The sequence below is a fragment of the Oncorhynchus kisutch genome, linkage group LG10, assembly GCF_002021735.2.
Source record: "Oncorhynchus kisutch isolate 150728-3 linkage group LG10, Okis_V2, whole genome shotgun sequence".
Taxonomy (NCBI): Eukaryota; Metazoa; Chordata; class Actinopteri; order Salmoniformes; family Salmonidae; genus Oncorhynchus; species Oncorhynchus kisutch.
In genome coordinates, this window is record NC_034183.2 from 16,803,243 (window position 1) to 16,875,331 (window position 72,089).

The following is a 72,089-nucleotide window of genomic DNA, read 5'->3' on the forward strand; positions in this document are numbered from 1 at the left end:
TTTTGGTCCTGAATTGTATGAAGGCTGTTTGTGCTGCTATCCTGTAACACGTTTCTGGAGAAGTGCTTGTCAGATTGGGTGTATTTTACTCTGTCGCAATGCTATTTTGATTGATTCAGTGTTGACATTAGTCAGGAAGCAGAGTACAACAGCGTTATTTCCTTATTCTATCTGTTTGTTGCTACTACTCTGAAGGTATGATTATTCAATTTGCCTTTTGTTGTCAACCTCAGACAGAGAAGAGTACATCACAAAGACAGATATGGGACAGTGAAGCTACACTCTAGTCTCAGGAAGACACTTTGACATATTGTTGGTCACATTAAATCCCAGTCAGGTTAGTGTAGAGTCAGGATGCATTCCTCTGAGTTTGATGTTGTGTGTTGTTTTGGGGCCCAGAATCCCCAAAAGCATTCAGAGGGACATGCTTCTCCACCTGCATTGCTTGCTGTTTGGGGTTTTAGGCTGGGTTTCTGTACAGCACTTTGAGATATCAGCTGATGTACGAAGGGCTATATAAATAAATTTGATTTGATTTGATTTGATGATGTTATGGGGTTATAGCCATTTTGCTCTATTCATTATCTTGCTCAGCAGAGGGGATGTGGAGGATTGTCCTGATATGTAGAAGGGGAAAGACCCTGAAGTCTACATTCCGCTGTATTCCAGCTCACGTCATCTTTTGGATATCATATTTTCCCTCCAAAATGGTTGTTAAGTAGTGTGCTTCTCAACTTAAAATGTATGTGTTGAAACAGGTGAGTGGAAAAACATTGTTCTGCCAACATCTTTGAAAGATCCCAAACTTGAGAAGTTGAAAGTGATAAGATTGACCCTTGTTTTACATTTCACTCCCCACCACCAGCCAAGTTATTCTACTCAAATGATCATCCATCATCAAAGCCCAATGATAACACATTATTATACTACTATACCAATGATAACACATTATTATACTACTATACCAATGATAACACATTACTATACTACTATGCCATACCAATGATAACACATTATTATACTACTATACCAATGATAACACATTATTATACTACTATACCAATTATAACACATTATTATACTACTATACCAATGATAAAACATTATTATACTACTATGCCATACCAATGATAACACATTATTATACTACTTTTCTGTAGGACCATGATACCTTTGGGTGATATGGGTAGAAGACAGTTGCTACACAGAAAATACATTACAAACAATAAAAATGAAAGTATCAGAGAGGATGGTGGACAGATCAGAAAGTCATTGCTAGGGCAAGGTAGTAGTTGTGGATGCAGACCTTCTCCCTAGACCCTCAAAGAGGATTTGAAACAGAAAATATACTTCTGGAATAAATTAAAGTAAAATCAAATTATTGCTGTGTTTATCAATGAAATAAGTATAATACGGTATAGACCTGAATGGCTGTGTTACACAGGCAGCCCAATTCTGATAATCTTTCCACTAATCAATCGGTCTTTTGACCTATCACATCAGATCTTTTCACATCAGATCTTTTCCTGAGCTGATCTGATTGGTCAAAATCTGCCTCTGTAAGTGCAGAAGGTATGGAAAAGAAAAACACCCCTACAAATTCTATGGCCATCTACACTTGACACTTACATGCGACTGTCACGCCCTGGTCTTAGTATTTTGTGTTTATATATTTATTTGGTCAGGCCAGGGTGTGACATGGGGTTATTTTGCTGCATTTTGGTCCGACTCTCTTTCGACGGAGGAAAGCCGTAACAGCGACTTCTACTATCAGAATACAGATCGCATTGAAAAGACAGGTGCACTGTCTTAATAAAACTAAATTTTCTGATTTTCTGACAATTTAGGATGTTGCACACCGTTGGCTGAACAAGATGCGCAACATCCTAAGTTGTCAGAAAATCTGAAAATGGTGGTGGAAAATATAGTTTTATTAAGACATTACACATCAAACCTAGAAAGTAGCGCAGATCTAGCGCCCTCTATCGGCTGCCTGGGCTACATAAATGGTAGTCAGCTAGATAATATTTACAAAAAATAAAATACATTTTTTTGGTTATAGAATCCCTTTAGCTTTGCTTGCTGGCTAGCTACAGAGGTTAGCTGGCATTTGAATATAGCACCGGAAAAGGGAATCCGGACACAATGTAGACATGGTGGACACATTTAAATGTAGGGGTTGATTCATGATGTGTTCGGAATTCCTTGATCAGAACTCCATGATCAGAATACAAAAACTGTATTAACTGTCAAGTCTGACAGGGCCTATCTGGTCCTTGTAATCTCACACCTGCTCTCTGTAAACACCTCAATAACACACAAAACACTCATCATTTAATAGAAATATAAGTCGACATTATCAGACATCATAAGAGTCTGCTCTAAATTGATAAGTAAAGGTATACAAAGATGAACTACAGTAGATACTAATGTACTGCTATCTGCACCCAGAACACTGTTTGATTTGGTACATTTCTGTAAAAGTAGGACACAAGAGACTAATATCACTTTATTTGTCAACTGTACACAAGGTCCAACCGAAATTTTACTTCCGCTTCCAACACCTCCTGAAAACACATACAGGATGAAGCCACATTGGGCACCCGTGGAGCAGTTGTGGCGGGTTAAGTGCCTTGCACAATAGGATTTGATACCAGAAACCCTCTTAGTTGCCAGCTTACTTTCTGCCAGATTTTTCATGTCAGACCCAGGATTCAAACTGGCAACCCTCCAGTATAGCAGGCTACCTGCCAGCAGAATTACAGAATTATAGCACCCAGTTATTAATATCACTCAATATAACTGACTATTATGGTGAACTCTGGTCTCTGCAGGTGTTGGTTGACTGGATCAACAGCACTTTGAAAGAGGAACACATTGTGGTGCAGAGTCTCGAAGAGGATCTTTGATGGTCTGGTCCTCCTTCCTCTCCTAGGTGAAACACGCAAGCACACACATGCGCACGTACGCACACACTAACTACCCAGAGTCACCTCTTCGTTGTTGACGTTGAGACTGGTGTTTTGCAGGAACGATATAATGAAGCTGCCAGTTGAGGACTTGTGAGGTGTCTATTTCTCAAACTAGACACTAATGTACATGTCCTCTTGCTCAGTTGTGCACCGGGGCCTCCCACTCCTCTTTCTATTCTGGTTAGAGACAGTTTGCACTGTTCTGTGAAGGGAGTAGTATACAGCGTTGTACGAGATCTTCAGTTTCTTTACAATTTCTCACATAGAATAGCCTTCATTTCTCAGAGCAAGAATAGAATAATGAGTTTCAGATTTTTTTGGGGGGTTTCTGGCCATTTTGAGCCTGTAATTGAACCCACAAATACTGATGCTCCAGATACTCAACTAGTCTAAAGAAGGCCAGTTGTATTGCTTCTTTAATCAGAAAAACAATTTTCAGCTGTGCTAACATAATTGCAAAAGGTTTCAATTAGCCCTTTAAAATGTTAAACTTAGATTAGCTAACACAACGTGCCATGGGTATCTGTACGCTTATGTAGATATTGCATTAAAAAATCTGCCGTTTCCAGCTACAATAGTAATTTACAACATTAACAATGTCTACACTGTATTTCTGATCAATTTGATGTTATTTTAATGGACAAAAAAAGTGATTTTCTTTCAAAAACAAGTATATTTCTAAGTGGCCCCAAACTTTTAGGTCAACAGAAATGGAATAAAATCAGAAAAAGAAATTGAGATTCTTACAGATGAAAGGTTGGTAAATTATTTCTGATTATGATGGGTGCATGTTCGTCAGAAAATGTATTCTGTTTCAGAAGATTGAATGTTCACATACTCTTTATTTTAACAGTGATTCAACTACAGACTCGCTGAGCAGTTCAGACAGTGAGTAAGATATTCACGGTCATCGTTGAGGTACTGTACTGGGTTTTATCCAGAACATTGCACAGATAAATGCTCTCCTCCCTGTCTCTTCATCATGTTGAGGATTCCGTTGAGCAGCTGCTGAAGCTGGACTCCCACAAGGTTAACACAGTTAAGCAGGTAATAGAGAGAAAATATGGGTCCTCCATCCCTGCTGATCTGTTGTGTAAGCTGGACTACTGCGTTATTAGACAGCGTTAGGATTGATTATTGGACAAGCGTATATTGTCTAGATTTGGCATGGGCTCTCAGATCCTCAAAAAGTTATACAGCTGCACCATCGAGAGCATCTTGATTGACTGCATCACTGCTTGGTACGGCAACTGCAAGGCACCCCACCGAAAGGGGCTACAGAGGTCGGCGAATACGGCCCAGTATATCACTGAGGCCGAGCTCCCGGCTATCCAGGACCTCTATACCAGGTGGTGTCAGAGAAAGGCCCAAACAATTGTCGATGACTCCAGCCACCCTAGTCATAGACTGTTCTCTCTGCTACCGCATGGCAAGCGGTACCAGTGCACCAAGTCTGGAACCAATAGGAGCCTGAACAGCTTCTACCCCCAAGCCATAAGACTGCTAAACAAGACAGCTAAATAGCTTATCAAAAGGCTACCTGTTACTGTCTATTATCTATCCTGTTGCCTAGTCACTTTAACCCTACCTACAGTATATGAACATAGCTACCTCAATTATCTCTTACCTCAGCACATCGATTCGGTACTGGTACTCCCTGTATATAGCCACGTTATTTTTACTCATCGTTGTTATTCGTTATTCACTGTGAATTTATTTATTTTGTCACTATTTCTAGTTTATTTAAATGTTTTTATCTTTAACTCTGCATTGTTGAAAACGATAAGCAAGCATTTTACTATTAGTCTATACATGTTGTTTATGAAGCATGTGAAAAATACACTTTATTTAATTTGATTTCTATACTGGTTCTGATTCAGGGCGAGGCTGATTTGTGTGCAAGGGTGCTATGTAGATGAGATGTGTGACAGCATGAATAATACATATAAATGCCCCTGATCACTCTTACCATGTCTGACTGCCTGAGCATTGCACCGACCCTATACAACTCCAATATGTTCTCATTAGAGTCTGTCAAAATAGTGACTTTGAATGTTGTTGTTATGGTTAAATGCCAACATATTTCTAATGAGATATGTCTGTAATATTATATCTTTCTATTTTAGGCCATCAGGCATTTTGTCAACAAGATAATGTCAACCCTGGGACTACAGGTGACAGACATGGAGAAACAGGTATGTTTACTGTAGAAAGGCTTTGGCCACTCTGTTTGGATGGGTATTGATCACTACCAATGGTGTGAATTAAAAAGGAATCAATACTTTTCCTTTCTGTTGTGTAACACCTCACCCACTTGGGTAAGATCAACAAGTGGTGTTCTTTCTTTATCCATTTATCCATTCTCCTCCTGCTGATTGGACAGTTGGAGCAGTTCTTTGTTCCACTCCATGACGTCAACCTCACCCCAGTCTATAACAATGAGATGGTAAGGATCTCATACATGTTCTCGGATTCAGAGACAGAATGACATTTTTAGGGGATGAATCTGGAGGCAGCCCAGGTGTCTCCAGGTGTCGTCTGAATATGTCATGGTGTGCTGTGTCACTCATGTCATTATGTGGCTCAGATGGTAGAGAATGACGCTTGCAAAGCCGGGATCGTGGTTTCAATTCTCACTGGGTGCCACCCATGTGGAAAATGTATGAACGCGTGACTCACTTTGGAAAAAAGCGTCGGCTAAATGGTGTATGATTATCCCTCTCTGTGGTTTAGCTGTACAATCTGGACCTCCTGAATGACATTGAGATACCCATGCCCAATGTTGACCCCGAAGGTACAGTAAGTACAGTGGCAGGGTAGCCTAATGGTTAGAGCGTTGGACTAGTCATCGAAAGGTTGCAAGTTTGAATCCCCGAGCTGACAATGTACACATCTGTCGTTCTGCCCCTGAACAAGGCAGTCAACCCACTGTTCCTAGGCCGTCATTGAAAGTAAGAATTTGTTCTTAACTGACCTGCCTAGTTAAATAAAGGTAAAATAAAATAAGCTTGTTCATATTCTGTGGCACCCATAGTTGACCTACCTATATCCTCACACCAACTTGGAGTCAAATTGGTCTTGTGACAGTGTACTTACAGTAGGAGCCTAAGGAGAATAACAACAATACCACAGGAAATAGGAATTTGACCAAGATTGCTCAGGGCTGTAATCTCCACAGCACAGAAAAGGCGCTGTGAGACAGTAATATCAAACTAATTCAGAAGATTTCCTGTATCAAAGGCATTTATCAAGGAAGATAGTGATATGCCACAGACTGTTCACATGGCAAGTTGAAGCCAAAATAAGTACTGCTAGTTTGAATTAAGCCCCATCGCTACACACTAAAAACAAATGGTTCTAATGTAGTGCCAAATAAGGCTTATTTGGCTTGTAACCATGGTTCTATATAAAACCTTTTTTTTAAGGATCTATAAAGAACAATGCTCATAAGGTTCTAAATTAAACCTGTATGGTGCTATAAATAACCCTTTTCTAAGGTTCTATAAAGAACCGGTTCTACATAGAACATAGAACAAAAAAGGTGTTCGCTGTGGTTACAACCCTTTTTTAAATGGGCAATGCTTCTCAGGATATTTGGTTCTCAATCTGAAGCTTTTTTGTATATCCTTTTCAAGAACCTTACAGGTTTATCATTTTGGTTAGCTATATTATATTGTTAAAATTCCTTAGGTGTTATTATTGTGTTAATTGACAAGTTGAATCAGGTATTAAAGCTCTGGTAAAGCTGCGGGTCGCTGAGGAGAGATTTGAGAAATTGTAATCGTTGTTGGTGGAATTAGACCAAGATGCAGCGTGGGGCAGGCTAATCATATTCTTTAATGATAACCCACAAAACAAGAAAGAGAGAACCAACAAAATGTACAGCCTTGTAGGGCTCAACAGCAACAATACAAGGACAAGATCCACAACATAGGTGGGAGAAAAAAAAGTCTAGCTAAGTATGATTCCCAATCAGAGACAACAATAAACAACTGCCTCTGATTGGGAACCACACTCGCCAAACACAAAGAAATACAACACATAGAATGCCCACCCAAATCACACCTTGACCAAACCAAATAGAGACATAAAAAGGCTCTCTAAGGTCAGGGCGTGACAGAAATCACTGATTTAGACAACTGTTCTCAAGGCCATACGTGTTTTTCACAAGACACTGGCCATAGTCATATATAACATGTAACGGCATTAAACAACAGATAAGATCATCTGGATTGACACTCTCACTCACGCTTGCACAAAAAGAACTGTGCGGAAACCACTCCTCAAAATATTTGAATGAACCGCCGCCCCTCCATCTCCTTCGGCGCCTATATTTACTGTACATTTGAATTGTCACTAAAAGAGCAAAGAACCCTTTTGTGAACTGCAAAGAACCATTGCAGGGCTCAAATGGTTCTTTGAGTCATTATGGTTCCACATAGAATCATAACCCTTCCCAAAGAACCCTTAAGGACCCCTCTTTTCTTAGTGTGTATGCATGGTGATATGAGTAGTGTTCTGAGGGAGAGCTGGGATTCCGTTGGAATATGAATGAATATGATGATTATTGCTCTGGATGATTGGCTAAAGGGTTTGTCCAAAATGGCACCCTATTCCCTATATACTGCACTGCTTTAGTCCAGAGCCATGTGGGCCCTGATTAAAAGTAGTACACTACATAGGGAATAGGGTGCCATTTGGGACTAAGACCCACTCTGAGGTCATAATCATTCATTTCGAGGCTCTCTCATGCTTGAAACCTCAAAGGGAGAATGTCACTCTATCTGTTAGCTGTTGATTGACCTTTCTCCACCATACACTGCAATGCAGAGAGAGAGAGAGAGAGTTACTGTTGTCCTGTTGACAATATTGATTATTAATTATGTTCATATTTTAAATGTCCAAAGTAAGCTTTGGCAATATGTACATTGTTATGTCATGCCAATAAAGCTATTTGAATTGGACTGAGAGGATTAAGAAAGAGAGAAAGATAGAGAAAGGGAGATAGTGGATTGAATTGAGAGAGCGAGCGAGAGAGAGAAAGAGCTAATCAAGATATTGATACTTCGAGCCAGGCTACTGGAACTATGCCATCACTGGAAGGGAGTGAGAGAGAGAAAGAGCTAATCAAGATATTGATACTTCGAGCCAGGCTACTGGAACTATGCCATCACTGGAAGGGAGTGAGAGAGAGAAAGAGCTAATCAAGATATTGATACTTCGAGCCAGGCTACTGGAACTATGCCATCACTGGAAGGGAGTGAGAGAGAGAAAGAGCTAATCAAGATATTGATACTTCGAGCCAGGCTACTGGAACTATGCCATCACTGGAAGGGAGTGAGAGAGAGAAAGAGCTAATCAAGATATTGATACTTCGAGCCAGGCTACTGGAACTATGCCATCACTGGAAGGGAGTGAGAGAGAGAAAGAGCTAATCAAGATATTGATACTTGGAGCCAGGCTACTGGAACTATGCCATCACTGGAAGGGAGTGAGAGAGAGAAAGAGCTAATCAAGATATTGATACTTGGAGCCAGGCTACTGGAACTATGCCATCACTGGAAGGGAGTGAGAGAGAGAAAGAGCTAATCAAGATATTGATACTTCGAGCCAGGCTACTGGAACTATGCCATCACTGGAAGGGAGTGAGAGAGAGAAAGAGCTAATCAAGATATTGATACTTGGAGCCAGGCTACTGGAACTATGCCATCACTGGAAGGGAGTGAGAGAGAGAAAGAGCTAATCAAGATATTGATACTTGGAGCCAGGCTACTGGAACTATGCCATCACTGGAAGGGAGTGAGAGAGAGAAAGAGCTAATCAAGATATTGATACTTGGAGCCAGGCTACTGGAACTATGCCATCACTGGAAGGGAGTGAGAGAGAGAAAGAGCTAATCAAGATATTGATACTTCGAGCCAGGCTACTGGAACTATGCCATCACTGGAAGGGAGTGAGAGAGAGAAAGAGCTAATCAAGATATTGATACTTGGAGCCAGGCTACTGGAACTATGCCATCACTGGAAGGGAGTGAGAGAGAGAAAGAGCTAATCAAGATATTGATACTTCGAGCCAGGCTACTGGAACTATGCCATCACTGGAAGGGAGTGAGAGAGAGAAAGAGCTAATCAAGATATTGATACTTCGAGCCAGGCTACTGGAACTATGCCATCACTGGAAGGGAGTGAGAGAGAGAAAGAGCTAATCAAGATATTGATACTTGGAGCCAGGCTACTGGAACTATGCCATCACTGGAAGGGAGTGAGAGAGAGAAAGAGCTAATCAAGATATTGATACTTCGAGCCAGGCTACTGGAACTATGCCATCACTGGAAGGGAGTGAGAGAGAGAAAGAGCTAATCAAGATATTGATACTTGGAGCCAGGCTACTGGAACTATGCCATCACTGGAAGGGAGTGAGAGAGAGAAAGAGCTAATCAAGATATTGATACTTGTAGCCAGGCTACTGGAACTATGCCATCACTGGAAGGGAGTGAGAGAGAGAAAGAGCTAATCAAGATATTGATACTTCGAGCCAGGCTACTGGAACTATGCCATCACTGGAAGGGAGTGAGAGAGAGAAAGAGCTAATCAAGATATTGATACTTCGAGCCAGGCTACTGGAACTATGCCATCACTGGAAGGGAGTGAGAGAGAGAAAGAGCTAATCAAGATATTGATACTTGGAGCCAGGCTACTGGAACTATGCCATCACTGGAAGGGAGTGAGAGAGAGAAAGAGCTAATCAAGATATTGATACTTCGAGCCAGGCTACTGGAACTATGCCATCACTGGAAGGGAGTGAGAGAGAGAAAGAGCTAATCAAGATATTGATACTTGGAGCCAGGCTACTGGAACTATGCCATCACTGGAAGGGAGTGAGAGAGAGAAAGAGCTAATCAAGATATTGATACTTGGAGCCAGGCTACTGGAACTATGCCATCACTGGAAGGGAGTGAGAGAGAGAAAGAGCTAATCAAGATATTGATACTTGGAGCCAGGCTACTGGAACTATGCCATCACTGGAAGGGAGTGAGAGAGAGAAAGAGCTAATCAAGATATTGATACTTGGAGCCAGGCTACTGGAACTATGCCATCACTGGAAGGGAGTGAGAGAGAGAAAGAGCTAATCAAGATATTGATACTTCGAGCCAGGCTACTGGAACTATGCCATCACTGGAAGGGAGTGAGAGAGAGAAAGAGCTAATCAAGATATTGATACTTGGAGCCAGGCTACTGGAACTATGCCATCACTGGAAGGGAGTGAGAGAGAGAAAGAGCTAATCAAGATATTGATACTTCGAGCCAGGCTACTGGAACTATGCCATCACTGGAAGGGAGTGAGAGAGAGAAAGAGCTAATCAAGATATTGATACTTGGAGCCAGGCTACTGGAACTATGCCATCACTGGAAGGGAGTGAGAGAGAGAAAGAGCTAATCAAGATATTGATACTTGGAGCCAGGCTACTGGAACTATGCCATCACTGGAAGGGAGTGAGAGAGAGACAAATGTAAAACAATTAGAGAGTGTCATTTCCCCAAATTTGAAATCCTTATTCAAGATTTCAAAGACCTCTCTGATGAGAATAGGCGACCCGTCCTGTTGGGGGAGGACACAGAGAGCTGTGGGTTGTCAGCGCACACAATGCTGCCTGCCATAAAATGAGAGACAGTGTCTGAAAAACCAACCAGCCTGCACATGTTCTCCATGCTTATTGTTATTGTTCAATGTCTGGTTATTTTGACCCTTGGTTATTGTTTTTGACAATATTGATATTAATTATGTTCATATTTTAAATGTCCATCGTAAGCTTTGGCAATATGTTCATTGTTATGTTATGCCAATTGAACTGAGAGGATTAAAAAAGAGAGAAAGGGAGATAGTGGAAAAAGATAGATAGGGGCTGAGTTTACAAACCTGTTCTACTAACACACGGAAGCCTCAGGACCAGAACATCCAATCAATCAGAATAAACCAAATTACAACACAGTCAAAACCAAACTACATTACCTATTGGGAAACACAAGCACAAAGCAAAATGCAGTGCTATCTGGCCCTAAATCGACAGCACACGGTGGCAAACTATTTGACCATGGTTACTGATCAAAACCTTTGAAAAACCTTGGCAATGTACAGGCTCAGTGAGCACAGCCTTACCATTGAGAAGGGTAGACACAGGAAAACATGGCTCCCTGTAGAAGAAAGGCTGTGCAACAACTGCGCCACAGCAGAACCTGAGACAGAGCTGCATTTCCTGGCAAAATGTAAAAAAAATATAAAACAATTAAAGAGTGTCAGACCTCTCTGATGAGAATAGGCGACCTGTCCTGATGGGGGAGGATGCAGAGAGCTGTGGGTTGGCAGCACACTACATTGCTGTCTGCCACAAAATGAGGGACAGTTTCTGACAGACCAACCAGCCTGCACATGTCCTCCATGCTTACTGTTATTGTCCAATGTCTGGTTATTTTGACCCTTGATTAATGGTGTTACTGTTGTTCCGTTGACAATATTGATAATTATTATTTTATTTATGTTAACATTGTACATCTCCAAAGTAAGCATTGGCAATATGTACATTGAGAGAGAGAGAGAGAGAGAGAGAGCGAGCAAAAAAATAGTGTGTGTTTTCTTGATTTTGCTTCTGGAAAAAATGTACATGTAGAAGCTCTGAGTGTTTACTTTCTTTGTAATAATACAATAAGCTGGTTAATTTACTTGGCAGCATAACCTGTCATTTAAAAGTAAAGCTTTGAGTTGATAACTGTTAATGGTTGGACTGGCACAATTCATTCAACCCAGGAATAAGTGGCTGATTTAATTAGTTTTTTAGCATCCTTTTAATTATGGGCTAATCTCTGTGATGGAATAAGGAATCCCCACTGCTCCAGGTCTACAGGTACACACCAGTGTGTGCATTAATTAGGTTAGCAGGAACTTGAGTACATCTTCATAGTACATTCATTTAATTATTGTGCATTTATATCTAATGCATAATTACCACAGAGGGAAGAGTGATATTGTTGGATCTAATATTACAATTGCAACATTGATTCGATTTTATCTAATGTTGTTTTTGGTCAAATTTTGTGACCCACTTTAAAGGAAAACTCCACTGAAAAACTATATTTTGGTATTTGTTTCATTAGTCCGTTGTTGACATAGTCCCAAAATATTTTGCATGTCAGCAATCAAGTTTTCAAGATGTGTAACTTTCAAAATACAGAAATGCAACTGGTATGATGCATTTTGCATCATATGATTGTAACGGCAGATCTCCTCTTCATCTGAAGAGGAGTAAGGATCGGACCAAGATGCAGCGTGGTAAGTGTCCATAATGTTTTTGATGAAGACAAATGAACACTCGAACAAAAACAATAAACGATAACGTGAAATCTACAACAACCGAAACAGTACCGTGTGGCGACAAACACACACACGGAAACAAACACCCACAAACCAACAGTGAAACCCAGGCTACCTAAGTATGATTCTCAATCAGAGACAACTAACGACACCTGCCTCTGATTGAGAACCATACTAGGCCGAAACAGAAACCAAACATAGAAAAACAAACATAGACTGCCCACCCCAACTCACGCCCTGACCATACTAAATAAAGACAAAATAAAGGAAATAAAGGTCAGAACGTGACAATAATGCTGCATTTGACTTTTTGTGCCAATGTCGCTAAATGCACCCACCTGACCCCCATTATCAACGCTCTAGTGGTTGTAGGTGCTGTCAAAGCATAAATCAGTCTCTGACTGCCTCTCTCCTAGATATAGGAGGTCCTATATGCTCTGTTTAAGAGCAGATGAGAATGGACAGAATGTGGAGGAGGATGTAACAAGGTGAAAACATGGGAAGTCCTTTGTCTCAGCTCTTTTCTTACTTGGCCAAAATAAAGATATACATATTTTTTAATATGAATGATTTTCTATATAAAGGTTTGTGAACTGTTTCAAGAAAGTTATAGTTTCAATAAAGTTATGAATTATAGTTCCTCGTATTGAAGCTAGCTGAACTGAAATAGTGAACGTATGTGTGAGTGTTTGAGTGAGTATCATATTGTGTTGTAAGATTCTGAGACTGATGGTCAGGCACACATTCATTACAGCTCAATGTCACACTTCTCAGAGGGCAGACAGAGAGAGAGTGGTCCTGGGCAGGTTTGTGTTCCCCCTCTTCATCATGTAAATAGCCCGTTTCAGCAGACAGTTTAAGTGTGCTGTCAGGTCACCAGAATGGTTTCTCTTCACTCAATGTTTTTGGGCCAGCCTTCCAATTTACTGCCCTTGAACTCCCCCGTCTCAGGGGAATGGCAGTTAGATTTGCCTGATGAAAATTGTGGACATTCAAAACATTTAAGACAGGCATAGCAGCTGGTCAGAGGTCAGATCTTTGAGGATTCTCAGCACTTAGTGGTAGACACAAAGGTTTGAAATGACAATAAATAGAATAGTGAATAAGGGCTGTCAGTCTTGTTTAAGGCTGAGTTCAGTTGATGGGAAAATAGGTAGGTTGGCATTTATTGCATGAATCTTGACCTGGAGGCAGCTAGGCAGAATGGTCGCTAGTAGGCCTGTGCCTAAGTTATAAAATCTACTTTTAAACCTAGCCCTAACCGTAACCAGACTGCTAACCTTAATGCCTAACTCTAACCTTAAAATAAGACCAAAAGTGACATTTTTTATAATATAGCCAATTTGGACTTTGCAGCTGGCCCATCTAGCAGAAATCGCAGTTCTGCCTCCAGGGCAAGATTCATGATAATAAACGTCAAACTGTGGAAAATAGGGCTGACTGTGGAGGCAGTGCAAAGATAGCTACAATATTTATTGTTTATGCTTGGTGCTATTATGAAGATATTCATCTACACATGAAAGTTATCTGAGTAAGGGAGACAATTTGACTAGTTTACCGAAATTCACAATTGGCTACTTCAGCTCTCCTCTCTTCTGCTCTTCTCCCCTTCCTCCCCCTCTCCCCCTACCCACTTCTCTATTCTCCACCCCCTGTGGGTGTCTCCCTCTTTGAGTGACATCTGATCACCAATGGCACTGTAATGATAATCTGATAACAGTGGGCCGGATAGGGCCTTCCAAATGGGCTTTATCACATTACATTTAGACAAATGGCATGAAATGGCAACATTAAGATCCACTTAACGTGGGCTCTGCGCCACAGAAGGGCTCTCTGCCTGCCTCAGAGAGGGCTGAGTGGGCAGGGTGGTAGATGCTAGCGATGGGACGGTCTAATGGGGTTTTGATAGATGGATGCCATCATGCCAGCAGCCAGAGTGATGCTTTGCCCTGCTCCTCTGGAACAGTGGGAGATCGAAGAAATGTTTTGTTTTTCATAGTGATGAATGGGATTAACTAGTTTACACTGTTTATTATAAAGTCTTTGTCCCTCTGGTCTTTTCCCACAATAATGCTATCATAGCAATGAAACAGGGAGGGAGGAAGGTCTCGGAAAATGTGAAAGTGATGGGGAGCAAGGCAGATGGATGTGTTTAGGAGAAGAAAAGGAAGGAAGGAAGAGAGTGAAGGACAGACTGGTGGGATGAGGAGAGAAGAGAAAATGCGTATTGAACAGAGTCGGAGGTTAAAAAAATATTTTAAAAAGTGAGATTTTTGGAGAGAGAGAGAAAGCTGATTAATGAAAAAGCTGAAAATACTTCTTGCTAACAAACCTTGCCATCTCCTTGGATACTCTGGAATCTGAGACCCTTCTTCAGCTGTGGCAGACAGGATTCTAATTTAGAACAAGGTATTTAGGCGTGACATGACTGTCTGTGTCTCCGTCTGTCTGCTTCTCTCTGGCCTGTCATCTCCTGGCCTTAATGATGTCTCAGGTCCTAGTCTGGCTGCCTGGGTTGTGTGATTCACCAGGCTAGGGGTGGCAGCTACAGGCCACTGCTTTGACTCAGACAGAATGCTCTAGCCAAACACAACATCTGGAACAAACTTTATTCTACTTTTATGTTTTGGGCTTTGAGATTCAGAGTTTAAAAAAGAGCAGCATACACACAGAAATGTTTAAACACACTGGAAAAGATACAACTTTATTTCTCCCTGGTGGAACAATACAAAGTTAACAAGTGCAGAAACAATTCAACTCATAACTCTACGTTATCATCATCACCACACCCACAGTGAGGTACCGACAAATCACTACAAAGCTTCTTTGTACAGGTGGAGATTTACTCTACGGCAACCTCAAGCAAGAGGTACCGATACACCAAGTCTAGAACCAACAACACCCTGAACAGCTTCTACCCCCAAGCCATAAGACTGCTAAACAGTTAGTCCTGGTAGCTATTTGGTTAAGTAGTTAACTATCTGCGTTGACCCATTTTGCACTCACTTTTTTGACTCATCACATACGTTGCTGCTACTGTTCACTATGTCACTTTATCCCTAGTTATATGTACATATCTACCTCAATTACCTCGTACCCCTGCACAGTGACTCAGTACTGGTCCTCCTTGTATATAGACAAGTTATTGTTACTCATTATGTATCTATTATTACTTTTAATATTACGTGTTTTACTTTTGTATTATTTCTCTATTTTCTTTCTCTCTGCACTGTTGGGAACGGACCATGAGTATGCATTTCACTGTTAGTCCACAGCTGTTGTTTACTAGATGTTTAACTGAAGTCTGTGCGCCCAGTGGGTTGCTAGGGAAGGGGCATTTCCCTATTTATCACGACTACATATTGTCGATGGAAAAGGAAGTCCCTGCTCACAGTAGCTTTGCTTTGTTACAGCAGCACAGCACTGTGGCTCCAGAGGAGACGTGTGTTCCCTAGCATATCTGATCTCTGCCATTTCCCCTGCTTTGAGCCCAATTAAATCCCCTTTGTATTGCAGCAGCTGTTTAAAATTCCTGCTCCTCCCAGTTTCCTAGCTGCTGCCACTGCTCTCTCTCACTTTCTGCAGGAGGGAGGGAGGGAGGTAGGGAAGGAGGTGGCTGACGGAAGAAGGGAGGGGTGGAGAGAGAAGAGAGAGGGGGAGAGAGGGAAAGGGGGAGGGAGAGATAGGAGAGGGAGTGACAGAAAGAGAGAGGTAGTGACAGAAAGAGAGAGAGAGAGAGAGAGAGAAGAAATGAAGGAAGGAAAGAGGAAGAGAGAAAGAGATAGCTTGCCAGTCCAGTCCAACCCAATTATTTCAGTTGGTCACATCTTATCTCAGCACTAGGTACAAGTCAACTTATATCGCACTTCTTGTGTTTTAAAAATGATATATTTCTATGATTATCCATATTATTAGTAGTGCACTGTTGGGAAAGAGCTCTTAAGTAAGAATTTCTCTGTACTTTTGCATTCTGTGCACGTGGCGAATAAACGTTGAAACTTGAAACATATCAGCACAGGATACAAGTCCACTGGAGCAGCCACGCAGTTAGATTGTAGCCTTTTAGTGTACAGAAGTTAACTCAAACTGACCAAATCTGAACTTTATTGCTGATTACAACAGATTATAATGTCAGCAAGGGTCATTCTTATAACAGAAATGTGTATAGTTCTGCCATTTTTATTGGCCCCTACCAAGGACACTGCAGTGCTGCATGGTTGGTACGGTCCAGGAATTCTCTGCACGTAATGTACTGGCTGTGCAGCTGCCAGATATCCAGGTTACAGCTGCAGAATCAGGGGGAGAGTGAAGAGAGACACACCCCTGTACTGCACTGTATACGCTCTTAGAAAGAAGTGATTTCTGGATCCAAAAAGGGTTCTTCGGCTGTCCCCATCAGAGAACCCTTTGAAGAACCCCTTTTGGTTCCAGGTAGAATCCTTTCTATTCCAGGTACAAACCTTTTGGGATAGATGTAGAACCCTTTCCACAGAGGGTACTATATGGAACCCAAAAGAGTTCTACCTGGAACCAAAAATGGTTCTCCTATGGGGACAGCAGCAGAACCCTTTTGGAACCTTTTCTCTACGAGCGGGCCTCCTGTCTTCCTCCATCACAATCCTTCCGCCTCCCAGCCTGCTGACACAAACATATGCTTTATTCTCTCTCCCCCTTCCCAACACAACAAGGCTGTACTTTATGTATCAATCGGAAAGTACAGTATATGTCAGCAATTAGTTAAGCGCTGAGCTTTATTCAATCCCTGTGCGGTTCCTAACACCTTTCTTTTTCACTGAAGTGATTATTTTGTCTGCACTCCACTCTTGCTCATTGCTAAGCTGACAAGGTGACTTGAAGGGGAAGACCACTGTGTTCAGTAAGGTTTTATTATGTTGACATATTTCTTTTCCATAGACTTCACCTTGTAATTAAATCTATCCTGCAGAGAGAGCCTGGGTCTACATCCCAAATGGCACCCTATTCCCTATAAAGTGCATTACTTTTGACCTGAGCCCTACCAAATGTAGTGCACTATATAGGGAATAGGATGCCATTTGGGATGCAAGCCTCAGATTCAATTCAGTGATTGCTCTGTGTGTGAGATGGTCTATGTTCTCATTTAGGTCAGGGCTCTCAATGGCTATTACCGGTATGGGACATTGGTGCTTATAATTTAAATGAACCAAATTAATATATATTTTTTATCATTATTCTTAATGGGTCTCTTTAAATAAAGCCTGGACAGGAAAAGGACTGGACATCAATTTGTGAAGGTTGTAGTAGAGGAAACTTCACCAACTTATGTTTAATTAGAAAAATAATAAGATCACAAAATACACACAAAGGCCTTTTCTGAAGACTGCCACTGTAGAATAGAGATATCGCTCGATTCAGGTGAGTCATTTGTCGCTGAAGAAAAATAGTGTTGTCTGTCTTCAAGATGCTCAGTGTCAACCTCCATGGTGAATCGTCTAGGATGTTTACCACTCATAGAAAGTCTCTGACTAGTTTACTTTAAATAAATCCCCAATAGATACAGTACTTCCACAACTTCTTCTGACTACTACTGAATTTAACCCCACACAGCAACCAAGTGCAATCAACACTCAAACACACAAATCAAACAAAGCCCCCTCGTTTGTAACCACATTTTATCCAGTTCACTTCAAGTCTCCATTGGTTTCTTATTAGAACAGTCCCAGCCCATGCAGGGGTATACATGGTCAGTTTCAGTGCCTGTGGCCTGTTCCTTAGCAGTGTTTGGGTAGCAGCAGCTCCATTCACCTGGGCCTTCTGTTGTAGTCTAGACGTTTCGTCATACTCTATCCTCCAATGCCCTGTGTGTAGAAGCTCAGAGGAATGGAGGTGAGCAGGAACTGCTAGCTAGCCACTAGCTTCCGTAGGGCCAGCCACCCTGTGGTATGTTACTGTGTCAATAATCCAGGCAGACAGAGACAGGTGTCTGAGCCGTGCTATCCTCTGCCCGGCGTCGCTGCTCTCTACTCTTCTACTCATTCATCCTCTTGCAGCTTCACTCTGAATGGAAAAAAAGACAGTGATACACTATTAAAACCCTCATAACGATGGTATTGACAGTACAAGCAACTAAATTAATTAGAAAATATTTATTTATTTATTAACAACCCCCCCCCCCCCCCACACACACACACAGCAGACTTCACTTGATTTAATTTATTTACTACCCAAACGTTACCACGCAAACCCATTCAGCTGCAGTAGTGGTTCAAAGATACAATGTGAATATGCAGGAAATAGACACACGCTTTGGAGACAAAAGAAATGACATGAAAGATATTTGAAGCGCCCAAGCTTATTTCTGGAGAGAATCTGGCATTAGTAAGTGGTATCTTTATCAGATTATTATGTCACACTGCTCAGGTAGACTGGCAGGCAGATGACTGCTGTTAGTGTGTATGTTGCCGTATGGTTTGGTCAAAGCAATGTACCTACCATACATTGACCATCTGTTGAATCAGAAACCAGACTGCCAGGCAATAGACTTGCTGATATGATACACTACACTACAAAAGTATGTGGACACCTGCCCGTCAAATATCTCATTCCAGAAACTTGGGCATTAATATGGAGTTGGTCCCCCCTGTGCTGCTATAACAGCCTCAACTCTTCTGGGAAGGCTTTCCACTAGATGTTGGAATATTGCTGCGGTGACTTGCCTCCACTTCAGCCACAAGCGCATTAGTGAGGTCAGGCACTGATGTTGGGCAATTAGGCCTGGCTCGCAGTCGGCGTTCCAATTCAACCCAAAGGTGTTCAATGGAGTTGAGGTTAGAGCTCTGTGCAGGCCAGTCAAGTTCTTCCACTCCAATCTCTACAAAACGTTTCTGTATGGACTTCACTTTGTGCACGGGGGCATTGTCATGTTGAAACACGAAAGGGTCTACTCCAAACTATTGCAACAAAGTTGAAAGCACAGAATCGTCTAGAATATCATTGTATGCTGTAGCGTTAAGATTTCCTTTCACTGGAACTAAGGGGCCTAGCCCGAACCATGAAAAACAGCCCCAGACCATTATTCCTCCTCCACCAAACGTTACGGATGGCCTATGCATTCGGGCAGGTAGCGATCTCCTGGCATCTGCCAAACACAGAGCTGTTGGCCTGCCAGATGGTGAAGCGTGATTCATCATTCCAGAGAACGCGTTTCCAATGCTCCAGAGCCCAATGGCGGCTAAATTTACACCACTCCACTGACACTTGGCATTGCGCATGATGATCTTAGGCTTGTGTGTGGCTGCTCGGCCATGGAAACCCATTTCATGAAGCTTCTGATGAACAGTTCTTGTGCTGACGTTGCTTCCAGAGGCAGTTTGGAACTCAGTAGTGAGTTTTGCAACCGAGGACAGACGACTGTGGTTTTGTCTAGCTTCACACTTCTCGGCTGAGCCGTTGTTGCTCCTAGATGTTTCCACTTTACAGTAACAGCACTTACAGTTGACTGGGGCAGCTCTAGCAGGGCAGAAATTAGACGACTGACTTGTTGGAAAGGTGGCATCCTATGATGGTGCCACTTTAAAAGTCACTGAGCTCTTCAGTGCAGGACATTCTACTGCCAATGTTTGTCTATGGAGAATGCATAACTGTTTGCTTGATTTTATAAACCTGTCAACAATGGGTGTGGCTGAAATAGCCAAATCCACACATTTTTTAGGGGTGTCCACATACTTTTGTGTATCTTAGCCACAGGGGCCTGACTGGAAATGACTGTCAGGTGACGGTCAGGCAGACGGCTCAGCTCTGAGTCAGGGCCTATGATTGTGGTGACAGATGCCACCTCGTTTGGTCGACTCTGCTATAGATGACCCTAGCTGGCCTGGTGAGGCAGCCTGGCATGCAGGCAGGCATCACCCAGGAGTTGGGAGGTCCATATGGCACCGGGCCTGGTTGCTGTGATCCGATGCCAAATGTTCTGGTGATAATCACCATGGAGATAGAGCTTCATCTCTCACTATGGTTAACATGCATTAATATGATATGAAATGCTGCTGGCTGCTTATTCAGTTTTCACACTGTCGATGCTACAGTAGTTTGCATTTCCTGCTGTACAGGAAAATTCGCAGCAACTAAAGAGTTATCAAATTAAGATCCTGCATCTGTACACACCAAGCCCTGAGCAGCTTGATCGTCGCTCACAAACTGTATTATAAAGCCTAAAACCTAGATTCTGACCTAAATTATATTGCAGTTCAGCTATTTTTTTTATAATGCTCTGAGGCATCATACTACGTTAGTATCAGTATGGGAACATGAGGAATCCAAAGAGCAGCACTAATCATAGAAAAGGGAAGGCTCAATCTGCCAATATCACAAAACTGAATCCAGGACCTCTCTCTGGTAAGGGGTCCATCACACATGTGCGATCCGATGGTATCAAGAGAGTTAAGGGTTATCACCCCACCCCTGGGATGGGACAACTGGCCTTGAGGCCAGGCACCACACCCTCATAGGGTCATTTCCCCCCCTTAATCATACCACAATCAACTTTTCCCCGTTTCATTTTGTATACATGTTTTATGATATGTACCCATTGATTCTTGAAGAATATAACTTACAAATGCCTCATGAGCTTAGTTCAACAGCTGTACCCTATCAGAAATGAAATTATAAGCGTGTTTACTACAATGTTTGTAAACAAAGTAAATGTAAACAAATATTATATAGCATCAAAACATGGTTAAACTATACATTTTATATAATTCCTTCGCACTCTCTATGAATTTGAAAGTGGTTCAGTTTCTCCAGGCCTTTCCCTTAGCTTTTTATAAAAACCGGGGCAGAGAAAACACTTTATTATTGTTTCAACTGCTGAATGACCCTTTAATGTAGTGAGCTTTGAAATGATTGGTGTATGTTCATTCTAAAGGGATTCAAATGCATTCAAATGTTAATGACGGTAGTATGATAAACTAAAGAAAATATACATTTTTTCAAGTTTTTGACATTTTTATGTTGACTTTTTGAAAATACTAATATTAATGGCCCAAAATACAAACAAATATAAATACTGACAGCTTGATGCAAAAATGTAATTTCAGCATGTGGTGCTTGGCCTTAATATGACCAGATATTCTAACCAGATCTGAGACATTGTACAGATGTAGGATCTTAATTTAAGACAGTTTGCTGTAGCAGAAAAATAATCCTACAGCAACAGCAAATGTGAATTATTATGTGCATTATAATGAATGGACATTTTTGTAGGGGTTGATCCTTTTTTGTAAGGGGAAATCAAGTCAAATTTGAAATGGAAATTACAAACGTCAGAAGCCTTTTTAAACCTAAAAAGTATTACATTTTCTGAAAGTTATCCTGCAACAGGGTGACCAAATTAAGATCCTACATCTGTAACTGTCAGGAGGAGATCCCGTTTCATTATTGAGCTCTGAGTGTTTTTTATTTGCGCTGTGCTGGGAGCTTCCAGGAACAGCTGTGTGTGTTTACTGCTGTGTAAAGGCTTGCTACAGGGCCCCAGTGGACCACAATGTCAAAAATATATCAGTTATGTGGCCATGTGCTCATGTGCTCTCCATGCACAAATTGTCAAAGAAAGCATACCAAAGCATTGGATCTTTTTTCTGTTATGAGCCAATATAGTCCACAGCTTCTTATCAATCATGGCATACTTGATACTGTCATGATCCCACTGTGCATATTATTTGTTCCACTTAACCAATGTGGACTTGTTGTCTGTTATCTATATTGGACCTATCGGTTCCTGTAAATACATGACTGTGCATGAGTAAATGATTATGCTTTCTGCTCATCCATGCATTGCGACTCTTCCTTTTAGCTAGAACATACAGTACCTGGTTAAGCATTCTGTATTTGTTTAGGCTGACTTCAATACCTGAACAGCAGAATTTTTATAAATCTATCCATGGAGAGAAAGTAATATCAGATTCCCAGACCGCCTACGCTGAGCCAATAACAGATTTAAGTCTGTGCACACATAACAGCCTTCTCAAGTAGAATCCCAGCTAGAAAATGTGGTTCCTTAGAAGTTGTAGGAACGTACGCTTTTGGTTACCAATTGGTTCTGGGAACGAAGCCATAAGTTTCCTGACTGAACGTTTTTTTTACTTTCTGAGAACCGAAGTGAACATTTTGCCTGTTCTGGTAACGTTAATCTTTAGGTTGCAGGGAGGTTCTGAGAACATTTTACTATGGTTCCCTGAAAGTGTTCCTAGGAGGTTTTATTAACGTTCTGAGAATGGAAATTCTAGGTTATTTGAAGGTAATTAAATAACGTTCTCAGAACATGTTTCAGAAAGACTTTTAGTAACATCAGTGAGATTCAAACCATTGCTCTTCTGTTCTCTATCCATGGAATTAGTCCACTGCGCCCCCAGGATGGAGCTGGCGTGAAATGTTTTTTTAAACAAAGCTGTTCATTTTTGTCGATTCAAACAGACCCCATTTCAAAGGAAACAAGCACTCAATCAATAAGATCACACACTTAACAAGATAGAGGATAGAGATAGTTTTGTTGGGACTGAAAACGGAATGTATATGTTTTTAAATAACATTCTTAGTGTCACGCCCTGACCATAGAGATCCTTTTTATGTCTCTATTTTGGTTTGGTCAGGGCGTGAGTTGGGGTGGGCGTTCTATGTTTTGTGTTTATATGATTTTCTATTTCTATGTTTTGCCTGGGTATGGTTCTCAATCAGGGACAGCTGTCTATCGTTGTCTCTGATTGGGAACCATACTTAGGTACCCTTTTCCCCACCTGTGTTTGTGGGAAGTTGACGTACTTTATGGCACTTAGCCTTAAGCTTCACGGTTTAGTTTTGTAGTGTGTATTGTTTTGTTTTGCGTATTTTCTTAATTAAAGAACATGTACGCCCACCACGCGGCACCCTGGTCCAGTTCCTTCAACAGTCGTGACACTTAGAACGTTATTTGAACATTACTAATGTTTTATTTTTTTGTTGAAAGTTTTCTTAATTTTCGGAGAACTTGACTTTAAATAGAACCATGGAGAGAAACTGTAGAAAAACATTATGCTGAAGCACTGAAATTCCCACAGAACGTTGTTTCTTAATACTCTCTGAATGTTCTGAGATCATGACTTTGAATAGAACCATGAGGAAACCTGTAGAAAATGATGTATGTTACGTTATGTACTGAAATTCCCACCTAAGAAACATGGTTCTCAGAACATTATGTGCTAGCTGGGTATCCTGCACCATTCCCAGAGCATTGTGGGAAGGTTGTATGCAAAATAACAAAACAACCACCAAGTTCTCACCAAGCTCTAAGAAACATATGGTTCTCACAACGTTATCTGCTAGCTGGGATTATGGTAAACAGTGTTCCCACACATTAACTTGCCATGCTGCAATTCCTCCCCACAAAGAAATGGATGCAGAGCAATAATCTGATACTAAGTATTGTTGTGGCAGGTAGCCTAGTGGTTAGAGTGTTGGACTAGTAACCGGAAGGTTGCAAAATCGAATCCCTGAGCTGACAAGGTAAAAATTTGTCATTCTACCCCTGAACAAGGCAGTTAACCCACTGTTTGTCATTGAAAATAAGAATTTGCTTTTAACTGACCTGCTTAGTTAAATAAAGGTAAAAAAAAAATGGTTGTAGATTGTGCTTCAGTTTGGTGACCTTTGACCCCTATTTCTGTTGGTTTACATCCGACCAACAAACAGATGTTCCTCTAAGTATGAATCTAATTCTCAGCCATTACCCATCATCCTCCCTGTCCCTGGGGTTACGGCTCTGTCGCTTGCAACTTAACTCAAGACCATCTGATGATTTTTTGTGTATTTATTTGGGCAACAAACTTTGGATCCTATTCAGTCATAACCGATTACAGAATTTGCAGTGTAAGACAATAACAATGTTATTTTCATCTCATACCAGAAAAACAGCTTGTGATTGAACAGAGCCTTTAGCCTCAGTCTTTGAGATGGTATCATCTCAATGTTTGTATCATTTGGAAGAAAACATGATTTGTTATTCATAACTTGTACAGATTATGAAAATGTCGTACAAATGAATGCTTACTGAAAGCACTCGCTTTGAACTTCCTAAGCCAAACTCAGCTTACTCTAAACAATCAAATGTTTTGTCAAATATTACATCTTTATTTTCAGAACAAGATCATACTGTTGCTACCACATCCATAACAACCTTACAGAGTCATAATGCAAAGTCTTCACTACCAATCATCTATTACAGCAGCACGTATTACCATCAGGTAGCCTATGGATGCTACCTTCCTATAGGCCTACTTTGTCTTTTATCCACAATGTGAATCCTGAGCCAAACCTGATCCATTTTCAAAGACCGTATGTTCTGTGTGAAGCTGTTTCCAGTAGGAGTGAAGCATCCCTGACAGAGACTGATGAGGCCTCTCAGACTGAACTGACTGCTCTCTCTAACAACGGGCCTCTGTGGACATGTCTGGTGGCACAGGTGTTTGACCAGTATTGTCACAGCAAAATAGTCATGCAGCAACAGGATTTTAACATTTAGTCAATATTGTTGCTTGATCAGTGGTTAGGCTTTTAGCTGGCCAAAATTAGGCGACATGCAATACTGTTAATATAACCATGTGCTAGTGCAGGTTCTCAGGGAATTTATTTATAATTAAGCTAATCTTATTCTAAGAAAATAAGAGTGGTACAGAAATGAACATTACATTATCTGGCAACAGCTCTTGTGGACATTCCTGCAGTCAGCATGGCAATTGCACGCTCCCTCAAAACTTGAGACATTTGTGGCATTGTGTTGTGTGGCACTTTTTAGAGTGGCCTTTTATAGTCCCCTGCACAAGGTACACCTCTGTAATGATCATGCTGTTTAATCATCTTCTTGATATGCCACACCTGTCAGGTGGATGGATTATCATGGTAAAGGAGAAATGCTCACTAACAGGGATGTAAACAAATTTGTGCATAACATTTGAGAGAAATAAGCTTTTTGTGCCTATGGAACATTTCTAGGATATTTTATTTCAGGTCATGAAACATGGGACCAACACTTTACATGTTGCATTTATATTTTGTTCAGTATAATTAGGCATATATTCATCATTAGGACAGGCTCTATGGACAGGTGTTCCTATGAACATGTCCCACTGGTAGTTACTAGGAATGTGTTCACCGCTAGGACAGATTCTGTCTCAGCTCTCCTGTCTGTGTCAGAACCCTGACTCTGACGGTCTGGTACGGCCAACAAACCCATTTGTCATATCTCTGCTCTCATTAAGTTATCATAGACAGTCAGAGAGAGGGCTTGGCCAGAGGACTGGTGTCTGTCTGTCTGCCGTTCTGGCTGTCCGGCTGTCTGGCTCGTAGTGAGAGCTCTGTGTTTTGAATACAAGCCAGCTCCTCGACACCAAGAGAATGTCTGAGACAGAGATTGATCCAATCCTTTGATGAACATTGAGGTTGTTCTGACGAATATTCTGACTGTGTTGATCCAATCCTTTGATGAAGATTGAGGTTGTTCTGAATAATATTCTGACTGTGTTGATCCAACCCTTTGATGAAGATTGAGGTTGTTCTGACTAATATTCTGACTGTGTTGATCCAATCCTTTGATGAAGATTGAGGTTGTTCTGAATAATATTCTGACTGTGTTGATCCAACCCTTTGATGAAGATTGAGGTTGTTCTGACTAATATTCTGACTGTGTTGATCCAACCCTTTGATGAAGATTGAGGTTGTTCTGACTAATATTCTGACTGTGTTGATCCAACCCTTTGATGAAGATTGAGGTTGTTCTGACTAATATTCTGACTGTGTTGATCCAACCCTTTGATGAAGATTGTTCTGATTAACATGACATTTTTTTATTTGATTAACATTACATTTTTGATTGAGGTTATTCTTCCAGTTGTTCTTTGAATTCCTTGAAGACAGATATACAGTGCATTCGAAAAGTATTCATACCCCTAGACTTTTTCCACATTTTTTTTATGTTACAGCCTTATTCTAAAATTTATAAAATATTGTTTTCCTTCATCAATCTACACACAATATCCCATAATGACAAAGTAAAAACAGGTGTTTAGACATTTTTGCAAATTTATATATATAAAAAAAATAGAAACACGTTACTTAAATAAGAATACAGACCCTTTGCTATGAGATTTGAAATTGAGCTCAGGCACATCCTTTTTCCAGTGATCATCCTTGAGATGTTTCTATAACTTGATTGGAGTCCACCTGTGGTAAATTCAATTGATTGGACATGATTTGGAAAGGCACACACCTGTCTATATAAGGTCCTACAGATGACAGTGCATTTCAGAACAAAACCAAGCCATGAGGTTAAAGGAATTGTCCGTAGAGCTCCAATTGTGTTGAGGCACAAGGTTACCAAAACATTCTTGCAGCATTGGAACCACCATGACTCTTCCTAGAACTGGCCGCCTGGCCAAACTCAGCAATCGGCGGAGAAGGGCCTTGGTCAGGGAGGTGACCAAGAACTTGATGGTCACTCTGACAGAGCTCCAGAGTTCCTCTGTGGAGAAGGGAGAACCTTCCAGTAGAACAACGATCTCTTCAGCACTCCACCATCAGGTCTTCATGATAGTGTGCAGACAGATGCCACTCCTCAGTAAAAGGCACATGGAGTTTGTCAAAGGTACCTAAACGACTCTCAGACCATGAGAAACAAGATTATCTGGTCTGATGAAACCAAGATTGAACTATTTGACCTGAATGCTAAGCATCAGGTCTGGAGAAAACCTTGCACCACCCCTGAAGCATGGTGGTGGCAGCATCATGCTGTGGGGATGTTTTTCAGCGGCAGGGATTGGGAGACTAGTCAGGATCAAGGGAAAGATGAATGGAGCAAAGTACAGAGAGATCCTGATGAAAACCTGCTCCAGAGCACTCAGGACCTCAGACTGGGGCGAAGGTTTACCTTCCAACAGAACAATGACCCTAAGCACACAGCCAAGACAATGCAGGAGTAGCTTCAGAACAAGTCTCTGAATGTTATTGAGTGGCCCAGACAGACGCCGGACTTTAAATCAACCTAATATCTGGAGAGACCTGAAAATAGCTGTGCAGCGACACTCCCTTTCCAACCCGACAGAGCTTGAGAGAATCTGCAGAGAAGAATAGGAGAAACTCCCCAAATACATATGTGTCAAGCTTGTAGTGTCGTACCCAAGAAGACTCAAAGCTGTAATCGCTGGCAAAGGTGCTTGAAGAAAGTACTGAGCAAAGGGTCTGAATAGTTATGTAAATGTTATAAACATTTCTAAAAACCTGTTATTGCTTTGTCATCATGGGGTATTGTGATGAGGACTTATTATTTTTTAATCCATTTTAGAATAAGGCTGTAACATAACAAAATGTGGAAAAAGTAAAGGGGTCTGATTACTTTCCAAATGCACTGTATATGTGGGTCGAGGCTGGATGTGTGTCTCCAAGATACCATTGGTTGTCTCTCACTTTCCTCCTCTAAGTGGTGACTGAAGGAGCATGTTGAGACATGATATGGAAAAGAGTAGGTGACTGCATGTGTGTGTGGGAAGATGTGACACAAGTGAGTATGTGTGTGTGTGTGTGTGTGTGTGTGTGTGTGTGTGTGTGTGTGTGTGTGTGTGTGTGTGTGTGTGTGTGTGTGTGTGTGTGTGTGTGTGTGTGTGTGTGTGTGTGTGTGTGTAAGGTTAGAACAGGTGAGGGCATGAGAGTGTGGCGAGGCTCAGTGTTTCTGATTCCCATCATCCTACGAAGCGTTTGGGGGCAATCAAATAAAAGTGTATTGGTCGCTTACACAGATTAGCAGATGTTGTAGAGGGTGCAGCAAAATGCTTATGTTACTAGCTCTAAACAATGCAGTAAAATACTTATGTTACTAGCTCTAAACAATGCATTAAAATGCTTATGTTACTAGCTCTAAACAATGCATTAAAATGCTTATGTTACTAGCTCTAAACAATGCAGTAAAATGCTTATGTTACTAGCTCTAAACAATGCAGCAAAATGCTTATGTTACTAGCTCTAAACAATGCAGCAAAATGCTTATGTTACTAGCTCTAAACAATGCAGTAAAATGCTTATGTTACTAGCTCTAAACAATGCATTAAAATGCTTATGTTACTAGCTCTAAACAATGCAGCAAAATGCTTATGTTACTAGCTCTAAACAATGCAGTAAAATGCTTATGTTACTAGCTCTAAACAATGCAGTAAAATGCTTACGTTACTAGCTCTAAACAATGCAGCAAAATGCTTATGTTACTAGCTCTAAACAATGCAGTAAAATGTCAACTGTACACAGTAATAAAAAATGATACAAATCCAGAAATGTCGGGAACGAATCCAATTAACAACCAAATAGCACTGTAAGAGTAATGAAAGGGTAAATAATGTTTTGTGTCATTTTGGACCACCGCCATTTCTCACATAATTCATTTTGCTGACACAAAAAGATCCCTCCTTGTCTAGCGTATTTAGTTTTGTCAACAAAAGGAAAGTTTACAGACAAATTAGCTGTTCCCATCAGGCCTGTTGTGCATTTTTTTATCCAACATGTAGGCTACTTTACTTGCATAAAATGGTTAGATGGAAACCTGGTTACAAACATGAAGTTTGTTAACAATTCCAAGAGGCATGAGGGGAAAATTCTACCTTCTCCCGTCCTACAGCCTAGGCTATTTTCCTATCCAGTCCAAATCCCACCTCTCCCAAACTCCTGACTCCTGTCTCACATGAACATTCCTAACTTTATTCTGTAATCCATAGGTTGCATGATCAAAACACCTCTCTCCCCTGCATGTCAAGATACCTCTATAACATTTCCCTGCTACTCTGCGCGCTCTCATACTTGCTTAGAGCTTCACTAGAGAATGTGTGATCAACAAATGGTATGAGAGTTTTTAAAACTGAGTTGGTATTTAAACGATTTCCACTCCCCGTTATTCATTAGCTGATCTGCTATCTGTATATGAGATATTCTGTCATTCGTTGAAGGAGGTTATCTAAAGCTTAGCAACTTTGGTCATTTGGCTTTTGTTATACAGTTACACAGTTTGTATGATTCGACAACCCTTTGTGTCTCCTGGAGCGCTCTCTGTGTTTTAAATGCTTCAAATGTTCCCGGGACACTAGGGATAAATCCGATTTATTCCCGGTATTGAAACTTGGGTCTATGCTGGAGATGCCAAATCTTTTCTTAGGGAGAAATATTGTGCTGATGGTTTGCTATGGTAACTTTCACTTAGCAACATTGTAACATTCAATGAGACATAGAGCAAGACAACGTGAGGTGATGAACCCTGAGGGAGAATGTGCTAGGCTCCCTTGTGCTTTCTGCTGTATATAATTAAATCATGAGCACCAAATGGCATTTGAAAAGTGTTACTTTCCTTATCCTGACAACTCTATACAAGTCCATACTGTTTAATGCACAATGAGTCTGAATGGACATCCACTGTGTGACGGGGTGACTCACCAGACGGTCGGTGTGTGGTAGGGGAGGAGCGTGGGGCTCTGGCCCTCGCCTCTGAGGCTGTGTCTGGGGTGGTGGTGACTGAGGGCCATGGGGTGACCCTGGGCCTGGTTCTGGGTCTCACTCTCCTCTCCTGGGACAGGCCGGTGCCACTGGCTCCTAGCCTTCTTCAGCCAGCGCCCTCCCAGACCCCACTTCTCCAGGTAAACCCGACACAGCTCATAGTTCATGGCCGAGTAGTAGAGGAAGTCCAGGGCTAGCAGCACCATGACGAAGAAGCCATAGATCCACACTCCTACTAGGGCTGTGTAGTTACTGTAGAGAACAGATAGGTGAAGAGAGAGACGGAGTGAGAATGGTGTGAAATATCATTCTAAATATTTGTATGTTGCATTTCAAGCATATTTTTTTGTCATTTGATATTACGGTAAAGGGAGTGCTTTACTGAGATGTAAAGGGCACTCTCACAGCCTATCCATTTTAAGAACTTCATTGCTCTTCAATATTTTGTCCCAGTATTCAACACCAACACATTTTATGTATTTCACACGCCATAAGGATTTATGTGGTGCATTAAACCATTTGCGGGATTCACTCGCCAATCCATAAATCGCTGCAAGGTAAAAATGAGTGCAAATAGTTTCCAATTACACTCTACCTCCACGAACAGCGTTATGAATGAGACTTGTAATAAATGTCTCGAGGATGTGTTACTAAGATGATGGTTTTACGGAGCAGAGCTGTGCATTAGAAAAGGGACTACCCAGGAAGACACTACCCATTCCTATTAGAATGCAAATCTCCAAAGTTGACATAAAATGATCACTTTGATCATGAAAGACAGTGGAGAGAGGATATTACGGCCAAAGTGAGGTTTATCATATGGAGGGAACACCAAAGCTTGATGATTAGTTGATTATTATCAGCTGTGTAGTGCTAGGGTAAAAACTCAAACGTGCACCCCTTGGGGTCCCAAAGTCCGAGTTTGGGAAACCCTGGTCTAATGCATAACATGCTGACCAAATAGCTCCTTGGATGGTGTTGTAGATATTTCACAACACCAGGAATAATAAACCCACCATGGTCACTAGCTTTGCAACTGCACTCAAACAAACCCAAATAAAACCCCTGTTTACCTTGTCTCACTTCCCTCGCCGGGCCTGTGTGACATATAGCTGACTGTTTGCATAGCTTAGCAGTCTATGGTGATGTGTAAATCTGTCTGTTTAAGGGCAGTGGGGCCATTCAGGAGTGTATTTAAGTGAACCTAGAGTAAGCAAAGGGGACTGTTTGGACAGCTGTCTGTGTGGAGAGATTGATGAGAGCAGACTCACCACACAGCAACAACAAATGTTAGACAATGTTAAACAAGGCAACTTTCCTAATGCATACACATGAAGTCATCACCTGCTAATACCGGTACATGGTCCAATCATAAGCTACAATAATAGAATAGCTCATGCTCCTAACAGTAGACAGAACGCTCAGAGTCTCAGACCCAGAGCTATTGCCAGTTTAACCTGGGGCCAGTGGTAAATATCACCACTTCAGCTGTGCAGTCCAGAGCGGAGGAGGATGAAATGTCCTCCCATTATGTTATCAGCCACTAGATGAAATATCCTGACCTGCCAGAGGGGCTGTGTAACTGGCCATAGAGAGCACCTGCTGAGAGGGTATTAGAGGAGAGAAAGAGAGAGTGCACGAGAGAGCGCACTCTATGTTTCTGTTTATCAGGGAGTACTTCTACTGAGCTCCTTTACACTCTGGGAGGTCATTCCTCCCTGTCTGTTCTCTTACTGAGCTCCTTCCCACTCTGGGAGGTCATTCTTCCCTGTCTGTTCTCTTACTGAGCTCCTTCACACTCTGGGAGGTCATTCCTCCCTGTCTGTTCTCTTACTGAGCTCCTTCACACTCTGGTAGGTCATTCCTCCCTGTCTGTACTCTTACTGAGCTCCTTCACACTCTTGGAGGTCATTCTTCCCTGTCTGTTCTCTTACTGAGCTCCTTCACACTCTGGGAGGTCATTCCTCCCTGTCTGTACTCTTACTGAGCTCCTTCACACTCTGGGAGGTCATTCCTACCTGTCTCTTCTCTTACTAATCTCTACCCGGTTGCTGCAGACGGAGCTGTTGGCTACATAGACAAAGATTTATATTTAAGACTGTCATAGTACTGTGTAGTATAGTGTAGTGCAGTGTAGTAGTGTAGTGCATTGCAGTGTAGTCAAATCAAATTGAATTTGTCACATGCGCCAAATACAACGAGTGTAGACTTTACCATGAAATGCTTACGAGCCCTTCCCAACGATGCAGTTCAAAATAATCATAAAAAGAAAAATAGTACCAGATCAATGTGCAGGGGTATGAAGTATTTGAGGTAGATATGTACTTGAAGGCAGGGTAATGTACCTAGGCATCAGGGTAGATTATTATAAGAGTAAAATAAAGAACAGAGTAGCAGCCGCAGCATATGATCAGTGTAAAAGTGTGTAAGTATGTGTTTGTGTGTGTGAGTGAGCGTGTATTTAGTGTGTGTAATGTATATAGTCTTGTGAGTGTGCATAGAGTCAGTGCAAGATAGCGTCAGTGCAGATAGTCCGGGTAACCATGTAATTAACTATTTAGCATTCTTATGGCTATTTAGCAGTCTTATGGCTTGGGGATAGATGCAGTCTCGGAGTCTGTTGTTCCGAGAGCCCATGTTCCAGAACCGTTTGCCAGAACAGTCTATGGCTTGGGTGGTTGGAGCAATGTTTCACGACTGTGCAGGTGTGTGTGGACCATGTTAAGTCCTTAGTGATGTGGACATCAAGGAACTTGAAGCCCTCGACCCGCTCCACTACAGCCCTGTCGATGTGGATGGAGGCATGGTCTCTGCTCTTTTTCCTGTAGTCCACAATCAGCTTCTTGGTCTTACCGACATTTGTAGTGTAGTGCAGTATTATAGTATACTATATAATATTATACTATAGTACAGTATAGTAAGATACAGTACACTAAAGCACTTTATTAAACTTTGCTGAGAGATGGCAGCCCACCCACTCACTCAGTAACAAAGCCTCAGTTCTTCACTGCTGTGGTTCTGATTCTCTCTGTAGGTGTAAATCAATGTCAATGTGCCCTTTGAGCACCAGTCAAATGGTGTCAATGAGTGAGATATTGTCAAGGGAGCTAACAGCTTATCAATCACTAACATTTAAAGGCCAGGGATTTTTTCTCTGTGGAAATGTCTCAATTGTGAGTGAAAAGCTAATGGCTGTTTCCTTGCGGATAACATTTTCTATGTTCTTAAGGTATTCGCTCGACCTAATGTAAGTAGCCTAGCAATTTATAATAACAGCACACTGTATAATAGAATCACAATAATTAGCCTACTAACAGACAAGGAACAGTACCACTCCATATATACACTGACAAAACCTGAATAGGACTCACTTGTGTTTGAAGCCGTCTGTGGTGGTGGTGAGGTTGACCTGCATGACCGTCTGGAACTCAGTCTCCTTACAGCAGTACTTGAAGGCTGTGTTGTTGTGGTGACAGCAGAACATGTAGGTCTTGTTGTCAGAGAGACGAGGGCAGTGGAAACCAAAGTGGTAGCGCCCCTTGTGGTCGGAATATGGTTCACACACTCTGAAATTAGCTGATAGAGCTGTGGAAGAGAGAGAGACAGAGAGAGAGAGAGAGAGAGTCTAATACTGTAGTCTTCTTGGAAAGCACTTACACTTTGTGAGCTAAAATATTTTTTTGAATTGTTTTACAAATCTGATAAATGGATTATAATGATTGGGAACATCATGATTCAGCTTGTTGTGATTTCAATTACATTGCAAATGATAGAAAACCAAACAGAAATCAACAGGCATTTACTCATATCTGATTGAGTCAACCAGAGAAGTGTTTCTCTTTGATGGGAGTCATGGAAACATCATTTGGCAGACTGGACTCATGTAGATGATCACCAATTACCAATCTGTCATTGTAACAGACCAGAGATAATGATTAAGTCTGTATCATATGTCATTGTGGACCAAGACAAAACCACTTGTTAGACAGACACCGTCGCAACCGATCAGGATTGACAATTGACAATTTGGCATCTTTTCATATTTTATTAATATATATTATATATATTTTATTATAATATAATAACAGGTAAAAGCGTCCCCCATAGCATAGCTGGGGAAAACCCTTCCAGCATTAGGGAGTGAGTGCTGCCTGCACTAGCAATGACAGAGGACGAGAGGGGGGTAATTATATATTTCTGCTGCTGATGGTAAAGGTATTATCTAATCCTATGCAGGCCAAGCAGGAACAGATTGGTCATTTGAAAGGGGAGAACACTCAGATCTAATGAGCTTGGTTTATTGCCTCACTCTGGGCCGGCTGACTGAATGGCTGGCTAACTGACTGGCTGGCTGGATAGCTAGAATTGACTTCCCTCCGACTCGCTCTAATTGTCAGGCTTTTGCTTCCATGCTGAACAGGGAAGTAGAATGAGGAGTGGGGAGGCTGTAATGAAGCCTTACTCCAGAGGTTTAAAGTCAGAGATTGATTTGAGAGACAGAGAAATTGGCTCTTTATTCTACGTTGTATCTTTGCTAGGAAATAAGATACATTTTATTGTATTTGATGAGACAAGGAAAACTTCATCTTGAGGTTTAATAGTATGCAGACTCTCACAAAAGTGTGTGCACTTAAACACACTCACAGCAGTACATTCACACTCACAGCAATACATATCTCATTACCCTTCTTTATCTGTGAAATAACCTCTCACAAATAGATATATGCCACTTATCTTCTGAAATACAATTTCTGTCAGCACTCAAATCTAGAATTCATATACTTGTACTGAACTGACAGAAAAGAGGAGCTTGCAGATGTCACAGAAAAATATAGATGTCATTTGTGTACATTTTCAGGGACAATTTCTCAAACCTGTACAGACCAGACCTGTAACTGTATACTGCAAGATAAAGGTACATGTGAAGATGATATATAAATCAAACCAGTAACTTCTAAAAGGTCAAACATCAATCCCAAACTGACATTGGAAAGACAGCATTATTTATGCTTAACTCCGCCTCTGGTATTCTGATCCTATAGCTAATCTCATAATTGACAGGATATAAAGGAGGGGTCAGCGGTAATAGTAGGGTGAATTGGCAATAAGGAAGCAGAGCAGCTCGGGATCAGAAGTGGACCATAAAGTCCTCTAATGATGCAAGACTTAAAGAGTTAGGGAGAGGCAGACCAGGGGGAAGGCAGTCTCAGTCTTATTAGATGGGAAACAGCTGGATCTGGTTAGGAAATCATCGTAAACATTGCCATGTTGTTAATTACATTAACACCTTTACAATTTTAGCATATTACAGGAAGCAGTTTGGCTCTATTGTTACGTTTATAACCTCAACCTGTGAGCTGAAAAAGAAAAAATCAAGATAACATTTGTAGGATACCGACAGAGATTCACAAATGCAGTAATCAACAATGATGTTTTACCATGCAGAATACTGTTCCTGAGACAGTCATACACCAGTCTCGCTTGCCAGACTCATAGGCAACTATGGGAAAAGACTACACACTTAAACACAAACACTGTGACGGAGCTGGCCATACCCTGTGCATATCAAGAGGTTCAAATAATAACTGGACTGATAAAAATGGTCAGAATTCAATAAATATTTATGAGGCTATAAAACAGATGTTTTTAAAGAGGTTGAAACCCAGACCATGCTAAAAGGTTATTAAAACAAAACTTTTCCTGCAGAAAATATAGCAAGTCTACCTCTTCCAAGCATTTTTCCCCCACTGTTCAAACAGACCACCTTTCAAGTCACAAACCAACACACCCGAAAACACTGAAATTGACAAGACAAACTACTGAAATGTTGAGGATGAAGTGTTAAATGTACAAATATGTAATGGCTTGAATAATGTCCGTTTTGGGCCCAATTAACACATAAGTAACAAAATCACACATTTAAAAAAGGTGAAAGTGAAGATACATTGAATGCAATAAAATGCCATCTTCACACACACACACACACACACACACACACACACACACACACACACACACACACACACACACACACACACACACACACACACACACACACACACACACACACACCATAACGAAGAGGTTAAAGCCGCACTGACCTGCGGTGGACAGCAGGAGGAAGATGACCGTCAGGACATTGAAGGACTGCCGGCTGGTGACAGTCATCTTCGGGTCCTCATATAGGACAGAGGACAGGAGGGGGATTCTCTGCTTTAGCTGTACCAGGACATCATCTGCTCTCTGACCCAAACAATCACATTGCTGCTTCTGTCCGGTGAGCCACCTGGACGCAACAAGAGAACCAATGAATCACTTAATTTCATTAAATGTATGTACATATAAAGCCTGTTGTGGAAGAACTATATCAACAGCTGTCAAAAAAGGGCCACAGAAACTAAGAGTATAGAATCTTTGGATCAAATAACATAAATCTAACCACAGGTTATTTTCTCTGATTGGACAATTGTCCCTTGCAGCTTTCACCAAGGACCAAAACCATTTGAAAAAGTGTTTCTCACCCTTCAAATAGTTGTGATCAATAGGAGTGCTTGTGTTGGGAAATGTGGGACTCTCTCACCTAGTGATAAATCATACAAAGTGAGAAGAGGACCCTGTCTGGCTACAGAGGTTGTTCTCGATGAGTCTGCTTGTAGTGATGCATCACAGCAGTTCATGGAGGAAATCTCTCGTTTAAATACCGAGTGTCACCCGCGAGGCCTGTGTCGTGGCTGCCATTACCATCGCACCACTCTATCAAACCTGTCCAACATCCGTACACTGTGGCTTAGTGAGATAAATGGCACACTTTTTTTCCTTCCTTCTTTTTTTTTTTTTTCTTCTTTTTTTTCTTAGTGAGGAATGAGGACTGTTTCTGCTCTTGGACAAGTTTTTGCCTCTTGTTTATGCTTAAATTAAGGATGAAGTGCAATTGGTCACTGTGTGTTCCTGTGGATTTGATGTTAATCTGAGATTGTGAAATTTAAAACAACAGACTTAGTCATCAAACACTCTGAATAACCATGAAGGGTTTTAGTTTAGTGCGACAATCTCCTCTTGCTCGTCTGAGATACAGATACAGAAACACTAATCAGCAGTGTAGCTACATCTGTCAGAGCTAGGAGGAATCCTACATCTCCCAGGGGGAAGAGGAGAAAGCCTGGTGAGGCTGGTTCCTGCTTCATAACATTGACGATGCAGAAAATGTGGATGTCTGTCTGCTGAGGCTGTTGGTCTCTATCACTCTGTGTGATTTCTGTCAATCTACCCATACCTGGTCCTGTTTGGTGCAGTATATCTAGCCCTGGCCTGTATGTCCCTGACAAGAAAGGGGCAATAGGTACTGTTGGAACACAACCAAAGCCAGATGGCCGCCATACTGTATAGTGCTGTATGGAGAGAATACTGTTTGTGCTATTACAGTATAGCAGGGTTTTTTCAGTTTTTGTCTTTAATAGCTCTTTCCTCCTCAGGGAGGTAGTCAGAGAGTCTCTCTAGACTGAGCTTGTTAGGGCAGCCGTGCCTTCCTTTTTTCCTTTTCCTCTGCCTTCTAGAGAGAGAGAGAGAGAAAGAGAGGAGAGAGAGGAGAGAGAGGGAGAGAAAGAGAGAGAGGAGAGAGAGGAGAGAGAGGAGAGAGAGGGAGAGAAAGAGAGAGAGAGAGAGAGGAGAGAGAGAGGAGAGAGAGGAGAGAGAGGGAGAGAAAGAGAGAGAGAGGATGAAGGTATCGGGTTCTGTCAGACAACATGTGACTCGTGGCCAGGGATTCCCATCCTCTGAAAGATCCTCCTTCCTCCTCCCCAGGCTGTCTTTCACAGGGTTTTACATGAATTCTGCCTTTTGAATCTTTTTTTAAAATGTGGAATCTCCCCTTTGTGTCATCGGCTGTCCTATTTAAGTCTACATGGTGTAAACAGACATTTATTCTGATAAACAAAGAATCTGATGTGGAGACAGAAGGTTTACATAATGAGCTTAATGTAAGTGAAGCAGAACTCCTATTCCCAACACACACACAGAATATAATCTCCGGAGTTGAACACATGTACTGCACATGTGAACAGACATGTTACACAAATGGATGGGCAGCAGGCTGTTTGCAGCATATTAATTAAAGACTGTCCTAAGATGTAACGCAAAATGTCAGAATATTCTACAACAACAAAAACTGAACAAATATTATGCAATGTAAGCATAATTTGCTAAGGAGCAGCACAAATTAAGGAGCAGGCAGAACACCATATTCAATCTATTACAGTATTATGCACAAATTGCAATTTTTTCTGGGCTGGACAGAGAAACAAACAGGAGCAGGAAATGTTACCAATTACTCCTGCATGCTGTCATGCTTTCACCTGTCACCAGAGGGTCACAGAGACCGTCCTAGAGACATTTACGACACTCAGCTGTGTCCTATTTAGAGGTGTGTTTTCTGTTGTCTTTTGCTGAAGCTTGAATTATGTGCCGGGTTCGTTTGTCTCTTGATTGAGTTTATTCGAGACTTAGTGTTTGTTGTTTTCCCAGTGATCCTTCCATTACCATTTCTCAGTAAAATATTATGTTTATCCTTTATTCCTTGTCTGGTCTCTTCTCTGCACCTGGGTCCAACCTCACCATGTCACAGCAAGCTTCAGCCCACAACACTTAACCAGCAGAGATCACCCAGATCAAGAATGTTGTAAACCACCAAGGAGCACAGCTGGGGCGGCAGCAAGAACAACTCCTCCAGATATCAGAAACACTCCGGGCGCTTACCAACTTCCTCCAACCACAGTCCAACCCCAACCCAGGAGGAGCCAATGCCCAAGTCTCATCACTCAGTGCTACAGGTGTCGTCGTAATTCCTCCAGGGAACCTGCACAGGGAACCCAAGATCCCAGGCCCCGAGCGGTATGACGAAAACCTGGGAGTGCAAGGGGGTCCTCGCCCAGTGCTCTCTGGTGTTCGAGCTACAGTCATCCTCGTTCCACACCAATCGGGCCATGAATGCCTACATAATCGCTCTACTCTCAGGCAAGGCTCTGGCATGGGCTACGGTGGTGTGGGAGCAGCAGCCACCATCCTGCAGCTCCATATTAGCTTTCCCTGCAGAGCTTCAACCACCCAGTCGGAGGACGAAAAGCGGCTAGCCGACTTTTCAACATCCGCCAAGGGGCCAGACCAGTGGCTGACTTCGCCATTGAGTTCTGCACCCTTGCCGCCCAGAGTGGGTGGAATACACTGGTCACCGCTTTCCACCAGGGGTTGTCTAACTCCATCAAGGATGAACTGGCCTCTCGGGAACTGGGAGATGTCACACATGCACTATGAAGTCTGCATTACTACCAGACAGGAGATCCAGATCTGTCAGTTGGTTGATAAGAAACTACTGAAGGTTTCAGTCTGTTTGCAAATTCCGACGAGATAGAGAGAAAGACACACTCTTATTGCATTCTTACGCTCTCCTGTTTTTAATAAAACATTTGCTTCTAGCCAGTGACACATTTTGCTTTCTAAAAATGCTGTTTTATTTGCTCTTGAGTTTGTTCATTTAATGCGTTTGCATCTTTTGCTGGGCTAGACAGAATATTCCCTCCTGGATATAGATTTCTATTTGATTTATTGTTGAATGGCTGTTCAGCTGTTAAATCCAAGGAAATGACTTCAACCCCTTTGACTCATTTACCGTATTGTCAGCCTAGGAAGTGCAGCATGTAGGGCATCACTGACTTTTCACCTGTATTTGTCTCGTTGAAATGCCTGCATGGAGCGCTAGCCTTGATGTCTCCTCATTTCCTATAGCCACACAAATAGCCTTTTTGGTTGCAAGCCCTCTGTCTATCCATCCTAATGTACAATACTACTGTGCCAATCTGTCCCCCGAGACACAAGAGGAGTGAGTTTGTGGGGAAATAAGATTAGCTGTCACATAAGATTGAGCATTCCGGTCAGCTATCGTCTCCAGGCAGCAGGTCCTGGTCTCACTGATGGTCTGATTGATGCTCTTTATGAATTCATATCCGAATGAATTGGATTTTATTCCAGTTTTATGACTTTAGAGTTTCAGCTAGAGGCTGTGCTGTGGTCCGTTATGAGCCAACATTTGAAAGCTGTAGTAACGCTGGGATCTAATGACTGTAATTGACACACAAACCTCGACAGCAGATCATGATCAAATAGCTTAACGGGGACCGTCCGGTGCTGTGCTTTCATGCTCTGGTCTCTGTGTGTGTGTGTGTGTGTGTGTGTGTGTGTGTGTGTGTGTGTGTGTGTGTGTGTGTGTGTGTGTGTGTGTGTGTGTGTGTGTGTGTGTGTGTGTGTGTGTGTGTGCGTGCGTGCATATATTTGTGTGTGTGTGTATAAATGTATAAGACTCTTTCCTTTGTAGAGGTGCCATTATTTGGCATGAGTGCATTTTGTTTTCCAGTCTAAATTACCATGCTTGAAATATAAAAAGCACAAAATCCCCCCCCAAATTCGAGGTGCCTTGTGTACATCATACCTGCTGTTCCCGTAGTGACGGCTCTGAAGAGGATTGAGTTCAGTCCTTTTTCTAAAAAGATTAATATCCTCAAAATAAACACAAGGCAGTAGGGTGCAAATGCAAGTGGACTTGCGGCTTGAGGTTGCCTGGGAAACCTTTTCTCACAAAAGAGACGTGGGGGGGGTTATTGCTCTATCTAGTGAGTAATTAGCATCTGTGGTAGTGAACAGGAAATTCCAATAAAAGAAAACAACACGGCAGGGTCACCTTGCCAGGGAGCGTGTTGTGTTTGTGGTGAGTGTGGCTAATGCTACTTTACTGGGCTGCTGTATTGTGTGCCTGCCTGCATGGGAGGATTGTTTTTGGCTTGTAACAGTTTGTTAATTAAAGCTAGAATCCTTAGTTGCTACATACATTTTTTGGACTTATACATGAATTATATATACTAATTGACTCTTGAAGAATATAACTTACAAATGCCTCATGAGCTTAGTTTAACTGTCCCACCACATCAGAACCCAAAATAGAAGTAAACATTATTTGTAAACAAAGTGAACTATAATTTTGATATAATGGATACCTTACATTTCTCCAGGCCCATCCCTCAGCTATCACTAAAACACAGGCAGGGTGTCCAATCTATTATTGTTTCAATTAAGGATTACAGTTTTAAGTTGACAAAATCAGAGGAATCAGCACTGTAATCAAACTCAATTCAGCTGGAGGCCTGTTGAGATGTGTCTGTGGGGAGAAAACGCTGCCCCTCCCCCATCCCACACACTGCTCATTCTTCTCTCGTCAGAATCCTCAAGGTCAGATATGAAAAGTGGGTTTCTTTTTGTTTGGAAAGGCTAGAAGTGGGGTAATTGTGGTGATATTCTTTCCAAAGGCTTCAAAACAACTATTTCGAGCCTGAACGCATATGGGATGAAATAATATTGTCACATGGCTAATTAATATTTTCTATGTCTTAGAATATCTCAATATCTCAAAATCAATCTGTGGCAACATGCATTTAGCACTAACATATTTGAGGTTTCCTCATTTCTTTGACTAGACCAATATTGTGAAGCTTGACTTCTCATTGAATATGGATTGATATTGGCAAGTTGAAAGTGATGGAAATAGGATACAGACATAACTTGATTAAGACGTATCCACATGCATGAACCGTTCAAAGGGATATATTAGCAACATGCAAAAGCCACCCAGCGGTTTTAAGCAGAGCTGATCTGAATACTCTCTGGGACAAATTAGAATTTAACTGACGATGATGTCCTTTTGGTGCCAAGCTCACTCAGTAATACAAATATACAATCAGCCGAGAGATTTTCAAATGAACCTGCCACTGGAGTTTAACAAGTTGAATTCGTTATACAATCAAGGTCCTCAAAATAAATTGGGGATTGGAATTTATTAGAACCCCTATCATATTCCAAGTATTTCTCTGTTTCTCTCTACTATCTACAAAGCCCATGCTTCCCAGAGGATATAAAATACTATATACTATGGTCCACTTCTCTGAGAGAGAGAGAGAGAGAGAGAGAGAGAGAGAGAGAGAGAGAGAGAGAGAGAGAGAGAGAGAGAGAGAGAGAGAGAGAGAGAGAGAGAGAGATAGAGAGAGAGAGAGAGAGAGAGAGATAGAGAGAGAGAGAGAGAGAGAGAGAGAGAGAGAGAGAGAGAGATCAGCCAAATTGAGTGAGGCTAAGTGGAGTACGATGAACACAAAGGGAGCAGCTGCCTGTATTGCCACCAGTCAGATAGTCAACACTCATGTCTGGCTGCCTGTATTTTTTTGTATTGTTGTGGGTAGCTTTAAAGATGCAGCACTTACAAATTTGTAACATATTGTAAAAATTGGAATTTGTAACATATCCTACCCCAAAAATATACATTATATGAAATGGATGACATAGTACACCATTTTCGTGGGACCCATTTGGCTCGTGAGCGCTACTTTCAAAACTACTGGCTGAAATTATACAACATCTTAGAAGCATTGCTTATAATGGAAACACATGGGAAGTTTTAAGTATGAATATCTTGTTAGAATTATGTCTCGTTAGAATGAAAGATTTCACTGAGCACCAAAATGTGTTGTAGACTAGATGTACCCACACTAAGCCATTCTCATAAACAGCATGGTTGTCTACTGATATGTTCATTGAGAGTGTTGATGTAATAAATCATTAGGGAATGATTAATATCATCCAGTAGTTATGGATGATTCTTATTTTCATTAATGTTGCATTAATGTCTCTATGATGTTGGATTCCATATTTGAAATTCCTATCTGGCTATTTGTCCATAAGGTTATTGGGGTAGGAGTATATTTAGAGGTTAGGGTCAGAGGATGATGTGGTGGCAGTCCAAGAGAAATTAGTTCAGCCCAAAGCACAGTGTCAGAGAATCCAAACAAACAGTCTAGTTGTGTCTGGGAGATACTGTCTTGTCTGCCCATATCAAAGATCACATACAGGGATAGGACATCTCTCTGGAGGATATTTTTCTGAGTACCCATAGCCTTAGTCCTGCTATTGTGGTTGTCAGACTACTTGCCTAAACTATAAATACTGTAACTGAATTTAACAATAAACATATTGACTGAGATGAATGACATGACATCAATCTCCCTTAATACACAGGATCGGTGTCCCTATACCGGGACGGTTGAGCTATCATGCGCTAATGTGATTAGCATGACAGTTGTAAATAACAGCAAACTTTCCAGGACATAGACATGTCTTATATGGGCAGAAAGCTTGAGTATCAAGTCCCTAACAAGCCCAAAAAGGGTACTACATCCTGTTATCAGAAGTGTATGTAGAGGAGTGTTGGGTTTGGCACAGCATATAACCCTCCTTAAACCAAGATACAGAGACACCGCAGAAGATATACACCCAGAGAGCTCAGACTCCACCAGGTCACAGAGGTCACTGGGCAAAGGTCACACACATGCTTCACACACAAACACTGCTTCTGGGAATCACTCTTGCTCTGAGAGAATATCTGTTTTCTATCACTCTACTCTTGGTTTCAAACACTAATGGTGTTTTGGCAGGTGGTTATACGGACTGTTAACTCCAAAAAGTGGAGAGTTGAGGAGAGCTCTTCCAGCTAGATCCTGTATCCAGAAATTGTCATGTGAAGTGTTGGGTGGCTGGGCCTTTACTGAGGAATCCCACCTCATTACTGAGCCTGTCTGTCCTCTTAATAATACATACATTATCACCTAATGTTCTGTTAGATATTTTTATCAACTTAAGTTCTTGCGAACATAACACGTTTTGAACTTCTATTTGCTATTTCATGGCCTGTAGGCCTCATTGACCTGAGCTCATACAAGGCATTTTGAGTTTAAAAAAGTATGGATAAGTATGCATAATGCATGGATGATTTTGACTATAACAAATACTCAGATGAAACATTGTGATATTTATCACAGACTAATTTGTGTCAAAGTTTAACAAGGACACTCCTCCTCACCAGTGTCATGATCAAAGATATGATCAAGAGCCTCACATACAATATATCGTTTGGTCATTGTGCTGCCACAGAATGAATTGTGAGCAAGACCTCAAAAAAGCTTTATATACCAGAGCTGCGAGAAAAGTTCTATAGATTATTGAAACAATGTTGCAATTGTTTGTGAGAATGTCAACAGGTGTGGTTCCCATGGGGGAAAAATTATATTGGGGAAATGTTCCCGTGGGGGTTGCCATGGAAGCCAAGAAGGGGAGTGAGGTGTGTGTGTGTCTGTGTGCTCAAACACACATGTATGTGGGGGTCTGGGAGAGGAAGTGTGTCCATCTGATGAATGGGCATGTGCCTGAACTCAATTTTATACACTAATTGTAGACTCACCCATTAATTTCTAAGGACTGGTAATTTTTGATTGGGAACACCACAGGCGTACAAAAGTTAAATAAAGCACCCAAAATGTAATGGAAATCATCTAAATGTATTTTGTGTGTTCAAATGCCCTGTGTGGACAAAGTCAGGGAACCTTATGACAATCAGATTACATTAACTACATTTTTCAGAGAAAGAACTTGTAAATCGGTCCAATTCGACCGGAACACAGCAGGAGGGTTAATGACCAGAGACACAGCAGGAGGGTTAATGACCAGAGACACAGCAGGAGGGTTAATGACCAGAGACACAGCAGGAGGGTTAATGACCAGAGACACAGCAGGAGGGTTAATGACCAGAGACACAGCAGGAGGGTTAATGACCAGAGACACAGCAGGAGGGTTAATGACCAGAGACACAGCAGGAGGGTTAATGACCAGAGACACAGCAGGAGGGTTAATGACCAGAGACACAGCAGGAGGGTTAATGACCAGAGACACAGCAGGAGGGTTAATGACACACAGCCACAGTGCCTTCAGAGAGTATTCATACCCTTTGACTTATTCAACAGTTTGTTGTGTTATAGACTGAATTCAAAATGGATTGAATATATTTGGAATATATTTTCTCACCCATCTACACACATTACCCCACAATAACAAAGTTAAAACATGTTTTTTGAAATGTTTCCAAATGAAATACAGAAATATCTCACTTACACACCCCTGAGTCAACACATGTTAGAATACCTTTTGGCAGCGATTGCAGCTGTTTGCTTACCTGGATTGTACAATATTTGCCCAATATTCTTTTCAAAATTCTTCAAGCTCTGCCAAATTGGTTGTTGATCATTGCTAGACAACAATTTTCAAGTCTTGCCATAGATTTTCAAGCAGATATAAGTCAAAACTGTAACTCAGCCACCCAGGAACATTCACTGTCTTCTCTGTAAGCAACTCCAGTGTACTGTAGGTTTGGCCTTCTGTTTTAGGTTATTGTCCTGCTGAAAGGTGATCTCATCTCCCAGTGTCTGGTGGAAAGCAGGCCGAACCAGGTTTTGCTCTAGGACTTGTTCTTAGCTCCATTCTGTTATTTTTTTTATCCTGAAAAACTCCCCAGTCCTTAACGATTACAAGCAGCTAACACTATGCTTGCAAATATGGAGAGTGGCAGTTTGTATTCAGGTCAAAAAGTGTATTGCTTTGCCACATTTTTTGCAGTATTGTTGCAAACAAGATGGATGTTTTGGAATATTTTTTATTCTGTACAGGCTTCCTTCTTTTCACTCTGTCATTTAGGTTAGTGTTGTGCAGTAACGACAATGTTGTTGATCCATCCCCAGTTTTTTCCTATCACAGCCATTCAATTCTGTAACTGTTTTAGTCACCATTGGCCTCATGGGGAAATCCCTGGGCAGTTTCCTTACTCTCCTGCAACTGAGTTAGGAAGGACGCCTGTTTCTTTGTAGTGACTGGGTATATTGATACACCATCCACGTGTAATTAATAACTTCACCATACTCAAAGGGATATTCAATGTTTGTTTTTTACCCATCTTCCAATAGGTGCCCTTCTTTGTGAGGCATTGGAAAACCTCCCTGGTCTTTGTGGTTGAATCTGTGTTTGAAATTCACTGCTCAACTGAGGAACCTTACAGATAATTGTATATGTGGGGTACAGAGATGAGGTAGTCATTCAAAAATCATGTTAAACACTATTATTGCAGACAGTGATTTCATGCAACTTATGTGACTTATTAAACACATGTTGTCTCCTGAACCTAGTTAGGCTTGCCATAACAAAGGGGTTGAATACTTATTGACTGAAGATATTTCAGCTTTAAATTTTTTATTCATTTGTAAAAATAAAAAAAATACATTGAACAACATAATTCCACTTTAACATGGGGTACTGTGTGTAGGCAAATATTTCAAAAAGATGCATTTAATCCATTTCAAATTCAGGCTGTAAGACAACAAAATGTGGAAAAAGGGATATGATAACTTTCTGAAGGCACTGTAGTTCACCTTCTCAGTCAAGGTGAGGTGATGGAACTTTATAGAAAAGTAACGTACTGGGATTTCAAAAACACTTCTGACATCATATATTAATAAGAAGATGGGACGACATAGTGTTAGCTTTAGGAACGTATTTCGTAAGATAAACCGGATATACAGTGCCTTGCGAAAGTATTCGGCCCCCTTGAACTTTGCGACCTTTTGCCACATTTCAGGCTTCAAACATAAAGATATAAAACTGTATTTTTTTGTGAAGAATCAACAACAAGTGGGAAACAATCATGAAGTGGAACGACATTTATTGGATATTTCAAACTTTTTTAACAAATCAAAACCTGAAAAAATTGGGCGTGCAAAATTATTCAGCCCCCTTAATTAATACTTTGTAGCGCCACCTTTTGCTGCGATTACAGCTGTAAGTCGCTTGGGGTGTCTCTATCAGTTTTGCACATCGAGAGACTGACATTTTTTCCCATTCCTCCTTGCAAAACAGCTCGAGCTCAGTGAGGTTGGATGGAGAGCATTTGTGAACAGCAGTTTTCAGTTCTTTCCACAGATTCTCGATTGGATTCAGGTCTGGACATTGACTTGGCCATTCTAACACCTGGATATGTTTATTTTTGAACCATTCCATTGTAGATTTTGCTTTATGTTTTGGATCATTGTCTTGTTGGAAGACAAATCTCCGTCCCAGTCTCAGGTCTTATGCAGACTCCATCAGTTTTCTTCGAGAATGGTCCTGTATTTGGCTCCATCCATCTTCCCATCAATTTTAACCATCTTCCCTGTCCCTGCTGAAGAAAAGCAGGCCCAAACCATGATGCTGCCACCACCATGTTTGACAGTGGGGATGGTGTGGTCAGGGTAATGAGCTGTGTTGCTTTTACGCCAAACATAACGTTTTTCATTGTTGCCAAAAAGTTCCATTTTGGTTTCATCTGACCAGAGCACCTTCTTCCACATGTTTGGTGTGTCTCCCAGGTGGCTTGTGGCAAACTTTAAACAACACTTTTTATGGATATCTTTAAGAAATGGCTTTCTTCTTGCCACTCTTCCATAAAGGCCAGATTTGTGCAATATACGACTGATTGTTGTCCTATGGACAGAGTCTCCCACCTCAGCTGTAGATCTCTGCAGTTCATCCAGAGTGATCATGGGCCTCTTGGCTGCATCTCTGATCAGTCTTCTCCTTGTATGAGCTGAAAGTTTAGAGGGACGGCCAGGTCTTGGTAGATTTGCAGTGGTCTGATACTCCTTCCATTTCAATATTATTGCTTGCACAGTGCTCCTTGGGATGTTTAAGCTTGGGAAATCTTTTTGTATCCAAATCCGGCTTTAAACTTCTTCACAACAGTATCTCGGACCTGCCTGGTGTGTTCCTTGTTCTTCATGATGCTCTCTGCGCTTTTAACGGACCTCTGAGACTATCACAGTGCAGGTGCATTTATACGGAGACTTGATTACACACAGGTGGATTGTATTTATCATCATTAGTCATTTAGGTCAACATTGGATCATTCAGAGATCCTCACTGAACTTCTGGAGAGAGTTTGCTGCACTGAAAGTAAAGGGGCTGAATAATTTTGCACGCCCAATTTTTCAGTTTTTGATTTGTTAAAAAAGTTTGAAATATCCAATAAATGTTGTTCCACTTCATGATTGTGTCCCACTTGTTGTTGATTCTTCACAAAAAAATACAGTTTTATATCTTTATGTTTGAAGCCTGAAATGTGGCAAAAGGTCGCAAAGTTCAAGGGGGCCGAATACTTTCGCAAGGCACTGTACTTACAGAGCATTATAGATACTGTAGTTCATCATGCTACAGTGATGAAGCACACTGACCCATTCCATTCTGGCATGCTCTCTAAAAAAAAATCGATATCATTTTAACTAAAATTCTGTCCCTTCTCAAAATATTATTTGAAATATACACTTGGCTCTCCAACCCTGTTCCTGGAGAGCTACTGTTGCTCCAACTGTAATCTAGCGTACCTGATTTCAATAATTAACTAGTTGATAAGCTGAATCCGGTTAGATACAACTGGGGTTGGAGTGAAAACCTACAGGATGGTAGCTCTCCACGAACATGGTTGGAGAGCCCGGCACGAGGCACTTAGATATTAGCTGAATTCCATTGTGATTACTTTTTGCAGGATTTTATACAAAATGGGTATGAGATCTCATCGTTGTGAGGTAAAATCTGAAATCTCATTACATTAACATTTTGTGAATATGGTTGATTGAAATAGTAGAATACACGAGGTGCAATTTCGAAACTTGGTTGTGCATCAGCAGTTTTCCTCTTGTTATATGTCACACACTGACAGTCACTCAATTAGCCCATGTCAGTTACACTATTTTTGATTGGTAAATGAGTCTAGACAGCTATCTAAACTTCTAGTAATCATGGCTGAATTACCGACCTGGGCATGCAGGGCACGTGCTCAGGGGCCCTGACCACCATGGGGCCCCCATTGATGTTGTTAGTTACTCTCACTCAGATATCATATTAACATAGCATAAGTCACGGCAAAATGTGTAGAATTGCAGGATGTACTTAAAAAATACATATTTTTAAAGTGTTATTAAAAATATTTTTTCTGCTAACAGATCCATCTGTTCGTATACAATTGTAGTTTGTGATCCCAGTTAATGTGACTTACTGTGTAGCGGTGAACTGTTTAGCTAATAGGCTAAGGGTTTGTGATCCCAGTTAATGTGACTTACTGTGTAGCGGTTAACTGTTTAGCTAATAGGCTAAGGGTTTGTGATCCCAGTTAATGTGACTTACTGTGTAGCGGTTAACTGTTTAGCTAATAGGCTAAGGGTTTGTGATCCCAGTTAATGTGACTTACTGTGTAGCGGTGAACTGTTTAGCTAATAGGCTAAGGGTTTGTGATCCCAGTTAATGTGACTTACTGTGTAGCGGTTAACTGTTTAGCTAATAGGCTAAGGGTTTGTGATCCCAGTTAATGTGACTTACTTTGTAGCGGTTAACTGTTTAGCTAATAGGCTAAGGGTTTGTGATCCCAGTTAATGTGACTTACTGTGTAGCGGTTAACTGTTTAGCTAATAGGCTAAGGGTTTGTGATCCCAGTTAATGTGACTTACTGTGTAGCGGTTAACTGTTTAGCTAATAGGCTAAGGGTTTGTGATCCCAGTTAATGTGACTTACTGTGTAGCGGTTAACTGTTTAGCTAATAGGCTAAGGGTTTGTGATCCCAGTTAATGTGACTTACTGTGTAGCGGTGAACTGTTTAGCTAATAGGCTAAGGGTTTGTGATCCCAGTTAATGTGACTTACTGTGTAGCGGTTAACTGTTTAGCTAATAGGCTAAGGGTTTGTGATCCCAGTTAATGTGACTTACTGTGTAGCGGTTAACTGTTTAGCTAATAGGCTAAGGGTTTGTGATCCCAGTTAATGTGACTTACTTTGTAGCGGTTAACTGTTTAGCTAATAGGCTAAGGGTTTGTGATCCCAGTTAATGTGACTTACTGTGTAGCGGTTAACTGTTTAGCTAATAGGCTAAGGGTTTGTGATCCCAGTTAATGTGACTTACTGTGTAGCGGTTAACTGTTTAGCTAATAGGCTAAGGGTTTGTGATCCCAGTTAATGTGACTTACTGTGTAGCGGTTAACTGTTTAGCTAATAGGCTAAGGGTTTGTGATCCCAGTTAATGTGACTTACTGTGTAGCGGTTAACTGTTTAGCTAATAGGCTAAGGGTTTGTGATCCCAGTTAATGTGACTTACTGTGTAGCGGTTAACTGTTTAGCTAATAGGCTAAGGGTTTGTGATCCCAGTTAATGTGACTTACTGTGTAGCGGTTAACTGTTTAGCTAATAGGCTAAGGGTTTGTGATCCCAGTTAATGTGACTTACTGTGTAGCGGTTAACTGTTTAGCTAATAGGCTAAGGGTTTGTGATCCCAGTTAATGTGACTTACTGTGTAGCGGTTAACTGTTTGGCTAAAAGGCTAAGGGTTTGTGATCCCAGTTAATGTGACTTACTGTGTAGCGGTTAACTGTTTAGCTAATAGGCTAAGGGTTTGTGATCCCAGTTAATGTGACTTACTGTGTAGCGGTTAACTGTTTAGCTAATAGGCTAAGGGTTTGTGATCCCAGTTAATGTGACTTACTGTGTAGCGGTTAACTGTTTAGCTAATAGGCTAAGGGTTTGTGATCCCAGTTAATGTGACTTACTGTGTAGCGGTTAACTGTTTAGCTAATAGGCTAAGGGTTTGTGATCCCAGTTAATGTGACTTACTGTGTAGCGGTTAACTGTTTAGCTAATAGGCTAAGGGTTTGTGATCCCAGTTAATGTGACTTACTGTGTAGCGGTTAACTGTTTAGCTAATAGGCTAAGGGTTTGTGATCCCAGTTAATGTGACTTACCGTGTAGCGGTTAACTGTTTAGCTAATAGGCTAAGGGTTTGTGATCCCAGTTAATGTGACTTACCGTGTAGCGGTTAACTGTTTAGCTAATAGGCTAAGGGTTTGTGATCCCAGTTAATGTGACTTACCGTGTAGCGGTTAACTGTTTAGCTAATAGGCTAAGGGTTTGTGATCCCAGTTAATGTGACTTACTGTGTAGCGGTTAACGGTTTAGCTAATAGGCTAAGGGTTTGTGATCCCAGTTAATGTGACTTACTGTGTAGCGGTTAACTGTTTAGCTAATAGGCTAAGGGTTTGTGATCCCAGTTAATGTGACTTACTGTGTAGCGGTTAACTGTTTAGCTAATAGGCTAAGGGTTTGTGATCCCAGTTAATGTGACTTACTGTGTAGCGGTTAACTGTTTAGCTAATAGGCTAAGGGTTTGTGATCCCAGTTAATGTGACTTACTGTGTAGTGGTTAACTGTTTAGCTAATAGGCTAAGGGTTTGTGATCCCAGTTAATGTGACTTACTGTGTAGCGGTTAACTGTTTAGCTAATAGGCTAAGGGTTTGTGATCCCAGTTAATGTGACTTACTGTGTAGCGGTTAACTGTTTAGCTAATAGGCTAAGGGTTTGTGATCCCAGTTAATGTGACTTACTGTGTAGCGGTTAACTGTTTAGCTAATAGGTTAAGGGTTTGTGATCCCAGTTAATGTGACTTACTGTGTAGCGGTTAACTGTTTAGCTAATAGGCTAAGGGTTTGTGGCAATTTTAGATATTTTTTTTGCTGTTCTCCGACAGTATTTTTGAGTTTTTAAATTGTATAGAAATGCAGTAAGTGATCTTCAACTTTCTTTAAGAACAATTAAAGCATTTCTTAACTTCAGTGTGAAACTAACTGGATTCTGCAACAATTATGGATGATAACGCTCTGAAGGTGTATCAGGGGGAGTTGGGATATGCAAAAAACACATTTCCAATTCACACATGCATATTAATTCACACTTGTAAATGTGCGAAATAGGACAAATATAAGCACCCACCAAATTATTCGTATTATTATTCATATTACTATTATTAACGGTGGGGAAGATGGCTCATTATAATACTGTCTGTTCCAGATATCAGGAGTCATAAAAAAAACAGATCTTATAATGAATCACATTCCCTCGATCTTTATCCCAGACAACAAGGCCAATACACACAACTACAGTCATTACTACAGACATTACTACGGCAGAAATATCACATGTTCTGTTTAATGCACAGACTTCTCAGTGTAATTTTGTGCAGTTTTCCATGAATATAATTTGATTATGAAAAGCAGCTGCCACATACATCAGTGGATCTGGATCAGAAAGAGACAAAAATCGACTCTCTTACAGATGCACCTTTTTATTTAATTTTTATCTGTGGTTCCCTGTGTCCCTGTGCCATCCTGTCTGTCAGTGTACGTTCACACCAGACCACATGGAGATGAGAACATTGTCAAAGAAGGAAAGTACACCTTGCTCCACTTTTAACCCTGAGAACTATATACCAATCTATCGTTCCAGTCCCACTGCTCTGGTGAGTCTCTCTGTCGACAGTCAACGGACACTTAGAGGGAATAGGGGGAAGTCCTGAACATGCCTCATGCATTGGAATCTAAACTGCAGATATGAACAGCTTGGGTAAAAAGATTATGTTACCACTGAACATCAATGAACAAATGATGAGAGAAATGTTGTCCCTCTGAGCAAGGACAGTGAGTTATGGGTGGTAATTGCATCCACTCTCTCATGGTTTGTTTAAACCCAAACCTTGGATATTACTACTCGTGTTCTGAGTGATGTTGACTTAGAGGTCAGTCCATTTTCTCCAATATAGATAATGATATTCTTGGGAATGAGCTGGCACCTTTGATGGTGGACGTGAGGTGAGGTCACATATTCCCTTCGGTCACCTGGCTGTCACATTGCATGTGGTCAGACACTAGAGAGGCAAAGCTTTGACATTATCCTTTTATCTGGGGTGAAAAGTTCATCCTGTCCTGACGCTTGGTCAAGTTGAGACAAAGAGGCAGCTAGGGGGACTTCATGCCGTAATGCTAACACATTCACCTGTAATCACGAACAGCACGTGTCAGACATTGACATTCCTCCCTCATTCACTTTTCATTCGATCTGGTGGCATTCGCCTCTGTATACACCTACTGGCTGAGCATAGGTCAGTGAACCTTAAGTCTATTATATGGACAGACACACCCCTGCCTTCTCACTCTCCCCTCCTTACTGAGCTGTCATTATCTGTTTTCTAATACAGGTATAGGGTGTACTGTGACACTGGTCTGTCAAAGGCCAGATCCACTAGTCAAGCAATTGGTCACAGGCAGGTAGAGCAAGTAATGAGTATTGACGACGGGGAGCTGAGCCATTCATTACAGTATGATTCAGACATCGGGCTTTTCAGAACATTGAGTTCCTGCTCCTGTGGATCCATACAGTTTTTTGTAGTATGAATCAAGACATTTTGCCAATGGTAGGAGCATGGTGAGTGTCATGCTGATTCCATGGCATCACAGATTAATTGCTTTCTCGGTCTGATTGTGTTAAAATGCAGAGAAGGCTTCAATAGTACCAATATTAGCACAGTTTATATGCGCCATTTAGCAAAGTGCAGCCATTATTGTAATTCTAAATCTTGTTTATCAATAGGTCAATACTTCCATAGCCAGGTAGTATAGGATTTAAAAATGTGAATCATGTTCTGTTGACCCAAAGATGCACTTCTGTACACAGAGCATTAACACAGAAGCACACAGCACATTAGTATTCAAAACTGCCAGTGGGTGAAAATGTCTCTGAATTTCAACATCATGTTCTTTATTTTATTATTCCTGCTTCTCATTTCAGCAAGGCTTAAATACACAACGAGAGAGAGAGAGAGAGAGAGAGAGAGAGAGAGAGAGAGAGAGAGAGAGAGAGAGAGAGAGAGAGAGAGAGAGAGAGAGAGAGAGAGAGAGAGAGAGAGAGAGAGAGAGAGAGAGAGAGAGAGAGAGAGAGAGAGAGAGAGAGAGAGAGAGAGAGAGAGAGAGAGAGAGAGAGACTCTACCCTCGTATTGGGTGACAAAGCAACCACCCACAAATAATGTTAATGTGTATACTGATGGAATGACATTGTAGTGAAGGGTGACTACAAGCAAATCAACACTATTGACATTTCAGTTTAATTAATGCATTTAATGGATTAATGGAATGTGGTTTTATATGGAGTAAACAACAACGACAAGCTTTTAATTTGCACTGTTTTATCCATTGAGCAGACACGGTAATACACAGCAGTAAACGGTGTCTGAATGCATAGAGTTCTCTATTCCTAGTATCAGATATTACACTTGACAGTGTAACAGGGTAGACCGCTAGCTTACTGCGTCTGGCGTCTAATGGTTTTAAATACAAGGCCCCGCGGGCCCACAGACACAGAGGATACACAATACAGCTGATGAGATGAGAGTCTATTATACATATATTCCTGCTAGGTTCCTGCTAGAGATGATCATCTGTTGAGTGGAATTGGATACGGGGGAGCATCAAAGGCAATGTCAAGGAACCGACTGCTGTATATGAACTGAGGCTGCCTGCCTGGTTCCGTCAGTCACACAGAGAGAAACAGAGACAGAGAGAGAGACTCATAGACCCAGCCCTGAAATGGGGAACTCCGTATGAACTTTATGCAGAGACAACTTGATAAGACTGATATTCTATATGGTATTCTGCGAATTTCAACTACAGATGTTTATTAAAAGTCATTGACAGTTTTTTTCTTAGCTAACAATCTAAATGGTTTGTTTGTAGACTTGGCCTGCTGATAACCTGTCTGTGTTATCTTAAATAAGACATCTCAGTCTTATCCCCCCACCATAAAAAGCTTATACAATTAAATAAACCTTTCACTTTTCTTTGCTGATAGGGGATAAGTGGTTGTCTCACCTAGCTATCTTAAGATTAATGTATTAACTGTAAGTTGCTGCATATAAGAGTGTCTGCTAAATGACTAAAATGTCAAATGAAAGACATTTGTTGATATAGCCCTATTGGATTGAGGCTATGTTGAGTGCTTTTAATTGACACCTACCCTTGTAGGGCTCAACAGCTGCCCAGACAGACAGGGTTAGACGTGTGACAGCCTGTGAGACATTAACAGAGTCATGACACTCCAAGCTTTTTTTAGCCTTTATCAGACCTACTTCCTCCAGTTCTTTCATGTTAAAGCCTGAGAAGTACATCTGCTGGATCTACTGCTGGCGCTGTCTACTGCCACCTATTCTGCATTTTATTTTTCATTCTGCAGATACTGTTGAAAAACTGTTCTTAAATGGAAGCAAATGGAATGAAACGGGGATAAACATACCTGAATTTGTCCAATGGAAACTCTCATTTGCAACTGTTGGACTAATTATTACACCCTAGATCAGCTAGATGCAGGCAAGAGTTTGCAAGGCAGTATTGAATGTGTCACTGTCTGTCACCTTGATTACTCAAAATTCTCGACCTGTGCACCTGCGATGTAAACTTTAATTCATAGGCTAGGTTGTAGCAACCTCATGATGGGTACAGGGGAAATTTGATGCAGTAGCATAATTCTATCAATGTTACATTGAACTGGGTGAATGGAATATGAATGACAGTCACCCAATATGCTGTAACAGAAATAAGGCAAAGCTCATAAAAAAAAAATCTTCCTCCCTCATCTTAAAAACTTCTTGGCACACCCATCCCATTAGCGGGATCATTTTCATCAACATCCGCTGAATTGCAGAGCGAAAAATTCAAATTAAATTACCTAAAATATTTAATTTTCATGACATCACAAGTGCAAAATAGCAAAACACAGCTTAGCTTGTTGTTAATCCACCTGGCGTGTCAAATTTCAAAAAAGCTTAACAGCAAAAGCTATCCAAGCGTTTATGTTAGGACATCTTTCAGCAGACAAAACATTACAAACAGCTAGCAGCAAAGTAGATTGGTCACGAAAGTCAGAAAAGCAATAAAATGAATCGCTTACCTTTGATGATCTTCGGATGTTTGCACTCACGAGACACAATAAATGTTCCTTTTGTTCCATAAAGATTATTTTTTATATCCAAAATACCTCCATTTGGTTGGTGCGTTTTGTTCAGATATCCACAGGCTCGAGCGGTCACGACGGGGCAGACGAAAATTCCAAATAGTATCCGTAAAGTTCGTAGAAACATGTCAAACGTTTTTTATAATCAATCCTCAGGTTGTTTTTACAATAAATAATCAATAATATTTCAACCGGACCGTAGCTTTTTCAATAGGAGAGAGAGAGAAAATGTGTGCTCCAAGTTGTTGCACATGCAAAACTCTGCTAGCTCCCAGCCATCCACTGACGCGATGTGATCCTTCTCGCTCATTTTTCAGAATAAAAGCCTGAAACTATGTCTAAAGACTGTTCACACCATGTGGAAGCCATAGAGAAAGGAATCTGGTTGATATCCCTTTAAATGGAGGGAAGGCATGCAATGCAACAGGGAGATTCGTTTCTCTTAGGCACTTCCTTGTTGGATTTTCCTCAGGTTTTTGCCTGCAACATCAGTTCTGTTATACTCACAGACAATATTTTGACAGTTTTGGAAACTTTAGAGTGTTTTCTATCTGACAATTATGTGCATATTCTAGATTCTGGGCCTGAGAAATAGGCAGTTTAATTTGGGTATGTTTATAAACTGCCCCATGTTCCAACCGAGTGTGTGTTCCTATATATCTTCTCCCTTGTTTAATTAAAACAAGTGAATTCATAATCACTTACAACACGGACCCCCTCAGAGCATTTAATGTAAACTTTTCCATTCACTAAATCACTTTCCCTACGTCAGAGAACAGTGTTCTCAGAGAAGGACCCACAGGCGAGCAACTGTGTAAAGCCACCCTGTAAGCATGCTGAAATGCATCCATCAACTAAAATGCAAGAGGGAATATGTTACATGCTCTCAGTGCCATGCCTGAATCATTTCCCAGTTTGCAGTCATTAAATGTGAAGGCTCAGCACTGTGTGCATTAGCCCTAATGGACACATTACCTCAAAATACTCCAAAGGCCACTGTACGCAGACACAATCACAGACATGCACACATGCACGCACAGACATGCACACACAAGATGCCTCTGGCCACGTTTACCTCTACAAAAACTTGCAACCCACAGGGCACAGACATCAATTCAACGTCTATTCCACGTTGGCTCAGTGCAATTTCATTAAAATGACGTGGAAACAACATCTATTCAACCAGTGTATGCCCAATGTTTTTTTAAACGAATTTCTTTAGTGAATTCTAAATCATTAGTCAGTGAGAAGACGGCTTTTTGTGATGTACAAAGGGATTGTCCCTCTCCTCTCTAAATCCTCTCAACGCACCTCCACGCGCCTGATTCCACCTTACCCACCGACAGCCACTACCAATCTGCCTTAATTGCCTCACATGTAAAGGGAGAGCTGAGAGACAGAACTTGCTGCCCTCGCCTTTCTTACACTGAGCTCACTCTGCTACCATGGTAGAGAGAAAACACTCCACCTGGATATCAGACAATAAGAGAGCACACCATGTTTACAACCCAACCCAGAGTGTAACTTCTCTCCTCAGTCCTCACAACCAAAGAGGCAGGCATCCCTCAACGATGAAAACAGTGTGTCGTTTGACGTAGTAAGTGTGAACTTTCTCATCCTTCAGTCTCTTGACTGTAGATCTACTCAACATGATGATGTTGTTTTTAAATTGCTTGCTTTGTGTTGTGGTTTACTTTACAGTTCTTTGAGATTTCTTTATATAATGAATAGTGCTATTCAATCAGAATATATGATTAATATTATTATTATAATAAACTATCACACAAAACCATACAAGCTCATGTGTGTCTTCCTGCACGACTATGGCAATACACACTTTTATAGTGAAAAGAAGAGGTCCACACAGAGCAGAAAGAGAGAAAGAGAGAACTACTAGTTATAAGACCAGTTTTTCAACTCACCTTTGTTGAGCCTATAAAGGAGGGTCTTTCCCGTTCCTCCGTTCAGTAAATGTTTACTCTTTGTTTACTCTTCCTTTGTTGCAGCTTGACACAAATACATCCTCACCCTAAGGACATGATCTAAATCAACAGCGCGTGAGGGAGAGAGGCAGGAAGGAAATGCCAAAGAAGAAAAGAGCACTCTCCTCAAGTCCTCTGCACTGTATCCAACCGGTTAGAGCTCAGCGATAGAGTGTGTGTGAGAGAGAGAGAGAGAGAGAGAGAGAGAGAGAGAGGAAGAGAGCTAGAGAGATGAAGCGATACTGCGTGAGTGAGTGAGTGAGAGAGCTAGTGGCGAGCGAGTAAGAGAGAGGAGTGTAGCAAGCAGTGTTCACACTAGGGTGACTCTTTAGCCCCGTTTATACCTGACACTTACATGCGTTCTTCATCCTGATCTTTTCTTGATCTAGTCTGTTTACACTTGTGAAATCGGGATCATAATAAGTTCACAATGCGTATTTTAATCATCTACACCTGTCTGAAAATGTGGGTGAAATCGAATGTGGACATTTTCCAGACACTGCACGCATGTTAGCACCAGGTATAAACGGGGCTTCTGTCTTGCTTTGCGTGTGTGTTTCCTTGCTTTTGTGCGTGTGTTTCAGTGTGCGAGTTATGGGATTCCTCACATGTTGTCTGAAACAGAAGCCACAGGGTCAGCTGCTGTCACCGCTGCCTCTGTCTCTTATCCCATTCATACCAAGACAAAAACCCGCCAACTTTGGCATGCCGTCTTCTTTTTCCTGCCTTTTATTTATATCAGAAAGATATTGCCAGTAACAAAGCCTTTACTTTTATATCCACCAAACGAGGTAGTCATGAATGCGGTATTATGTTTTAAAGTCCTGTCAACGGCTCAGTATAAAATGTAAATCATCTTACCGGCTTTAGCACACATTAAATCATGAACATTCTATTGTTGTCCGACATCGTCCTTGTCAGTATGAAAAAGTATAAACAAATAAATGGGGGATTATATAAACATTGCCCAGCATCTTTTTCTTCTTCAGGCAACATACTGGGAATCCTGTGTGAATTAGTTATCTGTTTCTATCTCACTCTCTATCACAGCTGTCTCTCTCTCTCTCTATTTCCCCTCTCAGTCTTTATCTGTCTCTCTCCCCACACCCTCGCTCTCCCTCTCTCTTCTCCTCCTCAATTCCCCACAGTTAATTTGCATCCCAGAGAGAGTTATAATCTAATCTCTGTTGCAAATGGAAATTAATCACACACAACACACATACGTGTAGTCACACATGCACACACCTGCACACACACGCAATGGATGGCTTTGGATTGAATCTCAGAAGCAGTGGACGTTGTTCCCACCCCACCATGAGAGGTCCTTGCTGTCTGTTTAACTGGGCGGGGAATGGCATGGGCATTGTAAATAGCACTCTGTCATCTCTCTACAGGTTTCTGATTTATGATGTGACACATGTGCCCTGTAACAGAATTGAGGCTGTAAGTGCTTCTCTTCCCAGGAGAGTTAATTGTAATGCACAGCACCATGCTACAGAATGCACAGAAAGCCCCTTGCCATCCATATTAGACGTCAAGTGGAAGGTGATTTAGACGCCACCCAACAGACATGGTTGTACAGATGTAGGATCTTAATTTGAGCCAGTTTGCCACAGAAGGAAAATAATCCTGCAGCAACAGGAAATGTGAGTTATTATGAGGATTATAATTAAGGGACATTTTTATAGGGGTTGATACATTTTTGTAAGGGAAAATCGGGTCAGAAATGTGGAAATGACAAACTTCAGGAGCCTTTTTAAACCTCATATACACTACCAGTTTAAATTGTCCAGGATCGTTTTCCTGCAACAGGGTGATCAAATTAAGATCCTACATCTGTATATATGCACTGTGTGTTGATAAAGTGCCATAATTCCCCCTATGCCACACACACAGTACCTGAAGATGAAGGGAAGGGGGACCTTTTTAAAAAGGAAAGTTGGGAACATGTGGCACTGCTATCATCTTGATGTGTGCATAAAAGTGGTTTGGCACCTGCACAGTGACTGAGAGACGAGACCCTACAGGCAAAGCGTCAATACAGGACTAAGATCGAATCGTACTACACCGGCTCTGACGCTCGTCGGATGTGGCAGGGCCGGCAAACTATTACAGATTACAAAGGGATGCACAGCCGAGAGCTGCCCAGTGACACGAGCCTACCCGACGAGCTAAATAACTTCTATGCTCGCTTCGAGGCAAGTAACACTGAAACAGGCATGAGAGCATCAGCTGTTCCGGACGACTGTGTGATCACGCTCTCCGCAGCCGATGAAAGACCTTAATAAATCCTCTTGGGGCTAGGGGGCAGAATTTTCACTTTTGGATAAGTAGCATGCCCAATTTCAAATTCCTGCTACTAATGCCAGGAATATAAGATATGCATATTATTCATAGATTTGGATAGAAAACACTCTGAAGTTTCTAAAACTGTTTGAATCATGTCTGTGAGTATAACAGAACTTATGTAGCAGGCAAAACGCAGAGGACTAACTCTTCAGATTTTTTTGTGCCTCTCTCTGTTCCCTGAAATATCCCTTGTCATGGCCAAGGGATATTTCTTAGGAACCTGTTTTCAGTTCCTACCGCTTGCACTGCATTTCACCAGTCTTTGGAATTTGGTTGAGGTTATTCCTTTGTGCAATGAAGAAGTAGGCCAACTAGGAACTGGGTAACACATTTGTGAGTTGCGCAAGACGTGAAAAGTAGCGCTGGTTTGTTTTCATTCCTGTATTGAACACAGATTGACCCGTCTACAATTTGATCGATTATTAACGTTTAAAAATACCTAAAGTTGTATTACAAAAGTAGTTTGAAATATTTTGGCAAAGTTTATAGGCAACTTTAGAAATATTTTGGAATGACGTTGCGTTTTTTGTAAGCTGTTTTTTCTGGATCAAACGCGCTTTATAATGGACATTTTGGATATATAAGGACGGAATCTCTTGAACAAAAGGACCAATTGTGATGTTTATGGGACATATTGGAGTGCCAACAAAAGAAGCTCATCAAAGGTAATGCATGTTTTATATTTTATTTCAGCGTTTTGTGTAGCGCCTGCAGGTTTGAAATATGCTAACCCCTTTGTTTACTGCTGGCGCTATCATCAGATAATAGCTTCTTATGCTTTCGCCGAAAACCATTTTTAAAATCTGACATGTTGGCTGGATTCACAACGCGTGTAGCTTTAATTGAGTATCTTACATGTGTGATTTAATGAAAGTTTGAATTGTATAGTATTTTATTTGAATCTGGGCTCTGCATTTTCCCTGGCAATTGGCCAGTTGGGACATTTGTGTCCCGCCTATCCCAAAGAGGTTTTAAACAGGTCAACATTCACAACGACGCAGGGCCAGACGGATTATCAGACATGTACTCCGAGCATGCGCTGACCATCTGGCAAGTGTCTTCACTGACATTTTCAACCTCTCCCTGTCTGAGTATGTAATACCAATATGTTTCAAGGAGACCACCATAGTCCCTGTGCCCAAGAACACTAAGGTAACCTGCCTAAAGGACTACCAACCCGTAGCACTCATGTCTGTAGCCATGAAATGCTTTGAAAGGCTGGTCATGGCTGCAATCCAGGACCTCTATACCAGGTGGTGTAAGAGGAAAGCCCTAAACATTGTCAAAGACTCCAGCCACCCTAGTCATAGACTGTCCGCTCTGCTACTACCCCCAAGCCATAAGACTCCTGAACAGCTAATCAAATGGCTACCCAGACTATTTGCATTGCCTTCCCTGATAAAGGCCAGTGTCAGTCAGAGAGAGGTAAGAGGCAGGACCAGACCAGAGCATATAGGGATCCCTACAGGGAATGGACGCTACTGTAATGCATATTTTTTATTGTTTTTATTTCACCTATATTTAACCAGGTAGGCCAGTTGAGAACAAGTTCTTTTTTACAACTGCGGCCTGGCCAAGATGAAGCAAAGCAGTGTGACACAAACAACAACACAGAGTTAAACATGGAATAAACAAACATACAGTCAATAACACAATAAAAAAGTCTATATACAGTGTGTGCAAATGAGGAATGATCAGGGAGGTAAGGCAATAAATAGGACATAGTTGTGAAATAATTACAATTTAGCAATTAAGTGGTGAAATATTTACAATTTAGCAATTAAACACTGGAGGGATAGATGTGCAGAAGATGAATGTTCAAGTAGAGATACTGGGGTTCAAAGGAGCAAAAAATAAATAACAGTATGGGGATGAGGTAGTTGGATGGGCAATTTACAGATGTGCTATGTACAGGTGCAGTGATCTGTGAGCTTCTCTGACAGCTGTTGAAGTTAGAGAGGGAGATATGAGTCTCCCTCTCTAAATTGAGTTTTGCAATGTGTTCAAGTTATTGGCAGCAGAGAACTCAAAGGAAAGGCAGCCAAAGGAGGAGTTGGCTTTGGGGATGACCAGTGAAATATACCTGCTGGAGCGCGTGCTGCGGGTGGGTGCTGCTATGGTGACCAGTGAGTTAAGATAATGCGGGGCTTTACCTAGCAAAGACTTATAAAAAGGACCTGTAGCCAGTGGGTTTGGTGACGAATATTACGTGAGGGCCAGCCAATGAGAGCATACAGGTCACAGTGGTGGTTTGTATATGAGGCTTTGGTGACAAAACCGATGGCACTGTGATAGACTGCATCCAAATTGCTGAGTAGAGTGTTGGAGGCTATTTTGTAAATGACATCGCTGAAGTTAAGGATCGGTAGGATAGTCAGTTTTACGAGGGTATGTTTGGCAGCATGAGTGAAGGATGTTTTGTTTGCGAAATAGGAAGCCGATTCTAGATTAAATTTTGGATTGGAGATGCTTAATGTGAGTCTGGAAGGAGAGTTTATAGTCTAACCAGACACCTAGGTATTTCTAGTTGTCCACATATTAAGTCAGAACCGTCCAGAGTAGTGATGCTGGACGTGCGGGCAGGTGCGGGCAACAATCGGTTGAAGAGCATGCATTTAGTTTGACTTGCATTTAAGAGCAGTTGGAGGCCACGGAAGGAGAGTTGTTTGGCATTGAAGCACGTCTGGAGGTTAGTTATCAAAGTTACCAAAGAAGGACCAGAAGTATACAGAATGGTGTCGTCTGCGTAGAGGTGGATCAGAGAATCACCAGCAGCAAGAGCGACATTGTTGATGTATACAGAGAAAAGAGTCAGCCCGACAATTGAACTCTGTTGCACCCCCTTAGAGACTGCCAGAGGTTGACACTCTGAAATCGGTCTGAGAAGTAGTTGGTGAACCAGCCAAGACAGTCATTTGAGAAACCAAGGCTGTTTAGTCTGCCGATAAGAATGTGGTGATTGACAGAGTCGAAAGCCTTGGCCAGGTCGATGAATACAGCTGCACAGTATTGTCTCTTATCGATGGCGGTTATGATATCATTTAGGACCTTGAGCGTGGCTGAGGTGCACCCATGACCAGCTCAGAAACCAGAGTGTATAGCGGACAAGGTACGGTGGGATACAAAATGGTCGGTGATCTGTTTGTTAACTTGGCTTTCGAAAACCTTAGAAAGGCAGGGTAGGATAGATATAGATCTGTAGCAGTTTGGGTCTAGAGTGTCTCCCCCTTTGAAGAGGGGGATCTCAGACGAGTGATCTCAGACGATACAAAAGAGAGGTTGAACAGGCTGGTAATAGGGGTTGCAACAATTTCGGCAGATCATTTTAGAAAGAGAGGAAGAGAGGGTCCAGATTGTCTAGCCTGGCTGATTTGTAGGGGTCCAGATTTAGCAGCTCTTTCAGAACATCAGCTATCTGGATTTGGATGAAGGAGAAATGGGGGAGGCTTGGGAAAGTTGCTGAGGGGGTTGCAGGGCTGTTGACCGGGGTAGGGGTAGCCAGGTGGAAAGCATGGCCAGCTGAAGAAAAATGCTTATTGAAATTCTCAATTATCGTGGATTTATCTGGCGGTGACAGTGTTTCCTAGCCTCATTGCAGTGGGGAGCTGGGAGGAGGTGCTCTTATTCTCCATGGACTTTACAGTGTCTCAGAGCTTTTTGGAGTATGTGCTACAGGATGCTAATATCTGTTTGAAAAAGCTAGCCTTTGCTTTCCTAACTGCGTTTGTACATTGGTTCCTAACTTCCCTGAAAAGTTGCATATTGCGGGGACTATTCGATGCTAATGCAGTATGCCACAGGATGTTTTTGTGCTGGTCAAGGGCAGTCAGGTCTGGAGTGAACCAAGGGCTATATCTGTTCTTGGTTCTACATTTTTTAAATGGGCCATGCTTATTTAAGATGGTGAGGAAAGCACTTTTAAATAATAACCAAGCATCCTCTACTGACGGAATGAGGTCAATGTACTTCCAGGATACCCAGGCCAGGTTGATTAGAAATGCCTGCTCGCTGAGGTGTTTTAGCGAGTGTTTGACAGTGATGAGGGGTGGTCGTTTGACAGCAGACCCTTTACGGACGCAGGCAATGAGGCAGTTATCACTGAGACCCTGGTTGAAGACAGCAGAGGTGTATTTGTGTATTTGGAGGGCAGGTTGGTTAGGATGATATCTAAGAGGATGCCCGTGTTTACGGATTTGGGGTTGTAACTGGTAGGTTCATTGATAATTTGTGTGAGATTGAGGGCATCTAGCTTAGATTGTAGGACGGCCGGAGTGTTAAGCATGTCCCAGTTTAGGTCACCTAACAGTACGAGCTCTGAAGATAAATGGGGGAAATCAATTCACATATGGTGTCCAGCGCACAGATGGGGGTAGAAGGTGGTCTATAGCAAGCAGCAAACGGTGAGACACTTGTTTCTGGAAAGGTGGATTTTTAAAAGTAGAAGCTCAAATTGTTTGGGCACAGACCTGGATAGTATGACAGAACTCTACAGTAGATTGCAACTCCGCCCCCTTTGGCAGTTCTGTCTTGCCGGAAAATGTTATAGTTAGGGATGGAAATTTCAGGGTTTCAGGGCCTTCCTAAGCCAGGATTCAGACACGTCTAGAACAACCGGATTGGCAGTGTGTTATAGCAGTGAATAAAACAAACTTAGGGAGGAAGCTTCTAATGGTAACATGCATGAAACCAAGGCTTTTACGATTACAGAAGTCAACAAATGAGAGCTCCTGGGTAATGGGAGTGGATCTAGGCATTGCAGGGCCTGGATTAACCTCTACATCACCAGAGGAACACAGGAGGAGTAGGATAAGGGTACGGCTAAAGGCTATGAGAACTGGTCGTCTAGTGCGTTCGGAACAGAGAGTAAAAGGAGCATGTTTCTGGGCACAGAATAATAGATTTAAGGCATAATGTACAGACAAGGGTATGGTAGGATGTGAATACAGTGGAGGTAAACCTTGGCATTGAATGACGTTGAGAGAGGTATTGTCTCTAGAGACACAATTTAAACCAGGCGAGGTCACCGCATGTGTAGGAGGTGGACAAAAGGGTTAGTTAAGGCATATTGAATAGGGCTGGAGGCTCTACAGTGAAATAAGATAATAATCACTAATCAAAACAGCAATGGACAAGGCATATTGACATTAGGGAGAGGCATGCGTAGCCGAGTGATCATGTGGTCTAGTGAGTAGCTAGGCGGGCTGAAGACACAGCGATTCAGACAGCTAGCGGGCCGGGGCTAGCAGGCTAGCAGATGGACATTTAGGGGACGTCGCTATGGAGGAGCCTGCTGAAAACCCCCTTGGACGGATTACGTTGGTAGACCAGTCGTGAAGGATCGACGGGGCTCTGTATCGGCAGTAAAATTGATCCAGGCCAATTGGCAATACCAATTGGTATTGTAGCCCAAGGAGTGGCTGATGGACCTCTTCAGCTAGCCGGGAGATGGGCCTAGCATAGGCTAGCTCCAGACAGAGACGTTGGCCAGAAGTAGCCACTCGGATAGCAGCTAGCTAGCTCTGATGATCCAGGTGAAAAGGTTCAGAGTTTGAGGTAGGATTCCGGAGATGTGGAAAAAAAGAGTCCAGTATGCTCTGGGTTGAATCGCGCTGTGCAGACTGGCAGGAGTTGTCCAGGCTAAAGGTTAGCTGATGACCGCTAGCAGTGGCTAGCTGACTGCTAGCTAGTAGCTAGTTAGCTGGATAGCTTCTGTTGGGGGTTCCGGTTATAAAGTAAAGAAAATAGCAGATCCATATCACATTGGGTGAGGTGTGTTGCAGGAGAGTATGTTGGAGTTGAGGTTTAAAAAATATAAAAAAATATATATATTCGAAATATATGCAAAGAAAAATATATATATATTAGACACGACAAGACGAAGACAAAGACGCCTGACTGCTACACAATCTTGGATTCGAGGGAAGTATAGTAAACTCAGCAACAAAAGAAACAACCCTTTTTCAGGACACTGTCTTTCAAAGATATTTCGTAAAAATCCAAATAACTTCACAGATCTTCATTGTAAAGGGTTTAAACACTGTTTCCCATTCTTGTTCAATGAACCATAAACAATTAATGAACATGCACCTGTGGAATGATCGTTAAGACACTAACAGCTAACAGACAGTAGGCAATTAATGTCACAGTAATGAAAACACTAAAGAGGACACTAAAGAGGCCTTTCTACAGACTCTGAAAAACACCGAAAGAAAGATGCCCAGGGTCCCTGCTCATCTGCGTGAACGTGCAAGGCATGAGGACAGCAAATGTGGCCAAGGCAATACATTGCAATGTCCATACTGTGAGATGCCTAAGATAGCGCTTCAGTGAGACAGGATGGACAGCTGATCGTCCTCGCAGTGGCAGACCACATGTAACAACACCTGCACAGGATCAGTACATCCGTACATCACACCTGCGGGACAGGTACAGGATGGCAACAAAAACTGCACGAGTTACACTAGGAACGCACAATCCCTCCATCAGTGCTCAGACTGTCCGCAATAGGCTGAGAGAGGCTGGAATGAGGGCTTGTAGGCCTGTTGTAAGGCAGATCCTCACCAGACATCACTGACAACAACGTCGCCTATGGGCAGAAACCCACCGTCGCTGGACCAGACAGGACTGGCAAAAAGTGCTCTTCACTGACGAGTCGCGGTTTTGTCTCACCAGGGGTGATGGTCGGATTCGCGTTTATCGTCTAAGGAATGAGTGTTAGTTACACTTAGGCCTGTACTCTGGAGCGGGATCGATTTGGAGGTGGAGGGTCCGTCATGGTCTGGGGCGGTGTGTCACAGCATCATCGGACTGAGCTTGTTGTCATTGCAGGCAATCTCATCGCTGTACCTTACAGGGAAGACATCCTCCTCACACATGTTGTACCCTTCCTGCAGGCTCATCCAGACATGACCCTCCGGCATGACAATGCCTCCAGCCATACTGCTCGTTCTGTCCGTGATTTCCTGCAAGACAGGAATGTCAGTGTTCTGCCATGGCCAGCGATGAGCCCGGATCTCAATCCCATTGAGCACATCTGGGACCTGTTGGATCGGAGGGTAAGGGCTAGGGCCATTCCGCCCAGAAATGTCCAGGAACTTGCAGATGCCTTGTTGGAAGAGTGGGGTAACAACTCACAGCAAGAACTGGCAAATCTGATGCAATCCACGAGGAGGAGATGCACTGCTGTATTTAATGCAGCTGGTGGCCACACCAGATACTGACTGTTACTTTTGATGTTGACCCCCCCCCCCTCCCCCCGCTTTGTTCAGGGACAATATTGTTACATTTATGTCCGTAGAACTTGTTCAGTTTATGTCTCAGTTGTTGAATCTTGTTATGATCATGTTAAATTTGCTGAAAATAAACACAGTTGACAGTGAGAAGATGTTTCTTTTTTTGCTGAGTTAATGATGTCCAGCCAACAGGAAATACTGGAGGAGGATAACTGGAGAAGCTTGTATCAAGAGATGTATGCTGTTTCTGCTGTAATGTTACTCAGCCTTGAGAGAGAACATTTATTTATCATCTGTCTAGAGTTGTTTACCCTTATTATTACAGTTCTTGTCCTTTGCAGAGTGGCAATTGTCATTGCTGGGAAGTAATGGTACCACTTAACAGGGAGGCTAAACAGTCTGACCCCTCCAACAATAAGCCAAACAAAGAGAGCAGAAACAAAGTCTACTCTTGATAGTTAGAGTTTATTAGTCACATGTACAGGGACGCAGTTGTAATTGCAGGGTACAGTGAACATCTTATGCTCTGGGTTCCAACAGAGCAGATCAATGAAAAAGTAAAAATAAATAAAAGAGAAGTGAAAGAGACAAAATAAAGATAGTAATTATTATAATAATAGTAATAATCTATGCACATTTACAACTGCGGGGGAAGGGTAAGAGTCCGTTGGGGAACGTCCATATGGGGAGCAGCAACGGGGATGTAAGAAGTGAATGAAACAGTAATCATTTTTATTTATTTAACTAGGCAGGTCAGTTAAGAACAAATTCTTATTTTCAATGATGGCTTAGGACACTGCTTTGTTCAGGGGCAGAACGACAGATTTGTTTTACCTTGTCAGCTCAGGGATTATGAACTTGCACCTTTCGGTTACTAATCCAACACTCTATCCACTAGGCTACCTGCCACCCCATAATAATGAATGTGAATTATAACAGGACAACATCATAACAACAAGTCATCAAAATGATTAAGAAATATTTGTCTCCTAATACAACTAAATGCAAAGCATCACTTTTTGTTTGTTTCTATATCAGGCTTTTACCCAGCACCATTGCAATATTGTAAATATGTCTCTCTCATCCTCTCATGAAATATTGACTGTTTCGAAATGTGCTGGGAAAATCAGGTCATGTTAAATGAATGCAAAACAGAGAAGCTTCTGGATTGTTTCCAAAACTCACATGTTGAAGTAAACCCTTTGATGACTATCAGATAACAAGCTTCTCACATGGTTGTCGATAGATAGTGAGTGTGAGTGTAATATTTACTGTTCATTTTGATTGTTTATTTAACTTTTGTTTATTATCTACTTCACTTGCTTTGGAAATGTTAACATATGTTTCCCATGCCAATAACGCCCTTGAATTGGTTGGTAACTCTTTGATTCCACTGTGGGTATTAAAGAGTTTCATCATACTGTGCCTTCTCAACAGGGGAGATGCCCAGTGTAGTGAGTTTCCCACTGGAACAGAGTGTTGACAACAACACCTCCTTCACACTGACTTTTAACACAGGGGGCCCCCAGGGGTGTGTCCTTAGCCCTCTGCTGTACTCCCTGTTCACCCACGACTGTGTGGCTTTGCATGACACCAACTCCATTTTCAAGTTACTGACGACACCACGGTTGAAGGCCTGATAACCAACAATGACGAGTCAGCCTATAGGGAAGAGGTAAGTGAACTGGCATTGTGGTTCCAGGACAACAACCTCTCCCTCAACGTCAGCAAAACAAAGGAGTTGATTGTTGACTTCAGCAACTTTGAGGAGGGAACACACCCCAATCCACATCAACGGGACTGCATTAGAGAGAGTCAGCAGTTTTAAATTCCTCTGCGTCCACATCACTAAGGACTTGTCATGGACCATCAACTCTTGTCAAGAGGCCGCAAAGGCACCTCGACTTCCTAAGGCGGCTGAAGAAATTCTGCCAATTCCTCTACAAATACTACCACAATCAAGAGCGTCCTGACCAGCCACATCACGGCCTGGTACAGGAGTTGCTCCATCCACGAACGCAAGGCTCTCCATCGGGGTGGTGAAGATGGCCCAGTGCATCACTGGGGCTGTGTTCCCACCCATCCAGGACATCTACTTGAAAAGGTGCCAGAAGAAGTCACAGGGCATCATCAAGGATCCCAGACACCCCAGCCATGAGCTGTTCTCTTCCTTCCCGTCGGGCAGATGGTATTGGAGCATGAGGTCTGATATACAACAGAGACAGTTTTTGTCTACAAGCCATTAGACTGCTGAACATTGGAACTGGACTGACCACCTGCACTCACTCACTCATTCCCTCACTCTAACTGCTGCTACCAGACTCTAATTTGCTATTGCTAATACTACACAATTTAAACATTTGCACCCAATCACCCCTTCATGATAGATGTGCAAATATTGCACTACAAATGGTTCCTTCCTGTATTATACTTATGCTAAAATATTTATTATATTCTACTGAGCCATTTACTTTATGTTCATATTCTCATCTTTTATTATTTCTTATTGTTGTTGCGTTGTTGAGAAGGAACCTGCAAGTAAGTTTTGTTGGACAGTGCATACTGTCAATACGACTAATAAAAATTTGAAATGTGAAACTATGTAATGCCCTGTCCATTTCTGTGTTGGTCATGCAGCTGATTTAATTCATACTTCAAAGCTGTGTGTGTACAGCAATGTCCATCGATCATTTTACTCATTGAATTGCTGTGCCTTCACTTTTGTTCAAAATCAACATTTAACTGAACAGGACATTTTGTCCAACTTGCTCATCTTTGTTTGTAAATCCCTCCATCCTTCAGCAAGTGGAGAGATCCAACTGACACAGTGTATATTTTCTGCAGTGCAATCTTCCCTGCGTTAGTCTGGCTCAAGGAGATTTCTTTGAATCCTTTTAGGAGAGACCATAAATGCAGTGTATCGGCTTACATAGCCAGCCATTAAAACCAGGAGGGTATTTGATACAGATGGAACTTCCAATCTTTAAAAAAGCTCAGTTCCACATTATATTTTCAGTCTGCAAAGGAAACTTATTTTTCAGATGTTTTGTGTGTGTTGTGTTATATATGATCACCATTTCTTAGAAAGGAAATAGCCCCACAGAGGAAAACTCCCCAAAAATATGTGCTGTGGCCCGTTCTGGCCGTATGGGTTCTAGGGTGGGTTTATCAAATCAATACTCATGCCTCTAGAAGCAATAGCCTTACCATGAATCACTGACTGACCGGCCCCCGCTGCCGGGAAGTCATTCAGCAACATGGAGGAGAGTGAATCTTCTTGTCAAGCCCCTCTCAGGGGCATTGGTGAGGGGGGTAATGTGGAGATCAGAGGGGGAGCATGGAGAGATGTGTGAAGACTTACTGTATCTATTTACAGAGACTTCACACAGCACGCCTGGTGGACTGGGGTTATAAACACCTGATAATAACAGCTCTACCTCGCTTGATTTGTCCTCTGATGAATCGTTAGCCGAACTCCGTACTGTGCAGGTCAATGGGTTGATTCCTGGATTTCTGAATGTAAGTACAACTCGTGGGTGGCCCTCCACATGGATCCCTCAATAGTAATTTAGTTAGGCACAGGCCCCATTTTTGGAAAGTCGTTCACAACATCGTCATCCTCTCCAGCAGGAGCAGTTCCCCTGAAGGGTTGGTTTCAGAGGGTCTCTCCCCACCCTGAGGGTTGGTTTCAGAGGGTCTCTCCCCACCCTGAAGGGTTGGTTTCAGAGCGTCTCTACCCACCCTGATGGGTTGGTTTCAGAGCGTCTCTCCCCACCCTGATGGGTTGGTTTCAGAGCGTCTCTCCCCACCCTGATGGGTTGGTTTCAGAGCGTCTCTCCCCACCCTGATGGGTTGGTTTCAGAGTGTCTCTACCCACCTTGATTGGTTGGTTTCAGAGCGTCTCTCCCCACCCTGATGGGTTGGTTTCAGAGCGTCTCTCCCCACCCTGATGGGTTGGTTTCAGAGCGTCTCTCCCCACCCTGATGGGTTGGTTTCAGAGCGTCTCTCCCCACCCTGATGGGTTGGTTTCAGAGCGTCTCTCCCCACTCTGATGGGTTGGTTTCAGAGTGTCTCTACCCACCCTGATGGGTTGGTTTCAGAGCGTCTCTCCCCACCCTGATGGGTTGGTTTCAGAGCGTCTCTACCCACCTTGATGGGTTGGTTTCAGAGCGTCTCTCCCCACCCTGATGGGTTGGTTTCAGAGCGTCTCTCCCCACCCTGATGGGTTGGTTTCAGAGCATCTCTACCCACCTTGATGGGTTGGTTTCAGAGCGTCTCTCCCCACCCTGATGGGTTGGTTTCAGAGCGTCTCTCCCCACTCTGATGGGTTGGTTTCAGAGTATCTCTACCCACCCTGATGGGTTGGTTTCAGAGCGTCTCTCCTGACTCTGATGGGTTGGTTTCAGAGTGTCTCTACCCACCCTGATGGGTTGGTTTCCGAGCGTCTCTCCCCACTCTGATGGGTTGGTTTCAGAGCGTCTCTCCCCACTCTGATGGGTTGGTTTTAGAGCGTCTCTCCCCACTCTGATGGGTTGGTTTCAGAGCGTCTCTCTCCACTCTGATGGGTTGGTTTCCGAGCGTCTCTACCCACTTGGGGAAGTGCGTCTTTCTTATTGCCTGGAAGACATTGTTGTTCTTTACAAAGCTGTAAACTCCATCTTTAAGCAATGGGGTGTCGCTAAACATCAGCAATTACAAGATTCAATCATTGACTGCTCAGCCATCTGAAAGCTATTACAATAAAATGTCTCAAAAACAAACAATATTCACGGTGAACATTGCTAATGCTGTTGAACATAGTTTACCACCCTCTTTGAAAACTTTTTATCCCAGCAGCTGCATCCCTTAA

The 72,089-nt window shown here is 41.9% G+C and overlaps 1 protein-coding gene across 1 annotated transcript; it reads right to left on the minus strand.

Moving 5' to 3' along the window:
• Positions 1-15,011: 15,011 nt before the first annotated feature.
• shisal1a (shisa like 1a) lies at positions 15,012-57,955 on the minus strand. The gene is made up of 5 exons (XM_020492437.2): positions 57,600-57,955; positions 35,969-36,153; positions 33,239-33,452; positions 29,808-30,119; positions 15,012-18,374 (listed from the first exon to the last, which is right to left on the minus strand). Coding segments are annotated over exons 2-5 (594 nt in total). The 5' UTR covers positions 36,036-36,153; positions 57,600-57,955; the 3' UTR covers positions 15,012-18,373.
• Positions 57,956-72,089: the final 14,134 nt, after the last annotated feature.

Coding starts and splice junctions, on each gene's coding strand:
- shisal1a (XM_020492437.2), bottom strand. CDS start 36,035: ATGACTGTCACCAGCCGGCAGTCCTTCAATGTCCTGACGGTCATCTTC. Junction 33,453..35,968: donor CCTCCTGCTGTCCACCGCAG/GTCAGTGCGGCT, acceptor TCTCTTCCACAG/CTCTATCAGCTAATTTCAGA. Junction 30,120..33,238: donor ACAGACGGCTTCAAACACAA/GTGAGTCCTATT, acceptor TGTTCTCTACAG/TAACTACACAGCCCTAGTAG.